The sequence below is a fragment of the Leptodactylus fuscus genome, chromosome 4 (genome assembly GCF_031893055.1).
Source record: "Leptodactylus fuscus isolate aLepFus1 chromosome 4, aLepFus1.hap2, whole genome shotgun sequence".
Classification (NCBI taxonomy): Eukaryota; Metazoa; Chordata; class Amphibia; order Anura; family Leptodactylidae; genus Leptodactylus; species Leptodactylus fuscus.
This window is the reverse complement of record NC_134268.1, coordinates 225,009,957-225,082,045: the sequence shown is the minus strand read 5'-3', so window position 1 is coordinate 225,082,045 and position 72,089 is coordinate 225,009,957. Positions and strand designations below refer to the sequence as shown.

Here is a 72,089-nt window from a genome sequence, read left to right as displayed (position 1 = left end):
GTGTAGACGCACGTATCTAATCCTACAGCATGTGGTACTGTGTGCAGACGCGTGTATCTAATCCTATGGCGTGTACAACTGTGTGAAGACACGTGTATCTAATCCTCCCCTGTGTGGTATTGTGTGAAGAGGCGCGTATCTAATCCTACGGCATGTGGAACTGTGTGTAGAGGCGTGTATCCAATTACCCGGCATGTGGTACTGTGTGCGCATATCTAATCCTATGGCATGTGAACTGTGTGTAGACGCGCGTATCTAATCCTCCCCCGTGTGGTACTGTGTGTAAACACGCGTATCTAATCCTCTCCTGTGTGATACTGTGTGCTGAGACGCGTATCTAATTCTCTGGCTTGTGGTACTGTGTGCAGAGACACGTATCTAATCCTCCAAAGTGTGGTATTGTGTGAAGAGGCGCGTATCTAATCCTCTGGCGTGTGGAACTATGATTAGACGCGCGTATCTAATCCTACTGCATATGGTACTGTCTGCAGACGCGTGTATCTAATCCTATGGCGTGTACAACTGTGTGCAGACGCGCGTATCTAATCCTCTGGAATGTGGAGCTGTGTGTAGACGCGTGTATCTAATCCTATGGCATGTGGTACTCTGTGCAGACGCGTGTATCTAATCCTATGGCGTGTACAAATGTGTGCAGACGCACGTATCTAATGCTCTGGAGTGTGGAACTGTGTGTAGACGCCTGTATCTAATCCTTCGGCATGTGGAACCGTGTGCAGACGCGTGTATCAAATCCTTCAGTGTGTGGAACTGTGTGCAGAAATGAGTATTTAATCCTCTGGTGTGTGGGACTGTGTGGAGACCCGTGTATCTAATCCTCTGGCGTGTGATACTGTGTGCTGATCTGTGTATCTAATACTCTGGAGTGTGGAACTGTGTGTAGACGCCTGTATCTAATGCTTCGGCATGTGGAACCGTGTGCAGGCGCACGTATCTAATCCTATGGCATGTGGTACTGTGTGCAGAAGTGCGTATTTAATCCTCTGGTGTGTGGGACTGTGTGCAGACCCGTGTATCTAATCCTATGGCGTGTACAACTATGTGAAGACACGTGTATCTAATCCTCCCCTGTATGGTATTGTGTGAAGAGGCGCGTATCTAATCCTACGGCGTGTGGAACTGTGTGTAGACGCGCGTATCCAATCCCCCGGCATGTGGTACTGTGTGCAGATGCGCGTATCTAATCCTGTGGCATGTGGTACTGTGTGTAGACGCACGTATCTAAACCTCCCCCGTGTGGTACTGTGTGCAGACGTGCATATCTAATCCTTTGGCGTGTGGAGCTATGTGTAGACGCGCGTATCTAATCCTACTGCATGTGGTACTGTGTGCAGACGTGTGTATCTAATCCTATGGCATGTACAACTATGTGCAGATGCGTGTATCTAATCCTCTGGAATGTGGAACTGTGTGCAGACGCGCATATCTAATCCTCTGGAATGTGGAACTGTGTGCAGACGCGTGTATCTAATCCTATGGCGTGTACAAATGTGTGCAGACGCACGTATCTAATCCTCTGGAGTGTGGAACTGTGTGTAGACGCCTGTATCTAATCCTTTGGCATGTGAAACCGTGTGCAAATGCACATATCAAATCCTTCAGTGTGTGGAACTGTGTGCTGATCTGTGTATCTAATCCTCTGATGCGTGTATCTCAGTTTGGATATCAGTGTTGTATTGTGCATGTGGAGTGACCGTGTGTATTGCAGTTGGAATATGAGTGAAAGACTTGCAGGTTTGTATTGGCTAAGGGGGGGGGCACTGTATTTGGAATGCTGTATCTCAGCAACGGTACGTCCGGGCGAGTTGGAGTCTTGTCTTAAACCTTCCCGGATACCTGAAGTATCTCTGTACCAAATTTGGTGAAGATCGGTCCAGTCGTTTGGTTCGCATTAGAGTACAGACAGACGGACGGACGGACGGACGGACGGACGGACAGACAGACAAGAATTCATTTTTATAAGATAGGGAGATACACGGTGTATAGTATTATTTATATAGAGAACACAGTGTATAGAATTATTTATATAGAATACACAGTGTATAGTATTATTTATATAGAGAAAACAGTGTATAGTATTATTTATATAGAGAACACAGTGTATAGTATTATTTAAATAGAGAACACAGTGTATAGTATTATTTATATTGAATACACAGTGTATAGTATTATTTATATAGAGAACACAGTGTATAGTATTATTTATATTGAATACACAGTGTATAGAATTATTTATTTAGAATACACAGTGTATAGTATTATTTATATAGAATACACAGTGTATAGTATTATTTATATAGAGAACACAGTGCATAGAATTATTTATATAGAATACACAGTTTATAGTATTATTTATATAGAGAACACAGTGTATAGTATTATTTACATTGAATACACAGTGTATAGTATTATTTATATAGATTACACAGTGTATAGTATTATTTATATTGAATACACAGTGTATAGTATTATTTATATAGAGAACACAGTACATAGAATTATTTATATAGAATACACAGTGTATAGTATTATTTATATAGAGAACACAGTGCATAGAATTATTTATATAGAATACACAGTGTATAGTATTATTTATATAGAGAACACAGTGTATAGAATTATTTATATAGAATACACAGTGTATAGAATTATTTATTTAGAATACACAGTGTATAGTATTATTTATATAGAATACACAGTGTATAGTATTATTTATATAGAATACACAGTGTATAGTATTATTTATATAGAGAACACAGTGCATAGAATTATTTATATAGAATACACAGTGTATAGTATTATTTATATAGAGAACACAGTGTATAGTATTATTTATATTGAATACACAGTGTATAGTATTATTTATATAGATTACACAGTGTATAGTATTATTTATATTGAATACACAGTGTATAGTATTATTTATATAGAGAACACAGTGCATAGAATTATTTATATAGAATACACAGTGTATAGTATTATTTATATAGAGAACACAGTGCATAGAATTATTTATATAGAATACACAGTGTATAGTATTATTTATATAGAGAACACAGTGTATAGTATTATTTATATTGAATACACAGTGTATAATATTATTTATATAGATTACACAGTGTATAGTATTATTTATACAGAATACACAGTGTATAGTATTATTTATATAGAGAACACAGTGTATAGTATTACTTATATGGAATACACAGTGTATAGTACTATTTATATAGAGAACACAGTGCATAGAATTATTTATATAGAATACACAGTGTATAGTATTATTTATATAGAGAACACAGTGTAAAGTATTATTTATATTGAATACACAGTGTATAGTATTATTTATACAGAATACACAGTGTATAGTATTAATTATATAGAATTCACATTGTATAGTATTATTTATATAGAATACACAGTGTATAGTATTATTTATATAGATTACACAGTGTATAGTATTATTTATACAGAATACACAGTGTATAGTATTAATTATATAGAATTCACATTGTATAGTATTATTTATATAGAATACACAGTGTATAGTATTATTTATATAGATTACAGTGTATAGTATTATTTATACAGAATACACAGTGTATAGTATTAATTATATAGAATTCACATTGTATAGTATTATTTATATAGAATACACAGTGTATAGTATTATTTATATAGAGAACACAGTGTATAGAATTATTTATATAGAATACAGTGTATAGCATTATTTATATAGAGAACACAGTGTATAGTATTATATAGAATACACAGTGTATAGAATTATTTAAATAGAGAACACAGTGTATAGTATTATTTATATTGAATACACAGTGTATAGTATTATTTATATAGATTACACAGTGTATAGTATTATTTATACAGAATACACAGTGTATAGTATTATTTATATAGAATACACAGTGTATAGTATTACTTATATAGAGAACACAGTGCATAGAATTATTTATATAGAATACACAGTGTATAGTATTATTTATACAGAATACAGTGTATAGTATTATTTATATAGAATACACAGTGTATAGTATTATTTATACAGAATACACAGTGTATAGTATTATTTATATAGAATACACAGTGTATAGTATTATTTATATAGAATACACAGTGTATAGTATTATTTATATAGAGAACACAGTGCATAGAATTATTTATATAGAATACACAGTGTATAGTATTATTTAAATAGAGAACCCAGTGTATAGTATTATTTATATTGAATACACAGTGTATAGTATTATTTATTTAGGGAACACAGTGTATAGTATTATTTATATTGAATACACAGTGTATAGTATTATTTATATAGAATTCACAGTGTATAGTATTATTTATATAGAGAACACAGTGTATAGAATTATTTATATAGAATACACAGTGTATAGTATTATTTATATTGAATACACAGTGTAAAGTATTATTTATATAGAATTCACAGTGTATAGTATTATTTATATAGAGAACACAGTGTATAGAATTATTTATATAGAATACACAGTGTATAGTATTATTTATATAGATTACACAGTGTATAGTATTATTTATATAGAATACACAGTGTATAGTATTATTTATATAGAATACACAGTGCATAGTATTATTTTTATATCATACACAGTGTATAGTATAAATTATATAGAGAACACAGTGTATAATATTATTTATATAGAAAACAGTGTATAGTATTATTTATATTGAATACACAATGTATAGTATTATTTATATAGAATACACAGTGTATACTATTATTTATATAGAATACACAGTGTATAGTATTATTTATATAGAGGACACATTGTATAGTAATATTTATATAGAATACACAGTGTATAGTATTATTTATATAGAATACACAGTGTATAGTATTATTTATATAGAGGACACATTGTATAGTAATATTTATATGGAATACACAGTGTATAGTATTATTTATATAGAATACACAGTGTATAGTATTATTTATATAGAATTCACAGTGTATAGTATTATTTATATGGAATACACAGTGTATACTATTATTTAAATAGAGAACACAGTGCATAGAATTATTTTTATTGAATACACAGTGTATAGTATTATTTATATTGAATACACAGTGTATAGTATTATTTATATTGAATACACAGTGTATAGTATTATTTATATTGAAAATACAGTGTAAAGTATTATTTATATATATAACACAGTGTATAGTATTATTTATATAGAATACACAGTGTATAGTATTATTTATATAGAATACACAGTGTATAGTATTATTTATATAGAATGCACAGTGTATAGTATTATTTATATAGAATACACAGTGTATAGTATTTAAATAGAGAACACAGTGCATAGTATTATTTTTATTGAATACACAGTGTATAGTATTATTTATATAGAATACACAGTGTATAGTATTATTTATATAGAATACACAGTGTAGTGTATTATTTATGAAGAATACACAGTGTATAGTATTATTTATATAGAGAACACAGTGCATAGTATTATTTATATAGAATACACAGTGTATAGTATTATTTATATAGAGAACACAGTGTATAGTATTATTTATACAGAATACACAGTGTATAGTATTATTTATATAGAATACACGGTGTATAGTATTATTTATATAGAATACACAGTGTATAGTATTATTTATATAGAGAACACAGTGTATAGAATTATTTATATAGAATACACAGTGTATAGTATTATTTATATAGAGAACACAGTGTATAGTATTATTTATATAGAATACACAGTGTACAGTATTATTTATATAGAATACACAGTGTATAGTATTATTTATATAGAATACACAGTGCATAATATTATTGATATAGAATACACAGTGTATAGTATTATTTATATAGAGAACACAGTGTATAGAATTATTTATATAGAATACACAGTGTATAGTAATATTTATATAGAATACACAGTGTATAGTATTATTTATATAGAGAACACAGTGTATAGAATTATTTATATAGAATACACAGTGTATAGTAATATTTATATAGAATACACAGTGTATAGTATTATTTATATAGAGAACACAGTGTATAGTATTATTTATATAGAGAACACAGTGTATAGAATTATTTATATAGAATACACAGTGTATAGTATTATTTATATAGCGAACACACTGTATAGAATTATTTATATAGAATACACAGTGTATAGTATTATTTATATAGAGAACACAGTGTATAGTATTTTTTATCTAGAATATACAGTGTATAGTATTATTTATATAGAATACACAGTGTATAGTATTTTTTATCTAGAATACACAGTGAATAGTATTATTTATATAGAAGTCACAGTGTATAGTATTATTTTTATAGAATACACAGTGTATATACTATTATTTATATAGAATACGCAATGTATATACTATTATTTATATAGAATACGCAATGTATATACTATTACTTATATAGAATACACAGTGTATAGAATTATTTATATAGCAGTCACAGTGTACAGTATTATTTATATTGAACACACAGTGTATAGTATTATTTATATAGAATACACAGTGTATAGTACTATTTATATAGTATACAGTGTATAGTATTATTTATATAGAGAACACAGTGTATAGTATTATTTATATTGAATACACAGAGTATAGTATTATTTATATAGAATACACAGTGTATATACTATCATTTATATAGAATACACAGTGTATAGTATTATTTATATATATTACACAGTGTATAGTAATATTTATATAGAATACACAGTGTATAGTATTTTTTATATAGATAACACAGTGTATAGTATTATTTATATTGAATACACAGTGTATAGTATTATTTATATTAAATACACAGTGTATAGTATTATTTATATAGAGAACACAGTGTATAGTATTATTTATATAGAGAACACAGTGTATAGCATTATTTATATAGAATACACAGTGTATAGTATTATTTATATAGAATACACAGTGTATAGTATTATTTATATTGAATACACAGTGTATAGTATTATTTATATTAAATACACAGTGTATAGTATTATTTATATAGAGAACACAGTGTATAGTATTATTTATATAGAGAACACAGTGTATAGCATTATTTATATAGAATACACAGTGTATAGTATTATTTATATAGAATACACAGTGTATAGTATTATTTATATAGAATACACAGTGTATAGTATTTATATAGAATACACAGTGTATAGTATTTATATAGAATACACAGTGTATAGTATTATTTATATAGAATACACAGTGTATAGTATTTATATAGAATACACAGTGTATAGTATTTATATAGAATACACAGTGTATAGTATTTATATAGAATACACAGTGTATAGTATTTATATAGAATACACAGTGTATAGTATTATTTATATAGAATACACAGTGTATAGTATTATTTATACAGAATTTACAGTGTATAGTATTATTTATATAGAATATACAGTGAATGTACTATTATTTATATAGAATACACAGTGTATAGTATTTTTATAGAATACACAGTGTAAATACTATTATTAATATAGAATACACAGTGTATATACTATTATTAATATAGAATACACAGTGTATTGTATTACTTATATAGAATACACAGTGTATAGTATTATTTATATAGAAGACACAGTGTATATACTATTATTTATATAGAATACACAGTGTATAGTATTATTTATAAAGAGAACACAGTGTCTAGTATTATTTATATAGAGAACACAGTGTATAGTATTATTTATATAGAGAACACAGTGTATAGTATTATTTATATAGAGAACACAGTGTCTAGTATTATTCATATAGAATACAGTGTGTAGTATTATTTATATAGAGATCACAGTGTATAGTATTATTTATATAGAATACAAAGTGTATAGTATTATTTATATAGAGAACACAGTGTATAGTATTATTTATATAGAATACACAGTGTATAGTATTATTTATATAGAGAACACAGTGTATAGTATTATTTATATAGAATACACAGTGTATAGTATTATTTATATAGAATACACAGTGTATAGTATTATTTATATAAAATTTACAGTGTATAGTATTATTTATATAGAGAACACAGTGTATAGTATTATTTATATAGAGAACACAGTGTATAGTATTATTTATATAGAATACACAGTGTATAGTATTATTTATATAGAATACACAGTGTATAGTATTATTTATATAGAATACAAAGTGTATAGTATTATTTATATAGAGAACACAGTGCTTAGTATAATTTATATACAATACACAGTGTATAGTATTATCTATATAGAGAACACAGTGTATACTATTATTTATATAGAATACACATTTTATAGTATTATTTATATAGAGAGCACAGTGTATAGTATTATTTATATAGAATACACAGTGTATAGTATAATTTATATAGAGAAAACATCGTATAGTATTATTTATATAGAGAACACAGTGTATAGTATTATTTATAAAGAGAACACAGTGTCTAGTATTATTTATATAGAGAACACAGTGTATAGTATTATTTATATAGAGAACACAGTGTATAGTATTATTTATATAGAGAACACAGTGTCTAGTATTATTCATATACACTCACCGGCCACTTTATTAGGTACACTATGTTAGTAACGGGTTGGACCCCCTTTTGCCTTCAGAACTGCCTCAATTCTTCGTGGCATAGATTCAACAAGGTGCTGGAAGCATTCCTCAGAGATTTTGGTCCATATTGACATGATGGCATCACACAGTTGCCGCAGATTTGTCGGCTGCACATCCATGATGCGAATCTCCCGTTCCACCACATCCCAAAGATGCTCCTCTATTGGATTGAGATCTGATGACTGTGGAGGCCATTGGAGTACAGTGAACTCATTGTCATGTTCAAGAAACCAGTCTGAGATGATTCCAGCTTTATGACATGGCGCATTATCCTGCTGAAAGTAGCCATCAGATGTTGGGTACATTGTGGTCATAAAGGGATGGACATGGTCAGCAACAATACTCAGGTAGGCTTTGGTGTTGCAATGATGCTCAATTGGTACCAAGGGGCCCAAAGAGTGCCAAGAAAATATTCCCCACACCATGACACCACCACCACCAGCCTGAACCGTTGATACAAGGCAGGATGGATCCATGCTTTCATGTTGTTGACGCCAAATTCTGACCCTACCATCCGAATGTCGCAGCAGAAATCGAGACTCATCAGACCAGGCAACGTTTTTCCAATCTTCAATTGTCCAATTTCGATGAGCTTGTGCAAATTGTAGCCTCAGTTTCCTGTTCTTAGCTGAAAGGAGTGGCACCCGGTGTGGTCTTCTGCTGCTGTAGCCCATCTGCCTCAAAGTTCGGCGTACTGTGCGTTCAGAGATGCTCTTCTGGCTACCTTGGTTGTAACGGGTGGCTATTTGAGTCACTGTTGCCTTTCTATCAGCTGGAACCAGTCTGGCCATTCTCCTCTGACCTCTGGCATCAACAACGCATTTCCGCCCCCCACAGAACTGCCGCTCGCTGGATGTTTTTTCTTTTTCGGACCATTCTCTGTAAACCCTAGATATGGTTGTGCGTGAAAATCCCAGTAGATCAGCAGTTTCTGAAATACTCAGACCAGCCCTTCTGGCACCAACAACCATGCCACGTTCAAAGGCACTCAAATCACCTTTCTTCCCCATACTGATGCTCGGTTTGAACTGCAGGAGATTGTCTTGACCATGTCTACATGCCTAAATGCACTGAGTTGCCGCCATGTGATTGGCTGATTAGAAATTAAGTGTTAACGAGCAGTTGGACAGGTGTACCTAATAATGTGGCCGGTGAGTGTAGAATACACAGTGTGTAGTATTATTTATATAGAGATCACAGTGTATAGTATTATTTATATAGAATACAAAGTGTATAGTATTATTTATATAGAGAACACAGTGTATAGTATTATTTATATAGAATACACAGTGTATAGTATTATTTATATAGAGAACACAGTGTATAGTATTATTTATATAGAATACACAGTGTATAGTATTATTTATATAGAATACACAGTGTATAGTATTATTTATATAAAATACACAGTGTATAGTATTATTTATATAGAGAACACAGTGTATAGTATTATTTATATAGAGAACACAGTGTATAGTATTATTTATATAGAATACACAGTGTATAGTATTATTTATATAGAATACACAGTGTATAGTATTATTTATATAGAATACAAAGTGTATAGTATTATTTATATAGAGAACACAGTGCTTAGTATAATTTATATACAATACACAGTGTATAGTATTATCTATATAGAGAACACAGTGTATACTATTATTTATATAGAATACACATTTTATAGTATTATTTATATAGAGAGCACAGTGTATAGTATTATTTATATAGAATACACAGTGTATAGTATAATTTATATAGAGAAAACATCGTATAGTATTATTTATATAGAGAACACAGTGTATAGTATTATTTATAGTATTATTTACATAGAGAGCACAGTGTATAGTATTATTTATATAGAACACACAGTGTATAGTATTATTTATATAGAGAAAACAGTGTATAGTAGTATTTATAGAGAGAACACAGTGTATAGTATTATTTATATAGAATACACAGTGTATTGTATTATTTATATAGAGAACACAGTGTATAGTATTATTTATATAGAATACACAGTGTATAGTATTATTTATATAGAATACACAGTGTATAGTATTATTTATATAGAATACACAGTGCATAGTATTATTTATATAGAATAGACAGTGTATAGTATTATTTATATAGAATACACAGTGTATAGTATTATTCATATAGAGATCACAGTGTATAGTATTATTTATATAGAGATCACAGTGTATAGTATTATTTATATAGAATGCACAGTGTATAGTATTATTTATATAGAATACACAGTGTATAGTATTTATATAGAATACACAGTGAATAGTATTTAAATAGAATACACAGTGCATAGTACTATTTATATAGAGAACACAGTGTATAGTATTAATATTGAATACACAGTGTATAGCATTATTTATATTAAATACACAGTGTATAGCATTTATATAGAATACACAGTGTATATACTATTATTCATATAGAATACACAGTGTGTAGTATTATTTATATAGAGATCACAGTGTATAGTATTATTTATATAGAGATCACAGTGTATAGTATTATTTATATAGAATACACAGTGTATAGTATTATTTATATAGAATACACAGTGTATAGTATTACCGTATTTTTCGTACCATAAGACGCACTAAGGTTTTAGAGGAGGAAGATAGGGGAAAAAAAATTTAAGCAAAAAAAATTGGTAAAATATTTAATAATCTAATAATATAATATTTTACCAATGTAAATAGAATCGGGGGTTGTCGGACACAGGGATACCAAATGTCTATGTGTTTTGTTTTATATGTATTCTAGGGATATGGGGGTGATTTGAACATATATATATATATATATATATATATATATATATATATATGTTGTTTTAATTAAAATTGTTTCATGCACTTTGTGCACAGGTTTGGCATCCATGGATGGAAAGAGACACCCTGCAATGAAGCTATGCAAGAAGAGAAAAAGGGGCGGGCCAGATGGGTGAAGGAGGTGTGGTTTTCTAAGCAAACTTGAAACCACGCCTCCTTCACCCATCTGGTCCGCCCCTACTTCCCTGCCAGTGTGGCTTCATTGCAGGAGCAAGATCTGAGAGGCAGGGAAGTAGGGGCGGACCACACGGGTGAAGGATGCGTGGTTTCAAGTTTGCTTAGAAAACCACACCTCCTTCACCCATCTGGCCCGCCCCTTTTTCTCTTTTTGCATAGCTTCACTGCAGGGTGTCTCTTTCCATCCATGGATGCCAAACCTGTTTGGTTTGGTATGCTAGTAACGGGTTGGACCCCCTTTTGCCTTCAGAACTGCCTCAATTCTTCGTGGCATAGATACAACAAGGTGCTGGAAGCATTCCTCAGAGATTTTGCTCCATATTGACATGATGGCATCACACAGTTGCAGTCGCAGATTTGTCGGCTGCACATCCATGATGCGAATCTCCCGTTCCACCACATCCCAAAGATGCTCCTCTATTGGATTGAGATCTGGTGACTGTGGAGGCCATTGGAGTACAGTGAACTCATTGTCATGTTCAAGAAACCAGTCTGAGATGATTCCAGCTTTATGACATGGCATTGCATTATCCTGCTGAAAGTAGCCATCAGATGTTGGGTACATTGTGGTCATAAAGGGATGGACATGGTCAGCAACAATACTCAGGTAGGCTTTGGCGTTGCAACGATGCTCAATTGGTACCAAGGGGCCCAAAGAGTGCCAAGAAAATATTCCCCACACCATGACACCACCACCACCAGCCTGAACCGTTACCGATACAAGGCAGGATGGATCCATGCTTTCATGTTGTTGACGCCAAATTCTGACCCTACCATCCGAATGTCGCAGCAGAAATCGAGACTCATCAGACCAGGCAACGTTTTTCCAATCTTCAATTGTCCAATTTCGATGAGCTTGTGCAAATTGTAGCCTCAGTTTCCTGTTCTTAGCTGAAAGGAGTGGCACCCGGTGTGGTCTTCTGCTGCTGTAGCCCATCTGTAGCCTCAAAGTTGGACGTACTGTGCGGCGTTCAGAGATGCTCTTCTGGCTACCTTGGTTGTAACGGGTGGCTATTTGAGTCACTGTTGCCTTTCTATCAGCTGGAACCAGTCTGGCCATTCTCCTCTGACCTCTGGCATCAACAACGCATTTCCGCCCCCCACAGAACTGCCGCTCACTGGATGTTTTTTCTTTTTCGGACCATTCTCTGTAAACCCTAGAGATGGTTGTGCGTGAAAATCCCAGTAGATCAGCAGTTTCTGAAATACTCAGAGCAGCCCTTCTGGCACCAACAACCATGCCACGTTCAAAGGCACTCAAATCACCTTTCTTCCCCCCATACTGATGCTCGGTTTGAACTGCAGGAGATTGTCTTGACCATGTCTACATGCCGAAATGCACTGAGTTGCCGCCATGTGATTGGCTGATTAGAAATTAAGTGTTAACGAGCAGTTGGACAGGTGTACCTAATAAAGTGGCCGGTGAGTGTATATATAGTATATTGAGCGGGAGCTGGGCAGTATACATATATATATAGTATAGTGAGCGGGGGCTGGGCAGTATACATATATATAGTATAGTGAGCGGGAGCTGGGCAGTATACATATATATAGTATAGTGAGCGGGAGCTGGGCAGTATACATATATATAGTATAGTGAGCGGGGGCTGGGCAGTATACATATATATAGTATAGTGAGCGGGGGCTGGGCAGTATACATATATATAGTATAGTGAGCGGGAGCTGGGCAGTATACATATATATAGTATAGTGTGCGGGGGCTGGGCAGTATACATATACAGTATATAGTATAGTGAGCAGGAGCTGGGTAGTATACATATATATAGTATAGTGAGCGGGGGCTGGGCAGTATACATATATATAGTATAGTGTTAGGATCACATCTTCCATCTTGTATTCTGTCAGCCATTTTGTAAGCTTTTTCTTATATGAGCTTCATAAGGATGTCTGTTTAGAGTTTAAGAGACCCCTTTAGGGGATAAGGTGTGTGGAATGTTGATGGTTGGGTTGTAACTCCTTATCTGTTTGTGGTGAGAATCTCATAACAGGTTCTATAACCAGTTGACCCTTAGCCACAGACCGGACTGGACAGATAGCATGTGATCATTATCTCTCGTGCTGTGATATATACATCTAGAATTAGTGTAAGATGTTGGTTTACACATAAATATTGTAAATTCTTCTGTATGTCATGAGAAAGGTCATCCCAGGTTGGAGTATAATAATGAGATGCAGAACTTATCCAATAGTCATGTGCCACAGCTTATGTATAACCAATCGGGTCAAAGTCCAACCTGCTTATGTTTGTATAAATGCTAACTTTCTGTAACAATAAATCAGAATCCATTTTGATACACGACCACCATGTGTCTTGTGGTTCTCCAGGCTAAGATGGCGGAGGCCGATCTTGGCCTGTTAATTAATTTTTCCTTTACAGACAGCATATCTCTGGGGTATTATGATTTGACCTCAACAGAAATTGGCGCCCAAATGTGCGGCTTGAGAGATGAGGAGACGGTTTGCTGATCCCCCGGACGACCAGATTACAGGAGTGCTTGGAAATACAGATCCAACAAAGTCAGCGCTGCAAGGTAAGAACTTTAATCTTACCAGTTTGATCTGTGTTTCTAAGAACTTTTGTATTCCTGTCCGAGTGTGAGGTAAACACATATGTTCCTTATATAGATAGCTCAAGCTTTTTGCAAAGAACCTAAAAGAATATATTGTCTGTAAAGGGGGATGGGAAATCTCATTCTTTGTATACTGTCCATGCTGTGATTTGATTGATACATCTGTTATAAAGTGTATAAGGCGGTACAGGCAGTCTCCATCCTTAGTTAAAAGACAGAGATTAGTTCAGTGAAAATGGGGAGTAATCTGTGTGATCCCCCAAATAAATCTGTGTGGTTCCGGGGAGTAATCTGTGTGATCCCCCAAATAAATCTGTGTGGTTCCGGGGAGTAATCTGTGTGATCCCCCAAATAAATCTGTGTGGTTCTGGGGAGTAATCTGTGTGATCCCCCAAATAAATCTGTGTGGTTCCGGGGAGTAATCTGTGTGATCCCCCAAAGAAATCTGTGTGGTTCTAGGGAGTAATCTTTGTGATCCCCCAAATAAATATACCCCATATGAACTAATAGAAAGAGAGAGAGAGAGAAGTTGCCGCCCAAGTAAAAGAAAAATAAATAAAAAATAAATAAATAAAAATCCTTAAGAGAGCAGGGGTTCCTAAGATAGGATTGTTTGATAGTAAATGTTGGGAACCAATGGAGATTAGATCATGCAGGACAGATACAGGAGCATCAGTTACAAAGAGGAATAAGCTCTGATTGAAGAAACAGAATGGGGGGAGTGCAGAGTCAGCCGGTATGGAAATCAGCCCAAGAGATAGTTTAAGGAAAGAGCAGTTAGAAAAGGAGGTGAGAAACTGCTGATAAGATGTTGGATAGTTGGATAAACATTAAGTAAGGAATGGTTACAGAAATAAGGTATTAAGTGTTTGTATATCTTCCTTAGTGTAAGGGAATGTATAGTGAGCCCTCACTCACAGTCCAGCTAAAGGGTTAAATGTGGTCTGCATTGTGATGTTAGCATTATATATGAGTGGTAACTAGATAAAGATATAGGGAGAGTCCGCTGAAGTATATTGTGGCAGACCACTCACCAAGGTAGTAGATTCTGGGTGAAATCAGGTCTATAATGCTTTGAAAAACACCATGATTGTTGAAGCATTTATGCAAGGAAAAATGGCAGAAAAAGATCAGAAGCTCCTGTGTGTCTCTAATGGAGGTCAGGATAATTCACAATGAATGTCAGCCACCCCCCACACCCCCCCCCCACCTCCTATTGTCCTCTGTATATCCACAGCAGAGGTATACAGGATACAGGTTTTGCTAGGATTCAACAGAAGGGGGGAGGGGAGACACGGCAGGTAGCTAAGATTTCAGCTATGAGTGATACAATGTAACATCATTGGTATAATGTATGGAGAATTAGGAATATATGGTTTAATAATAAGTGAACTGTATAGTGTAAGCTGTTTCTAACCAGTATTTGACTTTGTGTAAGATTATTGTGATGTGTTACAGTGGTAAAAACTTTGATTGGAATCTTGTAAAGTAAAGTGTCAAAAAGTCTTGCAGTCAGCCCTCAAGGCAAATCTCAGATATAGTGTAAGAGTTTCTGAGCATCTGTAGCAACTAGATGAGTGGGGTCTGCCATGGAAATATTCGAAGACTGCACAGAAATATTAATATGTAATGTTGGTATCAGTATTGGCTGTTTAAATCATATTTAATGTCTTTAGAATTGGATTAATGTCATAAATTTTAGATAATCATCATTATGTTTATTTTCCAGTGATATACACATTGAGGAGAAGACGAAGGCATCTAAATCACATGTTTTGTTTATTTTTCTTCAATATTGAGCTGTGCAGGAATTATAACTAACCCTGTGATTACTTGTAGGAAAAGAAGAATAAGATGATATCACTGTACAAAATATATGAAAACTTGACAAGTTCTTTATGATTCAATGGATGTGTGTGTGTCTGGAGCTCCAGTGTGAAGGTTGCATGTATGTATGAAGTGAATGGGCCCATATGTGTTACAGGTACATGCTCTGTTTGCCTATGTCTGTATTGTTACATTTTTAGTCTCCACAGGGAGCCGATGAAGAAATTGAATGCTGATAGTCCCACAGAGGGTGGTGACAAGTAGATATGAGTTCCTTTCCATCATTGAAAATATATATATATGTACAGTATATATGTCTTCTGGTGAATATGAGATGTACTTGATATACCATGTACATGTACTAGGTACTCAGTGTTTATTGGTTATGAGTTTATACTATAAACCCATGAATGTTAACAATCGGGAATTATTTTGTGAAAAAGTTTTATCTAATACTTGTAAAATGTTATTGGTCATTTCTATTCAGATTGATCCTTCTGATATGGGATTAGGCATCATAAGGGGTAGGCAATGCATGTGAGCTATCTTAATATGTACACGCAGGTAAAGATAAATCGTAGTTTTGCAAAACAAAAGTGGTATTTCTGCGGCATTGTTTGCTACAAGGTGATAGACATCTGACTAAGTAGATCAGAAGGCACTCGGATATCTGCTCTGTAATGTGTTTTTGTGTATAAATTCTTGTTATGACAGGGGAGGGGGGGAGATAGATTGATCCCTTAAAGTTTTTGCCTTCTCTGCTGATATATTTTGAGCATTTAATGAATTAGTTGTAATTCTGGAATAATTAGAAGTTTTAGAGAACTGAATTTACTTGGGATTGTCTAAACAAGCTGCTGGGATATGTAGTACTACAGGTATAACAAGTTTGGGAAAAGCCAGCTCAGCTGCTTCCATGATAAGACACAAGGGTTGCTTGCAGTGGAAACAAAGATAACAATCTCAGACTGCAGTGTCTTATTTATGTCTTCTAATGTAAGCTTTGCATTCTGTACTACAAGTCCCATCTAAACCTGTTAACAATAGTTTCAGGGGAGGAAAAAGTCAGATAACTTAAAATTAATTTTATTTTTGCTAATTTGGTTATGTAAATGATGAATCTATTGTTAACTCTGATAAGAGTTCTTTCATTTTAGATGATTCTCGATTTGGGAATGATGGTGGATTCTGCACCAGATATGTCATGGTCACTGAATATGAGGTAAACCAAGGGTAAAACCAAGCACAAGTAGAACCATTATAGACCTGTATGGGTCTCAGCTCATGAAGCTGAACTAGAAGCCATCACTGAGACAGGGTACAAGGCCTGAGGGTAGGTGTTTGATATAGTGGGACTATGGTCCAATCTGGAGAGCGAGAGCTTTCTGTAGGGTTAATGTTAAGCCTAAAAGGATTTCCAGGCTGTTCAGATAGTGATGGACCCTGCTGCTGCCCCCACACAGGTGGGTATAGTCAGAAGTCAGGACACACACCAAGGCTGATATGAAAGAAAGTAGAGGTAACATGTGGGAAGACACTGCCACTAACCCAGCTGCAGAGGCCTAGGGGATATGCTTTACTGATAATTGGTCACTATATTAGGCTCAAAAAAAAAAAACCCTTTTAGCTCTCTTTTCAGGTTTTACAACACTGAAGCACCAAAAACGGTCCAGGACTGAAAGAGGATGTACAAGTCCTGATCTCCGGTGGTAAGAGAGTATTTTTACTGATAGCATTTGTCCCCACTGATGGCATAAGCAGCTCATTTCTAAGTGCACTGTTTAGTAGTAGCCATGTGTGACCTGGTGAGCGGAGGATGGGCGGCTGCAGGATTTAGTATCACTACTGACAGATATATATGTGAGCCTGCATGGCATGTCGTAAATGAAAAGTGTCTTTGAGCCATGCCCAGAGCCCTTGTACCTGCTCCAGAGATTGCAGGATAACTATATGCTATAACTATAACTTTAGTAACTACTAAAGGTGAGACGGTATAAGTACGTGCTTGTGTGTATAGTGATTTCTCTTCAGGATGGCCTGGGGCATATCTGGTGAAGAAAGCCATCACAAACGGGCTGCAGATACTGAAGATGTAGTGTGTCACTTGTATTTGTATCTTCTGTAAGGTACCCTCCTGACAGAAGAATTGGTTTTAGCCCATAGCAAACTTTCTTTGGGTCAGCCCCTAGGTTACAGTTGTATTATGGTGTACGGACTGACTATGTGATGTCTTGGCAAAAACATCTGACTAATGTATAGTTTTGAGTTTTCTCCTCACTCTCAGATTTTAAGTTAAGTGGACGGGACCTATTCATTTAAGCCAAGAGATTGATGACACGTGAGAAATCCTCTTGAACCAAGATTTGATGATTCGCCCCAAGTGCTGCTAACTACTAATACTTCTATGAAACTTGACGGAAAGCCTAATTGTGTCCATGCTTCACATTGCAAAGAAGTCTCCACACACAGCGATGAAGATTCTCCTGATGTTACTGTTATAGATTATTCTGGCGATAAGCCTGCATAGAACATTTGACAATGAGTGGGACAATAAGTTTTTTTTCTTTAAACATCATATGATCTTGAATGAAGATTTGAATGTGTCAGACTGTAGGATATGTACTCATAGCCCCATATTAGCCTCAGTCATGTTATATATAGCTGTTTTCATAACACAACAGGAAGTAATGATACATAGTGTTTGAAAAATACAAAGCAGACTGAAAATAACAGGCCAGAACTATGATTGAGATTAATTTGGAATACAGGAACATATGAGGGGAATCTGGAAAGGTCCAGCAGTAGACGTTAAGTCACTGAAGTACCTAAATATGAATTCCTGTATCCAATTATCTCAAAATGGGGGAATTGTTAGGATCACATCTTCCATCTTGTATTCTGTCAGCCATTTTGTAAGCTTTTTCTTATATGAGCTTCATAAGGATGTCTGTTTAGAGTTTAAGAGACCCCTTTAGGGGATAAGGTGTGTGGAATGTTGATGGTTGGGTTGTAACTCCTTATCTGTTTGTGGTGAGAATCTCATAACAGGTTCTATAACCAGTTGACCCTTAGCCACAAACCGGACTGGACAGATAGCATGTGATCATTATCTCTCGTGCTGTGATATATACATCTAGAATTAGTGTAAGATGTTGGTTTACACATAAATATTGTAAATTCTTCTGTATGTCATGAGAAAGGTCATCCCAGGTTGGAGTATAATAATGAGATGCAGAACTTATCCAATAGTCATGTGCCACAGCTTATGTATAACCAATCGGGTCAAAGTCCAACCTGCTTATGTTTGTATAAATGCTAACTTTCTGTAACAATAAATCAGAATCCATTTTGATACACGACCACCATGTGTCTTGTGGTTCTCCAGGCTAAGATGGCGGAGGCCGATCTTGGCCTGTTAATTAATTTTTCCTTTACAGACAGCATATCTCTGGGGTATTATGATTTGACCTCAACAATAGTGAGCGGGGGCTGGGCAGTATACATATATATAGTATAGTGAGCGGGGGCTGGGCAGTATACATATATATAGTATAGTGAGCGGGGGCTGGGCAGTATACATATATATAGTATAGTGAGCGGGGCTGGGCAGTATACATATACAGTATATAGTATAGTGAGCAGGAGCTGGGTAGTATACATATATATAGTATAGTGCTCAGCCAATCAGGAAGCTTCAAAGCAGCAATAGAAACCCTGAGAGCAAAAGCCTGCAGAACCTTCTACGCCATCAGAAGACAACTGTACCACCTCAAACCACCGGTGAGGGTCTGGATGAAGATATTTGACGCTGTCATCTCCCCAATCCTTCTCTATGGCAGTGAGGTTTGGGGCCCAGCCACCTACCCAGACCAGTCAAAGTGGGATTCCAGCCCAACAGAGAACTTCCACCTGGAGTTCTGCAAATACCTGCTACATGTCCATCGCAACACCACCAACATGGCCTGCAGGGCAGAGCTAGGCAGACTCCCCCTATGGCTCACCATACAGAAGAGGGCGCTAGCTTTCCAGGCACACATCCAGGGGAGCGACTCCTACCACCACCAAGCCTGGCTAAGCCACCTGAGCAAACCAGACACTCACCAACCAAACAGCAGCCAACCACCAAACCAAAAACTCCAACAGATGATAACCAAGGCCGAAATAAAGGCGACCACAGAGGCAAACAGAGAGCGGTACATTGAAGAATGGAGAAACGAAATAAATAACTCCAAGAAACTCACCAATGTGTACCAATCCCTACAAAGGGACTACACCATGGCCACCTACCTGGAGAGAATACGCCACCCCAAGCACAGACAGACCCTGAGCCGGTACAGACTGAGCGCCCACAACCTAGAGATAGAGACGGGGCGATACAGACAGACGTACAAGCCACGGGAGAAGAGACTGTGCCAGCACTGTGACCAGGGGGCCCTAGAAGACCAGACCCACTTCCTGCTACACTGCACCAAATACTCAGCTATGAGGGCCGTCTACTACCAAAGACTCTCTGCCCACATCCCAGACTTCATATCTGCAGACGAGAAGAGGAAACTCTACATCCTACTGGGAGAAGAAGAGGCCACTGTGGAGATCGCTGCCCAATACGTGTCCAGCTGTCACCAAACCAGAGGAAGATGAGACTCCATGGACTGTTATATTTATCCCAATACACCCGCCCCACCTCCCCATATAGCAGTCACCAACGAAGAGGAAGATGAGACTCCACGGACTGTTATACCCCAAACCACCCCCCATACCCACCGCCCACTTTACTAGCTTTGGCAATACCAAATATCTATTCGGACGTGCCAATAAAGCTTTTTTGATTTGATTTGTATAGTGAGTGGGGGCTGGGCAGTATATATATATATATATATATATATATATATATATATATAGTATAGAGAGTGGCGGCTGGGCAGTGTATATCTATATAGTATAGTGAGTGGGGGCTGGGCAGTGTATATATAGTATAGGGGGAGAGGCAGTATACACATATATATATATATATATATATATATATAGTATAGGGGAGGGGCAGTATACATATATATATATATATAGTATAGTGAGCGGGGGCTGGGCAGTGTATATATAGTATAGGGGGAGAGGCAGTATACATATATATATATATATATATATATATATAGTAAAGGGGAGGGGCAGTATACATATATATATAGTATAGTGAGCGGGGGCTGGGCAGTGTATATATAGTATAGGGGGAGAGGCAGTATACATATATCTATATAGTATAGTGAGTGGGGGCTGGGCAGTGTATATATAGTATAGGGGGAGAGGCAGTATACGTATATATATATATATATATATATATATATATATATATAGTATAGGGGAGGGGCAGTATACATATATCTATATAGTATAGTGAGTGGGGGCTGGGCAGTGTATATATAGTATAGGGGGAGAGGCAGTATACATATATCTATATAGTATAGTGAGTGGGGGCTGGGCAGTGTATATATAGTATAGGGGGAGAGGCAGTATACGTATATATATATATATATATATATATATATATATATAGTATAGGGGAGGGGCAGTATACATATATCTATATAGTATAGTGAGTGGGGGCTGGGCAGTGTATATATAGTATACGGGAGAGGCAGTATACATATATCTATATAGTATAGTGAGTGGGGGCTGGGCAGTGTATATATAGTATAGGGGGAGAGGCAGTATACGTATATATATATATATATATATATATATATATATATAGTATAGGGGAGGGGCAGTATACATATATCTATATAGTATAGTGAGTGGGGGCTGGGCAGTGTATATATAGTATAGGGGGAGAGGCAGTATACATATATCTATATAGTATAGTGAGTGGGGGCTGGGCAGTGTATATATAGTATAGGGGGAGAGGCAGTATACGTATATATATATATATATATATATATATATATATATATATATATATAGTATAGGGGAGGGGCAGTATACATATATCTATATAGTATAGTGAGTGGGGGCTGGGCAGTGTATATATAGTATAGGGGGAGAGGCAGTATACATATATCTATATATATATATATATATATATGTATATATATATATGTATATATATATATATATATATATATATATTCATATATATATATATATATATCTATCACTTATATACCGTCTGACCTCTCTACAGCTTATCTCACATCTCTGGATTTAAATGAGCAGTGAAAAGGTTAAAGTTTATATTCAGCAGGAAGTGACGCTCCCATCATGTCCTGACATCCGGTGACTACTTACTGATGCTCGGCCCCGCCTACGCGAACTTTTTTTTATTCCGGACGCCATCTTTGTACAGGAGACAAATCAGGAGACTAACCTGCCCACATTGCCCACAACCAACATGGCGCCCGCCAACCTCCTGATTAGGACTCGCCCTTTCCTGTTCGATCACGTGATTGTGACGTCACGCCGCCGCTGGATCGTTCCTCCGCAGCATCTCCCGTGTTATTATGGGAGAGAATCCGGGAAACCGGAGAGAAAGACATGGTGAGCGGGGGAGGGGCGAGGGGACCGGGAGCAACGGGGGGAGGGGGCGGGGGGTGTATGTACTATTGGGGACACACACACACACACACACACACACAATGCAGTACACCAGGGTCCACACACACAATGCAATACACCAGGGGCCACACACACACACACAGTGCAGTACACCAGGGGCCACACACACAATGCAATACACCAGGGGCCACACACACACACACACACAATGCAGTACACCAGGGGCCACACACACACACAGTGCAGTACACCAGGGGCCACACACACACACACACAGTGCAGTACACCAGGGGCCACACACACACAATGCAGTACACCAGGGGCCACACACACACACACAATGCAGTACACCAGGGGCCACACACACACACACACAATGCAGTACACCAGGGGCCACACACACACACAGTGCAGTACACCAGGGGCCACACACACACACACACACACAATGCAGTACACCAGGGGCCACACACACACACACAGTGCAGTACACCAGGGGCCACACACACAATGCAGTACACCAGGGGCCACACACACACACAGTGCAGTACACCAGGGGCCACACACACACACAGTGCAGTACACCAGGGGCCACACACACACACAGTGCAGTACACCAGGGGCCACACACACACACAATGCAGTACACCAGGGGCCACACACACACACAATGCAGTACACCAGGGGCCACACACACACACACAGTGCAGTACACCAGGGGCCACACACACACACACACTGCAGTACACCAGGGGCCACACACACACACTGCAGTACACCAGGGGCCACACACACAATGCAGTACACCAGGGGCCACACACACAATGCAGTACACCAGGGGCCACACACACACACAATGCAGCACACCAGGGGCCACACACACACTGCAGTACACCAGGGGCCACACACACACACTGCAGTACACCAGGGGCCACACACACACACTGCAATACACCAGGGGCCACACACACACACTGCAGTACACCAGGGGCCACACACACAATGCAGTACAGCAGGGGCCACACACACACACAATGCAGTACACCAGGGGCCACACACACACAATGCAGCACACCAGGGGCCACACACACACTGCAGTACACCAGGGGCCACACACACACACTGCAGTACACCAGGGGCCACACACACACACTGCAATACACCAGGGGCCACACACACACACTGCAGTACACCAGGGGCCACACACACACACACAATGCAGTACACCAGGGGCCACACACACACACACAATGCAGTACACCAGGGGCCACACACACACACAATGCAGTACACCAGGGGCCACACACACACACAGTGCAGTACACCAGGGGCCGCACACACACACACTGCAGTACACCAGGGGCCACACACACACACACACTGCAGTACACCAGGGGCCACACACACAATGCAGTACACCAGGGGCCACACACACACAATGCAGCACACCAGGGGCCACACACACACACTGCAGTACACCAGGGTCCACACACACAATGCAGTACAGCAGGGGCCACACACACAATGCAGTACAGCAGGGGCCACACACACACACAATGCAGTACACCAGGGGCCACACACACAATGCAGTACACCAGGGGCCACACACACACAATGCAGCACACCAGGGGCCACACACACACACTGCAGTACACCAGGGGCCACACACACACACTGCAGTACAGCAGGGGCCACACACACACACAATGCAGTACACCAGGGGCCACACACACAATGCAGTACACCAGGGGCCACACACACACAATGCAGCACACCAGGGGCCACACACACACACTGCAGTACACCAGGGGCCACACACACACACTGCAGTACACCAGGGGCCACACACACACACTGCAGTACACCAGGGGCCACACACACAATGCAGTACAGCAGGGGCCACACACACACACAATGCAGTACACCAGGGGCCACACACACAATGCAGTACACCAGGGGCCACACACACAATGCAGTACAGCAGGGGCCACACACACACACACAATGCAGTACACCAGGGGCCACACACACACAGTGCAGTACACCAGGGGCCACACACACACTGCAGTACACCAGGGGCCACACACACAATGCAGTACACCAGGGGCCACACACACACACTGCAGTACACCAGGGGCCACACACACAATGCAGTACAGCAGGGGCCACACACACACACAATGCAGTACACCAGGGGCCACACACACACAATGCAGCACACCAGGGGCCACACACACACACTGCAGTACACCAGGGGCCACACACACACACACTGCAGTACACCAGGGGCCACACACACACTGCAGTACACCAGGGGCCACACACACACACTGCAGTACACCAGGGGCCACACACACAATGCAGTACAGCAGGGGCCACACACACACACAATGCAGTACACCAGGGGCCACACACACAATGCAGCACACCAGGGGCCACACACACACACTGCAGTACACCAGGGGCCACACACACAATGCAGTACACCAGGGGCCACACACACACAATGCAGCACACCAGGGGCCACACACACACACTGCAGTACACCAGGGGCCACACACACACACTGCAATACACCAGGGGCCACACACACACACTGCAATACACCAGGGGCCACACACACACACTGCAGTACACCAGGGGCCACACACACACTGCAGTACAACAGGGGCCACACACACACACAATGCAGTACACCAGGGGCCACACACACAATGCAGTACACCAGGGGCCACACACACACAATGCAGCACACCAGGGGCCACACACACACACACAGTGCAGTACACCAGGGGCCACACACACACTGCAGTACACCAGGGGCCACACACACACACTGCAGTACACCAGGGGCCACACACACACACTGCAGTACACCAGGGGCCACACACACACACTGCAGTACACCAGGGGCCACACACATACACTGCAGTACACCAGGGGCCACACACACACACACTGCAGTACACCAGGGGCCACACACACACACTGCAGTACACCAGGGGCCACACACACACACTGCAGTACACCAGGGGCCACACACACAATGCAATACACCAGGGGCCACACACACACACAATGCAGTACACCAGGGGCCACACACACAATGCAGTACACCAGGGGCCACACACAATGCAGTACACCAGGGGCCACACACAATGCAGTACACCAGGGGACACACACACAATGCAATACACCAGGGGCCACACACACAATGCAATACACCAGGGGCCACACACACACAATGCAGTACACCAGGGGCCACACACACACACACATAGTGCAGTACACCAGGGGCCGCACACACAATGCAGTACAGCAGGGGCCACACACACACACACAATGCAGTACACCAGGGGCCACACACACAATGCAGTACACCAGGGGCCACACACACACAATGCAGCACACCAGGGGCCACACACACACACTGCAGCACACCAGGGGCCACACACACACACTGCAGCACACCAGGGGCCACACACACACACTGCAGTACACCAGGGGCCACACACACAATGCAGTACAGCAGGGGCCACACACACACACAATGCAGTACACCAGGGGCCACACACACAATGCAGTACACCAGGGGCCACACACACACAATGCAGCACACCAGGGGCCACACACTGCAGTACACCAGGGGCCACACACACACACTGCAGTACACCAGGGGCCACACACACACACACTGCAGTACACCAGGGGCCACACACACACACTGCAGTACACCAGGGGCCACACACACAATGCAGTACAGCAGGGGCCACACACACACACACAATGCAGTACACCAGGGGCCACACACACACACACTGCAGTACACCAGGGGCCACACACACAATGCAGTACACCAGGGGCCACACACACACACTGCAGTACACCAGGGGCCACACACACAATGCAGTACAGCAGGGGCCACACACACACACAATGCAGTACACCAGGGGCCACACACACACAATGCAGCACACCAGGGGCCACACACACACACTGCAGTACACCAGGGGCCACACACACACACTGCAGTACACCAGGGGCCACACACACACACTGCAGTACACCAGGGGCCACACACACAATGCAGTACAGCAGGGGCCACACACACAATGCAGTACAGCAGGGGCCACACACACACACAATGCAGTACACCAGGGGCCACACACACACAATGCAGCACACCAGGGGCCACACACACACAATGCAGCACACCAGGGGCCACACACACACACTGCAGTACACCAGGGGCCACACACACAATGCAGTACACCAGGGGCCACACACACACAATGCAGCACACCAGGGGCCACACACACACACTGCAGTACACCAGGGGCCACACACACACACTGCAGTACACCAGGGGCCACACACACACAATGCAGCACACCAGGGGCCACACACACACACTGCAGTACACCAGGGGCCACACACACACACTGCAGTACACCAGGGGCCACACACACACACTGCAATACACCAGGGGCCACACACACACACTGCAGTACACCAGGGGCCACACACACACTGCAGTACAGCAGGGGCCACACACACACACAATGCAGTACACCAGGGGCCACACACACAATGCAGCACACCAGGGGCCACACACACACAATACAGCACACCAGGGGCCACACACACACACAGTGCAGTACACCAGGGGCCACACACATACACTGCAGTACACCAGGGGCCACACACACACACTGCAGTACACCTTGGGCCACACACACACACTGCAGTACACCAGGGGCCACACACACACACTGCAGTACACCAGGGGCCACACACACAATGCAGTACAGCAGGGGCCACACACACACACACAATGCAGTACACCAGGGGCCACACACACACACAGTGCAGTACACCAGGGGCCACACACACACACACACACAATGCAGTACACCAGGGGCCACACACACACACACAGTGCAGTACACCAGGGTCCACACACACACACAGTGCAGTACACCAGGGGCCACACACACACACAGTGCAGTACACCAGGGGCCACACACACACACAATGCAGTACACCAGGGGCCACACACACACACACAGTGCAGTACACCAGGGGCCACACACACACACACTGCAGTACACCAGGGGCCTCACACACAATGCAGTACACCAGGGGCCACACACACACACTGCAGTACACCAGGGGCCACACACACAATGCAGTACAGCAGGGGCCACACACACACACAATGCAGTACACCAGGGGCCACACACACACAATGCAGCACACCAGGGGCCACACACACACACTGCAGTACACCAGGGGCAACACACACACACACACACACTGCAGTACACCAGGGGCCACACACACACACTGCAGTACAGCAGGGGCCACACACACAATGCAGTACAGCAGGGGCCACACACACAATGCAGTACAGCAGGGGCCACACACACACACAATGCAGTACACCAGGGGCCACACACACACAATGCAGCACACCAGGGGCCACACACACACAATGCAGCACACCAGGGGCCACACACACACACTGCAGTACACCAGGGGCCACACACACAATGCAGTACACCAGGGGCCACACACACACAATGCAGCACACCAGGGGCCACACACACACACTGCAGTACACCAGGGGCCACACACACACACTGCAGTACACCAGGGGCCACACACACACAATGCAGCACACCAGGGGCCACACACACACACTGCAGTACACCAGGGGCCACACACACACACTGCAGTACACCAGGGGCCACACACACACTGCAGTACAGCAGGGGCCACACACACACACAATGCAGTACACCAGGGGCCACACACACAATGCAGCACACCAGGGGCCACACACACACAATACAGCACACCAGGGGCCACACACACACACAGTGCAGTACACCAGGGGCCACACACATACACTGCAGTACACCAGGGGCCACACACACACACTGCAGTACACCTTGGGCCACACACACACACTGCAGTACACCAGGGGCCACACACACACACACTGCAGTACACCAGGGGCCACACACACAATGCAGTACAGCAGGGGCCACACACACACACACAATGCAGTACACCAGGGGCCACACACACACACAGTGCAGTACACCAGGGGCCACACACACACACACACAATGCAGTACACCAGGGGCCACACACACACACACAGTGCAGTACACCAGGGTCCACACACACACACAGTGCAGTACACCAGGGGCCACACACACACAGTGCAGTACACCAGGGTCCACACACACACACAGTGCAGTACACCAGGGGCCACACACACACAATGCAGTACACCAGGGGCCACACACACACACAATGCAGTACACCAGGGGCCACACACACACAGTGCAGTACACCAGGGGCCACACACACACACACTGCAGTACACCAGGGGCCACACACACAATGCAGTACACCAGGGGCCACACACACACACTGCAGTACACCAGGGGCCACACACACAATGCAGTACAGCAGGGGCCACACACACACACAATGCAGTACACCAGGGGCCACACACACACAATGCAGCACACCAGGGGCCACACACACACACTGCAGTACACCAGGGGCCACACACACACACTGCAGTACACCAGGGGCCACACACACACACTGCAGTACACCAGGGGCCACACACACAATGCAGTACAGCAGGGGCCACACACACACACACAATGCAGTACACCAGGGGCCACACACACACACACAGTGCAGTACACCAGGGGCCACACACACACACACTGCAGTACACCAGGGGCCACACACACAATGCAGTACACCAGGGGCCACACACACACACACTGCAGTACACCAGGGGCCACACACACAATGCAGTACAGCAGGGGCCACACACACACACAATGCAGTACACCAGGGGCCACACACACACAATGCAGCACACCAGGGGCCACACACACACACTGCAGTACACCAGGGGCCACACACACACACTGCAGTACACCAGGGGCCACACACACACACTGCAGTACACCAGGGGCCACACACACAATGCAGTACAGCAGGGGCCACACACACAATGCAGTACAGCAGGGGCCACACACACACACAATGCAGTACACCAGGGGCCACACACACACAATGCAGCACACCAGGGGCCACACACACACAATGCAGCACACCAGGGGCCACACACACACACTGCAGTACACCAGGGGCCACACACACAATGCAGTACACCAGGGGCCACACACACACAATGCAGCACACCAGGGGCCACACACACACACTGCAGTACACCAGGGGCCACACACACACACTGCAGTACACCAGGGGCCACACACACACAATGCAGCACACCAGGGGCCACACACACACACTGCAGTACACCAGGGGCCACACACACACACTGCAGTACACCAGGGGCCACACACACACACTGCAGTACACCAGGGGCCACACACACACTGCAGTACACCAGGGGCCACACACACACACTGCAGTACACCAGGGGCCACACACACAATGCAGTACAGCAGGGGCCACACACACACACAATGCAGTACACCAGGGGCCACACACACAATGCAGCACACCAGGGGCCACACACACACACTGCAGTACACCAGGGGCCACACACACAATGCAGTACACCAGGGGCCACACACACACAATGCAGCACACCAGGGGCCACACACACACACTGCAGTACACCAGGGGCCACACACACACACTGCAATACACCAGGGGCCACACACACACACTGCAATACACCAGGGGCCACACACACACACTGCAGTACACCAGGGGCCACACACACACTGCAGTACAGCAGGGGCCACACACACACACACAATGCAGTACACCAGGGGCCACACACACAATGCAGTACACCAGGGGCCACACACACACAATGCAGCACACCAGGGGCCACACACACACACACAGTGCAGTACACCAGGGGCCACACACACACTGCAGTACACCAGGGGCCACACACACACACTGCAGTACACCAGGGGCCACACACACACACTGCAGTACACCAGGGGCCACACACACACACTGCAGTACACCAGGGGCCACACACATACACTGCAGTACACCAGGGGCCACACACACACACACTGCAGTACACCAGGGGCCACACACACACACTGCAGTACACCAGGGGCCACACACACACACTGCAGTACACCAGGGGCCACACACACAATGCAATACACCAGGGGCCACACACACACACAATGCAGTACACCAGGGGCCACACACACAATGCAGTACACCAGGGGCCACACACAATGCAGTACACCAGGGGCCACACACAATGCAGTACACCAGGGGACACACACACAATGCAATACACCAGGGGCCACACACACAATGCAATACACCAGGGGCCACACACACACAATGCAGTACACCAGGGGCCACACACACACACACATAGTGCAGTACACCAGGGGCCGCACACACAATGCAGTACAGCAGGGGCCACACACACACACACAATGCAGTACACCAGGGGCCACACACACAATGCAGTACACCAGGGGCCACACACACACAATGCAGCACACCAGGGGCCACACACACACACTGCAGCACACCAGGGGCCACACACACACACTGCAGCACACCAGGGGCCACACACACACACTGCAGTACACCAGGGGCCACACACACAATGCAGTACAGCAGGGGCCACACACACACACAATGCAGTACACCAGGGGCCACACACACAATGCAGTACACCAGGGGCCACACACACACAATGCAGCACACCAGGGGCCACACACTGCAGTACACCAGGGGCCACACACACACACTGCAGTACACCAGGGGCCACACACACACACACTGCAGTACACCAGGGGCCACACACACACACTGCAGTACACCAGGGGCCACACACACAATGCAGTACAGCAGGGGCCACACACACACACACAATGCAGTACACCAGGGGCCACACACACACACACTGCAGTACACCAGGGGCCACACACACAATGCAGTACACCAGGGGCCACACACACACACTGCAGTACACCAGGGGCCACACACACAATGCAGTACAGCAGGGGCCACACACACACACAATGCAGTACACCAGGGGCCACACACACACAATGCAGCACACCAGGGGCCACACACACACACTGCAGTACACCAGGGGCCACACACACACACTGCAGTACACCAGGGGCCACACACACACACTGCAGTACACCAGGGGCCACACACACAATGCAGTACAGCAGGGGCCACACACACAATGCAGTACAGCAGGGGCCACACACACACACAATGCAGTACACCAGGGGCCACACACACACAATGCAGCACACCAGGGGCCACACACACACAATGCAGCACACCAGGGGCCACACACACACACTGCAGTACACCAGGGGCCACACACACAATGCAGTACACCAGGGGCCACACACACACAATGCAGCACACCAGGGGCCACACACACACACTGCAGTACACCAGGGGCCACACACACACACTGCAGTACACCAGGGGCCACACACACACAATGCAGCACACCAGGGGCCACACACACACACTGCAGTACACCAGGGGCCACACACACACACTGCAGTACACCAGGGGCCACACACACACACTGCAATACACCAGGGGCCACACACACACACTGCAGTACACCAGGGGCCACACACACACTGCAGTACAGCAGGGGCCACACACACACACAATGCAGTACACCAGGGGCCACACACACAATGCAGCACACCAGGGGCCACACACACACAATACAGCACACCAGGGGCCACACACACACACAGTGCAGTACACCAGGGGCCACACACATACACTGCAGTACACCAGGGGCCACACACACACACTGCAGTACACCTTGGGCCACACACACACACTGCAGTACACCAGGGGCCACACACACACACTGCAGTACACCAGGGGCCACACACACAATGCAGTACAGCAGGGGCCACACACACACACACAATGCAGTACACCAGGGGCCACACACACACACAGTGCAGTACACCAGGGGCCACACACACACACACACACAATGCAGTACACCAGGGGCCACACACACACACACAGTGCAGTACACCAGGGTCCACACACACACACAGTGCAGTACACCAGGGGCCACACACACACACAGTGCAGTACACCAGGGGCCACACACACACACAATGCAGTACACCAGGGGCCACACACACACACACAGTGCAGTACACCAGGGGCCACACACACACACACTGCAGTACACCAGGGGCCTCACACACAATGCAGTACACCAGGGGCCACACACACACACTGCAGTACACCAGGGGCCACACACACAATGCAGTACAGCAGGGGCCACACACACACACAATGCAGTACACCAGGGGCCACACACACACAATGCAGCACACCAGGGGCCACACACACACACTGCAGTACACCAGGGGCAACACACACACACACACACACTGCAGTACACCAGGGGCCACACACACACACTGCAGTACAGCAGGGGCCACACACACAATGCAGTACAGCAGGGGCCACACACACAATGCAGTACAGCAGGGGCCACACACACACACAATGCAGTACACCAGGGGCCACACACACACAATGCAGCACACCAGGGGCCACACACACACAATGCAGCACACCAGGGGCCACACACACACACTGCAGTACACCAGGGGCCACACACACAATGCAGTACACCAGGGGCCACACACACACAATGCAGCACACCAGGGGCCACACACACACACTGCAGTACACCAGGGGCCACACACACACACTGCAGTACACCAGGGGCCACACACACACAATGCAGCACACCAGGGGCCACACACACACACTGCAGTACACCAGGGGCCACACACACACACTGCAGTACACCAGGGGCCACACACACACTGCAGTACAGCAGGGGCCACACACACACACAATGCAGTACACCAGGGGCCACACACACAATGCAGCACACCAGGGGCCACACACACACAATACAGCACACCAGGGGCCACACACACACACAGTGCAGTACACCAGGGGCCACACACATACACTGCAGTACACCAGGGGCCACACACACACACTGCAGTACACCTTGGGCCACACACACACACTGCAGTACACCAGGGGCCACACACACACACACTGCAGTACACCAGGGGCCACACACACAATGCAGTACAGCAGGGGCCACACACACACACACAATGCAGTACACCAGGGGCCACACACACACACAGTGCAGTACACCAGGGGCCACACACACACACACACAATGCAGTACACCAGGGGCCACACACACACACACAGTGCAGTACACCAGGGGCCACACACACACACACAATGCAGTACACCAGGGTCCACACACACACACAGTGCAGTACACCAGGGGCCACACACACACAGTGCAGTACACCAGGGTCCACACACACACACAGTGCAGTACACCAGGGGCCACACACACACAATGCAGTACACCAGGGGCCACACACACACACAATGCAGTACACCAGGGGCCACACACACACAGTGCAGTACACCAGGGGCCACACACACACACACTGCAGTACACCAGGGGCCACACACACAATGCAGTACACCAGGGGCCACACACACACACTGCAGTACACCAGGGGCCACACACACAATGCAGTACAGCAGGGGCCACACACACACACAATGCAGTACACCAGGGGCCACACACACACAATGCAGCACACCAGGGGCCACACACACACACTGCAGTACACCAGGGGCCACACACACACACTGCAGTACACCAGGGGCCACACACACACACTGCAGTACACCAGGGGCCACACACACAATGCAGTACAGCAGGGGCCACACACACACACACAATGCAGTACACCAGGGGCCACACACACACACACAGTGCAGTACACCAGGGGCCACACACACACACACTGCAGTACACCAGGGGCCACACACACAATGCAGTACACCAGGGGCCACACACACACACACTGCAGTACACCAGGGGCCACACACACAATGCAGTACAGCAGGGGCCACACACACACACAATGCAGTACACCAGGGGCCACACACACACAATGCAGCACACCAGGGGCCACACACACACACTGCAGTACACCAGGGGCCACACACACACACTGCAGTACACCAGGGGCCACACACACACACTGCAGTACACCAGGGGCCACACACACAATGCAGTACAGCAGGGGCCACACACACAATGCAGTACAGCAGGGGCCACACACACACACAATGCAGTACACCAGGGGCCACACACACACAATGCAGCACACCAGGGGCCACACACACACAATGCAGCACACCAGGGGCCACACACACACACTGCAGTACACCAGGGGCCACACACACAATGCAGTACACCAGGGGCCACACACACACAATGCAGCACACCAGGGGCCACACACACACACTGCAGTACACCAGGGGCCACACACACACACTGCAGTACACCAGGGGCCACACACACACAATGCAGCACACCAGGGGCCACACACACACACTGCAGTACACCAGGGGCCACACACACACACTGCAGTACACCAGGGGCCACACACACACACTGCAGTACACCAGGGGCCACACACACACACTGCAATACACCAGGGGCCACACACACACACTGCAGTACACCAGGGGCCACACACACACTGCAGTACAGCAGGGGCCACACACACACACAATGCAGTACACCAGGGGCCACACACACAATGCAGCACACCAGGGGCCACACACACACAATACAGCACACCAGGGGCCACACACACACACAGTGCAGTACACCAGGGGCCACACACACACACTGCAGTACACCAGGGGCCACACACACACACTGCAGTACACCTTGGGCCACACACACACACTGCAGTACACCAGGGGCCACACACACACACTGCAGTACACCAGGGGCCACACACACAATGCAGTACACCAGGGGCCACACACACACACAGTGCAGTACACCAGGGGCCACACACACACACACACAATGCAGTACACCAGGGGCCACACACACACACACAGTGCAGTACACCAGGGTCCACACACACACACAGTGCAGTACACCAGGGGCCACACACACACACAGTGCAGTACACCAGGGGCCACACACACACACAATGCAGTACACCAGGGGCCACACACACACACACAGTGCAGTACACCAGGGGCCACACACACACACACTGCAGTACACCAGGGGCCACACACACAATGCAGTACACCAGGGGCCACACACACACACTGCAGTACACCAGGGGCCACACACACAATGCAGTACAGCAGGGGCCACACACACACACAATGCAGTACACCAGGGGCCACACACACACAATGCAGCACACCAGGGGCCACACACACACACTGCAGTACACCAGGGGCCACACACACACACACACACTGCAGTACACCAGGGGCCACACACACACACTGCAGTACAGCAGGGGCCACACACACAATGCAGTACAGCAGGGGCCACACACACAATGCAGTACAGCAGGGGCCACACACACACACAATGCAGTACACCAGGGGCCACACACACACAATGCAGCACACCAGGGGCCACACACACACAATGCAGCACACCAGGGGCCACACACACACACTGCAGTACACCAGGGGCCACACACACAATGCAGTACACCAGGGGCCACACACACACAATGCAGCACACCAGGGGCCACACACACACACTGCAGTACACCAGGGGCCACACACACACACTGCAGTACACCAGGGGCCACACACACACAATGCAGCACACCAGGGGCCACACACACACAATGCAGCACACCAGGGGCCACACACACACACTGCAGTACACCAGGGGCCACACACACACACTGCAGTACACCAGGGGCCACACACACACACTGCAATACACCAGGGGCCACACACACACACTGCAGTACACCAGGGGCCACACACACACTGCAGTACAGCAGGGGCCACACACACACACAATGCAGTACACCAGGGGCCACACACACAATGCAGCACACCAGGGGCCACACACACACAATACAGCACACCAGGGGCCACACACACACACAGTGCAGTACACCAGGGGCCACACACATACACTGCAGTACACCAGGGGCCACACACACACACTGCAGTACACCTTGGGCCACACACACACACTGCAGTACACCAGGGGCCACACACACACACTGCAGTACACCAGGGGCCACACACACAATGCAGTACAGCAGGGGCCACACACACACACACAATGCAGTACACCAGGGGCCACACACACACACAGTGCAGTACACCAGGGGCCACACACACACACACACAATGCAGTACACCAGGGGCCACACACACACACACAGTGCAGTACACCAGGGTCCACACACACACACAGTGCAGTACACCAGGGGCCACACACACACACAGTGCAGTACACCAGGGGCCACACACACACACAATGCAGTACACCAGGGGCCACACACACACACACAGTGCAGTACACCAGGGGCCACACACACACACACTGCAGTACACCAGGGGCCACACACACAATGCAGTACACCAGGGGCCACACACACACACTGCAGTACACCAGGGGCCACACACACAATGCAGTACAGCAGGGGCCACACACACACACAATGCAGCACACCAGGGGCCACACACACACAATGCAGCACACCAGGGGCCACACACACACACTGCAGTACACCAGGGGCCACACACACACACACACACACTGCAGTACACCAGGGGCCACACACACACACTGCAGTACACCAGGGGCCACACACACAATGCAGTACAGCAGGGGCCACACACACAATGCAGTACAGCAGGGGCCACACACACACACAATGCAGTACACCAGGGGCCACACACACACAATGCAGCACACCAGGGGCCACACACACACAATGCAGCACACCAGGGGCCACACACACACACTGCAGTACACCAGGGGCCACACACACAATGCAGTACACCAGGGGCCACACACACACAATGCAGCACACCAGGGGCCACACACACACACTGCAGTACACCAGGGGCCACACACACACACTGCAGTACACCAGGGGCCACACACACACAATGCAGCACACCAGGGGCCACACACACACACTGCAGTACACCAGGGGCCACACACACACACTGCAGTACACCAGGGGCCACACACACACACTGCAATACACCAGGGGCCACACACACACACTGCAGTACACCAGGGGCCACACACACACTGCAGTACAGCAGGGGCCACACACACACACAATGCAGTACACCAGGGGCCACACACACAATGCAGCACACCAGGGGCCACACACACACAATACAGCACACCAGGGGCCACACACACACACAGTGCAGTACACCAGGGGCCACACACATACACTGCAGTACACCAGGGGCCACACACACACACTGCAGTACACCTTGGGCCACACACACACACTGCAGTACACCAGGGGCCACACACACACACTGCAGTACACCAGGGGCCACACACACAATGCAGTACAGCAGGGGCCACACACACACACAATGCAGTACACCAGGGGCCACACACACAATGCAGTACACCAGGGGCCACACACACACACACAGTGCAGTACACCAGGGGCCACACACACACACACACACACTGCAGTACACCAGGGGCCACACACACAATGCAGTACACCAGGGGCCACACACACACACTGCAGTACACCAGGGGCCACACACACAATGCAGTACAGCAGGGGCCACACACACACACAATGCAGTACACCAGGGGCCACACACACACAATGCAGCACACCAGGGGCCACACACACACACTGCAGTACACCAGGGGCCACACACACACACACACACTGCAGTACACCAGGGGCCACACACACACACTGCAGTACACCAGGGGCCACACACACAATGCAGTACAGCAGGGGCCACACACACAATGCAGTACAGCAGGGGCCACACACACACACAATGCAGTACACCAGGGGCCACACACACACAATGCAGCACACCAGGGGCCACACACACACAATGCAGCACACCAGGGGCCACACACACACACTGCAGTACACCAGGGGCCACACACACAATGCAGTACACCAGGGGCCACACACACACAATGCAGCACACCAGGGGCCACACACACACACTGCAGTACACCAGGGGCCACACACACACACACTGCAGTACACCAGGGGCCACACACACACAATGCAGCACACCAGGGGCCACACACACACAATGCAGCACACCAGGGGCCACACACACACACTGCAGTACACCAGGGGCCACACACACACACTGCAGTACACCAGGGGCCACACACACACACTGCAATACACCAGGGGCCACACACACACACTGCAGTACACCAGGGGCCACACACATACTGCAGTACAGCAGGGGCCACACACACACACAATGCAGCACACCAGGGGCCACACACACAATGCAGCACACCAGGGGCCACACACACACAATACAGCACACCAGGGGCCACACACACACACAGTGCAGTACACCAGGGGCCACACACATACACTGCAGTACACCAGGGGCCACACACACACACTGCAGTACACCAGGGGCCACACACACACACTGCAGTACACCAGGGGCCACACACACAATGCAGTACAGCAGGGGCCACACACACAATGCAGTACAGCAGGGGCCACACACACACACAATGCAGCACACCAGGGGCCACACACACACAATGCAGCACACCAGGGGCCACACACACACAATGCAGCACACCAGGGGCCACACACACACACTGCAGTACACCAGGGGCCACACACACAATGCAGTACACCAGGGGCCACACACACACAATGCAGCACACCAGGGGCCACACACACACACTGCAGTACACCAGGGGCCACACACACACACTGCAGTACACCAGGGGCCACACACACACAATGCAGCACACCAGGGGCCACACACACACAATGCAGCACACCAGGGGCCACACACACACACTGCAGTACACCAGGGGCCACACACACACACTGCAGTACACCAGGGGCCACACACACACACTGCAATACACCAGGGGCCACACACACACACTGCAGTACACCAGGGGCCACACACACACACTGCAGTACACCAGGGGCCACACACACACACAATGCAGTACACCAGGGGCCACACACACAATGCAGTACACCAGGGGCCACACACAATGCAGTACACCAGGGGCCACACACAATGCAGTACACCAGGGGCCACACACACAATGCAATACACCAGGGGCCACACACACAATGCAATACACCAGGGGCCACACACACACAATGCAGTACACCAGGGGCCACACACACACACACATAGTGCAGTACACCAGGGGCCACACACACACACACAGTGCAGTACACCAGGGGCCACACACACACACATAGTGCAGTACACCAGGGGCCACACACACATAGTGCAGTACACCAGGGGCCACACACACACACACACATAGTGCAGTACACCAGGGGCCACACACACACACACATAGTGCAGTACACCAGGGGCCACACACACACACACACATAGTGCAGTACACCAGGGGCCACACACACACACACACATAGTGCAGTACACCAGGGGCCACACACACACACACATAGTGCAGTACACCAGGGGCCACACACACACACATAGTGCAGTACACCAGGGGCCACACACACACACACATAGTGCAGTACACCAAGGGCTACACACACAATGCAGTACACCAGGGGCCACACACACACACACACATAGTGCAGTACACCAGGGGCCACACACACACATAGTGTAGTACACCAGGGGCCACACATAGTGCAGTACACCAGGGGCCACACACACACATAGTGTAGTACACCAAGGGCTACATTACGCGCTCGCCTGCACTGACATCCTGTCTTGTTTGTGTCCTGCAGATCTCCTTCCGGTTTGATGACGTGGCGGTGTTTTTTACGGAGGACGAATGGCGCAGCCTGGAGGAATGGCAGAAGGAGCTGTACAAGGACGTAATGAAGGAGAATTACCAGACCCTGGTGTTTGTAGGTGAGTGGCGCCCCCTGTGGCTCCTGCAATGTTCACTGCGCTGCCCCCCAGGGGTCACCATAACACCTGTAATCCCTCCCCCCTAAGCCCCGCCCATTTCTGACCTTCTCTGTACTATTATGGCAGACGTTGGCTCCTGCTGTCTCTGATCCCAGCCTTGGCCCCTCCCCTTAGCCCTTGCCCCTCCCCTTACATTTACATATGGAGACTCTCGGACCTGTCACTGCCAGTGCAGTAACCCCGAGGCCGGCCCCGATGGACATCCAGGGATCCTGCCATAGACTGCAGTCCAGATGTGTGCTGACTAGGGTTGGGCCGATCTTGAGATTTCCAATCATTTTCCATCTGATCCCAATCCTGCAAGTCAATGGGATTTCTTTAATGATCGAAGATTGGATTTTAAAAACGATCTTCTCACTACACAGCATGGAGTCTAGAAATTGAACGCTTTAGACTCCACGCTGTGTAGTGATTAAAAATCCCTCGGCTACTTCGTCCCCCCTGGTGTCCACTTACCTGCACAGATCCGCTGCTGCTCCCTGTTGTTCTCGGTCCGCTCCTCTCTCATTTACAGGCCTTCAGAGCGCCGTGCGGCTTAGGAGAGTGTGGTTGGGTACAGGGTGGGGAGACGTCAGTGCATCACTCACATCCCTCCTCCCAGTACCCGCCCGCACTCTCCTAAGCCACAACAAGCCCCGCCTTATTCCAAGGTCTGTAACACTATCCTGGGAGGCGGGGGTGCACAGCGCTCTGCAGGCCTGTAAATGAGAGAGGACTGGACCAAGAAGAACAGGGAGCGGCAGCGGATCTGTGCAGGAAAGTAGAGCGATCAGGAGCGGAATTCTGTTACCGATCTATTGTAGGCGGGATCAGAACAAGATCGTGAAATTTACTCGATCGGCATCCGATCTTTTCTGATCCCGATCGCTGAACCCCAGTGCTGGGCTACGGGACAAGCCATTTGATGACACAGTGGGGTCAAAACTGAACCCCTACAAAGTCCCCCCGCCCCTCCCCCGACTCCTCTAGGTCACAAGTGAAAATAAACCTCCTGATCCATCTCAAGTCCAAATAGTGAAGGCAACGCGAAATAAAAGAAACGCCGCCAAATACCGAAACCTCAGGAAATGGCGGCCGTACTATGGGTATAGGGATAAACCTGAGGAATGTAAGGAGAGCGCCATTACCTCACAGGTCCGCTACGTAACATGGAAGAGGGATCTAGTCATGGCTTAACCCCTTCCTGACGTCTGCCATATGGTGGGTCTTTAACCGTTTCCGTCACGTGCCATCCTCCGTGGGGGGGGACGTATCTAAGACCTCCTTACTAGTAACGGCAGATTCTCAGGGTCCGGCAGGGCTATGAAGAGGAGCTTGGATTCATTTTAAAGAAGAGAATGTCCCCTTCATCTACCAGATCACTGTGATCGCCCGCACAGATCCTCAGAGATTCACTGCGATACCAGTTTCAATACTGAGATCCCGAGATCGTTGTCACCAGTGAATCTCTCGGGATCTGTGCGGGCGATCACAGTGATCTGGTAGATGAAGGTGACTCTCTCTTCTTTAAAGGGATTCTACCATTAACATCAATCATTTGTTGTCATTGACACGTAGGAATATCCTTAAGAAAGCCTCCTCGTCTCCTATCTGTAGAGGTCTTCTCCGTGCCGGTATGCAAATGAGTTCTCTCACAGCACTGGGGGCGGGCCCAATACTGCGAGAGAACTCTCCAGCGCCGCCTCCATCTTCTCCAGGAACGGCCTCTTCACGCATCTTCTTCCAGCGGTGGCCTCGGGCAGAGCCGACTGCGCATGCTGGTGGCCACAAGAAAATGGCCGCTTACTTACTGTGCCAGTGCTGCCCCCCGCTATACGCTGCAGGTGACGCCGCCATGTTTCTCTTCTTCCTCCAGATCAGCCGGAGATCCTGTCCAGGATTGAGAGGGGAGAAGACCCCTGTATCAGGGCCCAGGAGCCGTGCACAGAAAACCCCGCCCACACAGGTGATGGGAGGAGCCAAGCACTTCCCCCGCTCATCTCTTCTCTATCAATGAGTCGCTAGCAGGAGGAGGTTTTTATTGGATGAGTTTGTGGGTGTGGCCTATGAATAGTGGGCGGAGTCTCCCAAGGCTGTGAATTCCTCTTATCTTTATTCATTTATATTTATGATCTACAGACAGAAGTGACCGAGCGTTGGTGGAAGAGGAGCTGGACATGGAGCTGCAGATACACTGCCCAGGTACCTGCCCCCGAGCCATGTGTGCCCCTGGGGAGTGGGGCCTGGCCCCTGTATCATGTACAGTCCTGGGGAGTGGGGCCTGGCCCCCATATCATGTAGACCCCCGGGGAGTGGAGGCCCGGCCCCCCGTATCATGTAGACCCCCGGGGAGTGGAGGCCCGGCCCCCCGTATCATGTAGACCCCCGGGGAGTGGAGGCCCGGCCCCCCATATCATGTAGACCCCCGGGGAGTGGAGGCCCGGCCCCCCATATCATGTAGACCCCCGGGGAGTGGAGGCCCGGCCCCCCATATCATGTAGATCCCCGGGGAGTGAAGGCCTGGCCCCCCGTATCATGTACAGCCCCTGGGGAGTGGGGCCTGGCCCCTGTATCATGTACAGTCCTGGGGAGTGGGGCCTGGCCCCCCCCGTATCATGTAGGCCCCCGGGAAGTGGGGCCTGGCCCCCCGTATCATGTACAGCCCCTGGGGAGTGGGGCCTGGCTCCCTGTATCATGTAGACCCCCGGGAAGTGGAGGCCTGGCCCCCCATATCATGTAGACCCCCAATGTGTGGTGGCCTGGCTCCCTGTATCATGTAGACCCCCAATGTGTGGTGGCCTGGCCCCCTGTATCATGTAGACCCCCAGGGAGTGGAGGCCTGGCCCCCTGTATCATGTAGACCCCCAATATGTGGGGCCCGGCCCCCATGTAACACAGACCCCACTCCCCCCGCTGCTCTGGTGTGATCACTGTCTTTGTCTTGCAGAGGAGCTGCTGGAGGACACGGAGAACCAGCCGCAGTGGGACATGCTGGACATTCTGATATTTCTGGACGAGCTCTTTGACCTGTAGATGGCGCTCTCTGCCTGTGTGTTCTGTTTTTGCTTTTATTAAAGGAATTATTTTGTAGCCGTGTGGGGTCTCTGACTGCGCTGTGGTCGGGGTCCTGGTCCCCTGGTGGGGGGTGGTCTGTCCTGTGCTTCTCACTTGTATGGATGGTGATTGGATCTGTGCCCCGCTGTGCCCATGACCTGAACGGCCGCAGTGCGCATTGACGGCTCATTCTACCAGCATTGCCTTTATCTGTGGACTTCTCCTTTAAGGACCACCGCCTGTCATCTCCTCTCTACGAGCTGCCCTCCTCAGAGGGTGTCCATGGAGTCTCATCTTCCGCTTCGTTGGTGACCGCTATATGGGGGGGTGGGGTTGAAGGTGGGGTGGGGCGGGTTTATTGGGATAAATATAACAGTCCGTGGAGTCTCTCATCTTCCTCTTCGTTGGTGACTGCTATATGGGGAGGTGGGGGTGGGTGGGGCGGGTGTATTGGGATAAATATAACAGTCCGTGGAGTCTCATCTTCCTCTGGTTTGGTGACAGCTGGACACGTATTGGGCAGCGATCTCCACAGTGGCCTCTTCTTCTCCCAGTAGGATGTAGAGTTTCCTCTTCTCCCAGTCTGGGATGTGGGCAGAGAGTCTTTGGTAGTAGACGGCCCTCACAGCTGAGTATTTGGTGCAGTGTAGCAGGAAGTGGGTCTGGTCTTCTTGGGCCCCCTGGTCACAGTGCTGGCACAGTCTCTTCTCCCGTGGCTTGTACGTCTGTCTGTATCGCCCCGTCTCTATCTCTAGGTTGTGGGCGCTCAGTCTGTATCGGCTCAGGGTCTGTCTGTGCTTGGGGTGGCGTATTCTCTCCAGGTAGGTGGCCATGGTGTAGTCCCTTTGTAGGGATTGGTACACATTGGTGAGTTTCTTGGAGTTATTTATTTCGTTTCTCCATTCTTCAATGTACCGCTCTCTGTTTGCCTCTGTGGTCGCCTTTATTTCGGCCTTGGTTATCATCTGTTGGAGTTTTTGGTTTGGTGGTTGGCTGCTGTTTGGTTGGTGAGTGTCTGGTTTGCTCCGGTGGCTTAGCCATGCTTGGTGGTGGTAGGAGTCGCTCCCCTGGATGTGTGCCTGGAAAGCTAGCGCCCTCTTCTGTATGGTGAGCCATAGGGGGAGTCTGCCTAGCTCTGCCCTGCAGGCCATGTTGGTGGTGTTGCGATGGACATGGAGCAGGTATTTGCAGAACTCCAGGTGGAAGTTCTCTGTTGGGCTGGAATTCCACCTTGACTGGTCTGGGTAGGTGGCTGGGCCCCAAACCTCACTGCCATAGAGAAGGATCGGGGAGATGACAGCGTCAAATATCTTCATCCAGACCCTCACCGGTGGTTTGAGGTGGTACAGTTGTCTTCTGATGGCGTAGAAGGTTCTGCAGGCTTTTGCTTTCAGGGTTTCTATTGCTGCTTTGAAGCTTCTGTGAGGACATAGAAGTCCCCGATACCTCTGGTCCGCACCTGGCCGCTCCTTACTACATCAGCAGCAAAGCTGGAGTTTGCCGTTCTGGAACATTCAGGTGACATCAGCAATGGTCTTAGAGTTTATTTAGCTTAAAATATCACCATCATGTTCCGCAGCGCTGTACTAACCACTGAGCCACCAACAGCACTAACCACTGAGCCACCAACAGCACTAACCACTGAGCCACCAACAGCACTAACCACTGAGCCACCAACAGCACTAACTAGAGATGAGCGAGCAGTAAAATATTTGATGTTGGTTATTCGTTCTGAATATCATCTGAATATTGGACTATTGGAAGGAATATGGAACCCCATTATAGTCTATGGGAGAAAATGCTTCACTACAGGGGATCCCACCATTCACCTCAGGAGAGTCACCAAGTCCACTATGACACCCCAGGGAATGATGCAACACCTCTGCAATGTAACTGGGCCAGCAGGGGGCGCATGTCTGGGGGCATCTAACACCCCAAAGCCCCTCTATTACCCCCCTATCACAGCCTAACAACTACACACTATACACACTCACTACAACCTCTATCACAGTGGGGGGGAAATACCTGGAAACCTTCTTTACTCCCCAAATGGAGGGACACAAACCCCAATGTAAGCTCCACAAACATTACCGAGCCCCCCTTTATATCACATTACCCATGACAAGCACAGATGGAATAGACAATGGGAAATCCTTCAGTCCCCCCCTGACCTGTCATTGTGGATGTGTGTGATGTGTATATATGTATGTATATATGTGTGTGATGTGTATATATGTATGTATATATGTGTGTGATGTGTATATATGTGTGTGATGTGTATATATGTATGTATATATGTGTGTGATGTGTATATATGTATGTATATATGTGTGTGATGTGTATATATGTATGTATATATGTGTGTGATGTGTATATATGTGTGTGATGTGTATATATATGTGTATATATGTGTGTGATGTGTATATATGTATGTATATATGTGTGTGATGTGTATATATGTGTGTATATATGTGTGTGATGTGTATATATGTATGTATATATGTGTGTGATGTGTATATATGTGTGTGATGTGTATATATGTATGTATATATGTGTGTGATGTGTATATATGTATGTATATATGTGTGTGATGTGTATATATGTATGTATATATGTGTGTGATGTGTATATATGTGTGTGATGTGTATATATGTGTGTATATATGTGTGTGATGTGTATATATGTGTGTATATATGTGTGTGATGTGTATATATGTGTGTATATATGTGTGTGATGTGGGGAGACCTTCCAAAATTCACTTTTCTGGCCCTTCACATGAGCCAGTACAAATGAAGTTCCCGGCCCTTAAGCTCCAGCAGAGATTGGGGCCCTTCAGGAGACTTCAGCCTCTACCTGCAGAGTGTTAGGCCCGGTCACTTAGTTCAGCCTCTACCTGCAGAGATTTGTTGTCCCTTGGGGTGAGCGGAGCCTTTACAAAGCAGAGATTTATTTTTTGGCCTTTGGGGGGAGCCCTAAAAAATTAGATTTCAACCTCTTGGGGGGTGTAAATGAAAAATTAATTGTATAAAAAAAATAATGTACGTTTTTTTTATGATTACATACTGGAGAAGGGGCTGGGGTTGTAGGAGGAGGGGGAACAGTGAATTGGGTGCTGGCAGCCCCTCTCCAGTACCTGGACTGTGGGGTGGATATACAGCTGGGTATCTAGTCCGTGTCCTCGCCCCCGTCCCTTGCTGCTACATGATGTATTAAGCTCTGGGCTGTTATTTCCGGCCTAACCAAAGCTATGACGCCCTGTATCGCCCTGAGACCGCGCTCTCCCTATCACTCCAACACTGAAATGACACGAATAGGGCAGCCACTGTTCTTATGAATGGGAGGTCACATGTTTTCGGCAGCCAATGGGTTTTTACAATTATTTTTCACTGCCTCCGTTGTCGTAGTTCCTGTCCCACCTCCCCTGCACAGTTATTGGTGCAAAAACCGCGCCAGGGAAGGTGGGAGGGGATACGAATTTTTACTGCGTTTGCGGCCTTGTATTCAATTGGAATCGAATACCTCAAACGCCATGATATTCGATCGAACGGTGTTCGCTCATCTCTAGTACTAACCACTGACTTGCCAACAATACTAACCACTGAGCCATCAACAGTACTAACCACTGAGCCAGCAGCAATACTAACCACTGACCTGCCAACAATACTAACCACTGAGCCATCAACAGTACTAACCTCTGAGCCACCAACAGTACTAACCACTGACCTGCCAACAATACTAACCACTGAGCCACCAACAGTACTAACCACTGAGCCACCAATAATACTAACCACTGAGCCAGCAACAATACCACTGAGCCACCAACTATACTAACCACTGAGCCACCAACAATACTAACCACTGAGCCACCAACAATACTAATCACTGACCTGCCAACAATACTAACCACTGAGCCACCAACAGTACTAACCACTGACCTGCCAACAATACTAACCACTGAGCCACCAACAATACTAACCACTGACCTGCCAACAATACTAACAACTGAGCCACCAACAGTACTAACCACTGAGCCGCCAGCAATACTAATCACTGACCTGCCAACAATACTAACCACTGAGCCACCAACAATACTAACCACTGAGCTGCCAACAATACTAACTACTGAGCCACCAACAGTACTAACCACTGACTTGCCAACAATACTAATAACTGAGCCACCAACAGTACTAACCACTGAGCCACTAAAAATACTAACCACTGAGCCACCAACAGTGCTAACCACTGACCCATCAACAATTCTAACCACTGAGCCACTAACTGTACTAACCACTGACGTGCCAACAATACTAACCACTGACTCATCAACAATACTAACCACTGAGCCACCAACAGTACTAACCACTGACTTGCCAACAATACTAACCACTGAGCCACCAACAGTACTAACCACTGAGCCACTAAAAATACTAACCACTGACCCACCAACAGTGCTAACCACTGACCCATCAACAATACTAACCACTGAGCCTCCAACAATAGTAACCACTGAGCCACCAACCGTACTAACAACTGACCTGCCAACAATACTAACCACTGACCCATCAACAATTCTAACCACTGAGCCACCAATACTAACCACTGAGCCACCAACAGTACTAACCACTGACTTGCCAACAATACTAACCACTGAGCCACCAACAGTACTAACCACTGACCTGCCAACAATACTAACCACTGACCCACCAACAATACTAACCACTGAGCCACTAAAAATACTAACCACTGAGCCACCAACATTACTAACCACTGGGCCACCAACAGTGTACTAACCACTGAGCCACCAACAGTACTAACCACTGAGCCATCAACTACTAACCACTGACTTGCCAACAATACTAACCACTGAGCCACCAACAGTGCTAACCACTGACCCATCAACAATACTAACCACTGAGCCACCAACAATACTAACCACTGAGCCACCAACCGTACTAACCACTGACCTGCCAACAATACTAACCACTGACCCATCAACAATTCTAACCACTGAGCCACCAATACTAACCACTGAACCACCAACAGTACTAACCACTGACTTGCCAACAATACTAACCACTGAGCCACCAACAGTACTAACCACTGACTTGCCAACAATACTAACCACTGAGCCACCAACAGTACTAACCACTGAGCCACCAACAGTACTAACCACTGACCTGCCAACAATACTAACCACTGAGCCACCAACAGTACTAACCACTGGGCCACCAACAGTACTAACCACTGAGCCACCAACAGTACTAACCACTGAGCCATCAACAGTACTAACCACCGACCTGCCAACAATACTAACCACCGACCTGCCAACAATACTAACCACTGAGCCGCCAACAATACTAACCACTGAGCCACCAACTGTACTAACCACTGACTTGCCAACAATACTAACCACTGAGCCACCAACAGTACTAACCACTGACCTGCCAACAATACTAACCACTGACTCATCAACAATACTAACCACTGAGCCACCAACAATACTAACCACTGAGCCACCAACAGTACTAACCACTGACTTGACAACAATACTAACCACTGAGCCACCAACAGTACTAACCACTGACCTGCCAACAATACTAACCACTAAGCCACTAACAATACGAACCACTGAGACACTAAAAATACTAACCACTGAGCCACCAACAGTATTAACCACTGAGCCACAAACAATACGAACCACTGAGCCACCAAAAGTACTACCCACTGAGCCACTAAAAATACTAACCACTGAACCACCAACAGTACTAACCACTGAGCCACCAACAGTCATTGTGCTGCCCAAAGCAATTATTGCCATCCATCAATCAGGAAAGGATAATGAAGCCGTGTCCACACAATGTGACGTCCGTCATTGTACAGTGAGGGGGAGGAGCGTGGAGTGTAAGTGACCTGAGATTACACCGATAACGATTTGATATTGCTTTCTATGCCTCACTAGATTTGCAGAACAAAAACCCATTTGGGACATAAATCTTCTTTGTGGATCTTCTCAGACATGTGACAGGCTTATTTTTTGCGGGACGACCTGCGCTTTTTATTGGGGATGTTTTGGGGTACACGGGAGTATTGAATCACTTTTCAGAGCATTAATGTAAGGCGAGAAGGTGAAAGCTATTTCCCCACTTGTTTTTAGATTTTCTACGTGTCCCGCTAGGAGACCACTGGTCAGTACTACGCAGCACAGTATGGAGTACAGTCTATAGGGGATGTCCGCCTATACAGATGCATCTCAGCAGGATCCACCAAGTATGGGGGGCCCCCACCCAGGAAATAGATAACGGCATAACATGGCAGAACCCTGTAAATATGTGACCATGGCACCCAAGGGGTTAAAACCCCGAATGGAGCTGAGTACCGATGGGGCTTACAGCGAGCACCCTCTCCCGTTGCCGGAGGCCAGTGACGTACTATTACATCCCCAGGACATAATGATACGTTGCCACGGTCTCGTCTGTCCATTAGTCTTGTGTAAATATTCGGTCATAGTGTCCGGCCCCACAACTGGTGAGACCCAAACCCATCAGCACAAGCCCCTCATGCCGAGTGTCCGGGGGCGGATTTGGGCTTGTTCTGCAGCCACTAGACCCGGACACCTTGTAGTCACTGAGTGGACCATGAAGTCCTCTGTATACTATTGTAGGGTCAGGTGTGAGGTCATCTATACAACAGATACAGCTGGGCCCAAACTGGCTCATGTGACAGGACAAAGACCTCGAGCACAGAAGAAAATCTACAACACAATGGCCGCGAAAGAGAAGAATGGCATTGTTGTAATGGCCCAGTCACAGCTCTTATGGCTTACTCAAGACTTTAACATATGACCTGGTGGAATCCAATATGAAACCTTCTCAGGAGCAGATGCTTAAAACCCAAGAATTCACACATGGTGGACGCTGGTTTACCCAAGACTGTACAACAAACCTGTAAAGTCTAGAGATTGTATGGCAGGCCAGGAGAGCGAAGACACACTCAAGGTTCCAACTCCCAAGGTTGTCTTCACACTCTTGGCCTGACACATAATCTCTAGAGTACTCACACTCCAAGCATTCTCCACTCAGCCTCGGGAGTTGGAAGTGTAAGGTCTGGAGTGTGAGTGGAGTCTATAGATTGTGTCAGGTCTGGGGTGTGTGGAGTCTATAGATTGTGTCAGGTCTGGGGTGTGTGTGGAGTCTATAGATTGTGTCAGGTCTGGGGTGTCTGTGGAGTCTATAGATTGTGTCAGGTCTGGGGTGTGTGTGGAGTCTATAGATTGTGTCAGGTCTGGGGTGTGTGGAGTCTATAGATTGTGTCAGGTCTGGGGTGTGTGTGGAGTCTATAGATTGTGTCAGGTCTGGGGTGTGTGGAGTCTATAGATTATGCATATGTTATAACTATGGGAAGAATATGCAAATCTGCCTTCCATGATGTAATTAGGAAGTCAGTTGCTGCCTCAGTGTTGCAAACCAATAGAGGGCGCTCACTGGAATGTGCAAGCCTGTCTTCCCTGATGTAGTTAGGAAGACAGGATTTCAGTGAACCATCCAGTAAAGGCTGGGTTGCAACACTGAGGCAGCAACTGACTTCCTAATTACATCATGGAAGGCAGATTTGCATATTCTTCCCATAGTTCCTTGCAAAGTGGACTGCTAAAGGCTTAACAAGTCTCCACACACCTATATGGTGGTCTCTCCCCAAGGAGTGACAATATTCCCCGAACCCTGTCTAAGCCTCTCACCTCTACCAGGTTATAGTCCTCTCTACATCGGGCTGACAAGATGCAAGTACATCGAAACAGCCGAAATCTATCTATTTTACTCCTGAACCCTAATTTATGATAAGGATACAAAAGAAGAATATTCAACCTTCTCTACATGTCATCCAAAAGAATTTTTTTTTCCTCAACCCATCAAGATTAGAGATGAGCGAACAGTGTTCTATTGAACTCATGTTCGATCGGATATTAGGCTGTTCGGCATGTTCGAATCGAATCGAACACCGCGTGGTAAAGTGCGCCATTACTCGATTCCCCTCCCACCTTCCCTGGCGCCTTTTTTGCTCCAATAACAGCGCAGGGTAGGTGGGACAGGAACTACGACACCGGTGACGTTGAGAAAAGTAGGCAAAACCCATTGGCTGCCGAAAACATGTGACCTCTAATTTAAAAGAACAGCGACGCCCAGGTTCGCGTCATTCTGAGCTTGCAATTCACCGGGGACGGAGGTTTCCGTCCAGCTAGCTAGGGCTTAGATTCTGGGTAGGCAGGGACAGGCTAGGATAGGAAGGAGAAGACAACCAACAGCTCTTATAAGAGCTAAATTCCAGGGAGAAGCTTGTCAGTGTAACGTGGCACTGACGGGCTCAATCGCCGCAACCCAGCTTTCCGCGGATCCTGAATGGAATACACTGACAGTGTATTCCCATATACCCTATATATACACCCCCGATACCCGTTCCAACAGTGTGCCCCCCCACCTTCATCCCAGAAATACCCTGCAAGTCCCCTAGCAATAGAATTGGGGCTATATACACCCACTATTTTTGCTACTGGTATATAGTGCCATTGTCTTACTGGGAATTCAAAGAATATATTGGGGTTACAAATACCCTCATTTCTTGCTACTGCCATATAGTGCCAGTTTCTGACTGGTAATTCAAAGAATATATTGGGGTTACGTGCACCCACAATTTTTGCTACTGGTATATAGTGCCAATTTCTAACTGGGAATTCAAAATGCGCAAGGCTCCCGGAAAGGGACGTGGACGAGGCCGTGGGCGAGGTCGGGGGAAGCAGTGAAGCCACAGGGCGTCCCGTGCCTACTCCTGTGGGGCAGCAAGCATTGCGCCACTCCACAGTGCCAGGGTTGCTTGCCACATTAACTAAACTGCAGGGTACAAACCTTAGTAGGCCCGAGAACCAGGAACAGGTCTTGCAATGGCTGTCAGAGAACGCTTACAGCACATTGTCCAGCAGCCAGTCAGACTCTGCCTCCTCTCCTCCTATTACCCAACAGTCTTGTCTTCCTTCCTCCCAAAATTCCGAAGCTTCACAGAACAATAACCCCAACTGTCCCTGCTCCCCAGAGCTGTTCTCCGCTCCTGTCCCTCAACCTGCCTCTCCACGTCACGATTCCACGAACCTAACAGAGGAGCATCTGTGTCCAGATGCTCAAACACTAGAGTCTCCTCCATCTCCGTTCGATTTGGTGGTGGATGACCAGCAACCCACCCTCATCGACGATGATGTGACGCAGTTGCCGTCAGGGCATCCAGTTGACCGGCGCATTGTGCGGGAGGAGGAGATGAGACAGGAGTTGGAAGAGGAAGTGGTGGATGATAAGGACACTGACCCGACCTGGACAGGGGGGATGTCAAGCGGGGAAAGTAGTGTGGATGTTGAGGCAAGTGCAGCACCAAAAAGGGTAGCTAGAGGCAGAGGTCAGCAGCTTAGGCGAAGCCAGGCCACACCCGGAATCTCCCAAGATGTTCCAGTTCGTACCCAGCCCCGAAAAACTCCCACCTCGAGGGCACGTTTCTCGAAGGTGTGGAGTTTTTTCAAGGAATGCGCCGAGGACAGATATAGTGTTGTCTGCACAATTTGCCTCTCGAAATTGATTAGGGGCTCTGAGAAGAGCAACCTGTCCACCACTTCAATGCACCGTCATTTGGAATCCAAGCACTGGAATCAGTGGCAGGCAGCAACAGCAGGACAAAGGCCGCCTGCCGTTCACGCCACTGCCACTGCCACTGCCTCTGCCTCTGCCACTGCCACTGCTGACTGTGCTGGCGATGCACTCCAGAGGACGAGCCAGGACACCACTTCATCTGCCTCCGCCACTTTGTTGACTTCTACCTCATCCTCCCCTGGTCCTGTCTTATCTCCTTCTCCTGCACCATCAAAGGCACCATCAGGCGCTTCTTTACAACAACCCACCATCTCTCAGACATTGGAGCGGCGGCAGAAATACACTGCTAACCACCCACACGCGCAAGCCTTGAACGCCAACATCGCTAAACTGCTGGCCCAGGAGATGTTGGCGTTCCGGCTTGTTGAAACTCCCGCCTTCCTGGACCTGATGGCAACTGCGGAACCTCGCTATGCCGTCCCTAGCCGTCACTACTTCTCCCGGTGTGCCGTCCCCGCCTTGCACCAGCACGTGTCACTCAACATCAGGCGGGCCCTTAGTTCCGCGCTTTGCACAAAGGTCCACTTGACCACCGACGCGTGGACAAGTGCATGCGGACAGGGACGCTACATTTCACTGACGGCACACTGGGTGAATGTAGTTGAGGCTGGGACTGCTTCCCAAACTGGCCCGGTGTACCTCGTCTCCCCGCCTAACATTCCTGGCAGGGACACGAGAATAACACCCCCCTCCTCCTCCTCCTCTACCGCCTCCTCCTCCGCCACCGCCTCCTCCTCCGCCACCGCCTCCTCCTCCGCTGTTAGATTGACCCCAGCTACGAGTTGGAAACGTTGCAGCACTGGCGTTGGTAGACGTCAGCAGGCTGTGCTGAAGCTGATCAGCTTGGGGGACAGACAGCACACTGCCTCCGAGGTGAGGGATGCCCTCCTCGATGAGACGGCAATATGGTTTGAGCCGCTGCACCTGGGCCCAGGCATGGTCGTTTGTGATAACGGCCGGAACCTGGTAGCAGCTCTGGAGCTTGCCGGACTCCAACATGTTCCATGCCTGGCCCACGTCTTCAACCTAGTGGTGCAACGTTTCCTAAAGAGCTACCCCAATGTTCCAGAGCTACTGGTGAAAGTGCGTCGCATGTGCGCCCACTTTCGCAAGTCGACAGTAGCCGCTGCTAGCTTAAAATCTCTCCAGCAACGCCTGCATGTGCCACAACACCGGCTTTTGTGCGACGTCCCCACACGCTGGAACTCAACGTTTCAGATGTTGAATAGAGTGGTTGAGCAGCAGAGACCTTTGATGGAATACCAGCTACAAAACCCTAGGGTGCCACAAAGTCAGCTGCCTCAGTTTCACATCCATGAGTGGCCATGGATGAGAGACCTTTGTGACATCCTACGGGTGTTTGAGGAGTCCACAAGGAGGGTGAGCTCTGAGGATGCGATGGTGAGCCTTACAATCCCGCTCTTGTGTGTTCTGAGAGAATCCCTGATTGACATCAGGGATAACTCAGATCACACAGAGGAGTTAGGGATAGCATCCGATCCGTCACAGCTGGAGAGTAGGTCCACACATCTGTCCGCTTCACTGCGTTTAATGGAGGAGGAGGAGGAGGAGGAGGAGGAGGAAGAAGAGTTGTCCGATGATGTGATGGTGATACAGGAGGCTTCCGGGCAACTTCGAATCGTCCCATTGTTGCAGCGCGGATGGGTAGACATGGAGGATGAGGAGGAAATGGAGATTGAACTTTCCGGTGGGGCCAGAGGAGTCATGCCAACTAACACTGTGGCAGACATGGCTGAGTTCATGTTGGGGTGCTTTACAACCGACAAGCGTATTGTCAAAATCATGGAGGACAACCAGTACTGGATCTTTGCTATCCTTGACCCCCGGTATAAAAACAACATCTCGTCTTTTATTCCGGTAGAGGGGAGGGCCAATCGCATCAATGCTTGCCACAGGCAATTGGTGCAGAATATGATGGAGATGTTTCCAGCATGTGACGTTGGCGGCAGGGAGGGCAGTTCCTCCAGTAGGCAACCAAGTTCTCACCGGTCCACACAAACGAGGGGCACACTGTCTAAGGTCTGGGACACCTTGATGGCACCCCCTCGCCAAAGTGCCGCCACGGAGGGTCCTAGTGTCACCAGGCGTGAGAAGTATAGGCGCATGTTGCGGGAATACCTTTCCGACCACAGCCCTGTCCTCTCCGACCCCTCTGCGCCCTACACGTATTGGGTGTCGAAGTTGGACCTGTGGCTTGAACTTGCCCTATATGCCTTGGAGGTGCTGTCCTGTCCTGCCGCCAGCGTCCTATCTGAGAGGGTGTTCAGTGCAGCCGGTGGCATCATCACTGACAAGCGCACCCGTCTGTCAGCTGAGAGTGCCGACCGGCTCACTTTGATAAAAATGAACCACCACTGGATAGAGCCTTCATTTTTGGGCCCACCTGTGTAAAGCACCCCAACATGAAACTCCATGTCTGTACTCAACCTCTCCAATTCCTCCGCATCCTCATACTCATCCACCATAAGCGTTGCACAATTCTGCTAATACTAGGCTCCCTCCACCATGATTTCCCCCAACTCTGCTGGTTAGAGGCTCCCTCCACCCTGATTTCCCCCAACTCTGCTGGTTAGAGGCTCCCTCCACCCTGCTTTCCCACAACTCTGCTGGTTAGAGGCTCCCTCCACCCTGCTTTCCCACAACTCTGCTGGTTAGAGGCTCCCTCCACCCTGATTTTCACCAATTCTGCTGGTTAGAGGCTCCCTCCACCATGAATTGATCCAAACTGGGCTGTTTAGAGGCTCCCTCCACCATGAATTGGTCCAAACTGGGCTGTTTAGAGGCTCCCTCCACCATGAATTTGCCCAAACTGGGGTTTTTAGAGGCTCCCTCCACCATGAATTGGTCCAAACTGGGGTTTTTAGAGGCTCCCTCCACCATGAATTTGCCCAAACTGGGCTGTTTAGAGGCTCCCTCCATCATGAATTGGTCCAAACTGGGCTGGTTAGAGGCTCCCTCCACCATGAATTTGCCCAAACTGGGCTGGTTAGAGGCTCCCTCCACCATGAATTGGTCCAAACTGGGGTTTTTAGAGGCTCCCTCCACCATGAATTGGTCCAAACTGGGGGTTTTTAGAGGCTCCCTCCACCATGAATTTGCCCAAACTGGGCTGGTTAGAGGCTCCCTCCACCATGAATTTGCCCAAACTGGGCTGTTTAGAGGCTCCCTCCACCATGAATTGGTCCAAACTGGGGTTTTAGAGGCTCCCTCCACCATGAATTGGTCCAAAATGGGTTTTTTAGAGACTCCCTCCACCATTAATTGGTCCAAACTGGGCTGGTTAGAGGCTCCCTCCACCATGAATTTGCCCAAACTGGGCTGTTTAGAGGCTCCCTCCATCATGAATTGGTCCAAACTGGGCTGGTTAGAGGCTCCCTCCACCATGAATTGGTCCAAACTGGGTTTTTTAGAGGCTCCCTCCACCATGAATTGGTCCAAACTGGGCTGGTTAGAGGCTCCCTCCACCATGAATTGGTCCAAACTGGGTTTTTTAGAGGCTCCCTCCACCATGAATTGGTCCAAACTGGGCTGGTTAGAGGCTCCCTCCACCATGAATTGGTCCAAACTGGGCTAGTTAGAGGCTCCCTCCACCATGAATTGGTCCAAACTGGGCTGTTTAGAGGCTCCCTCCACCATGAATTGGTCCAAACTGGGGTTTTTAGAGGCTCCCTCCATCATGAATTGGTCCAAACTGGGCTGGTTAGAGGCTCCCTCCACCATGAATTGGTCCAAACTGGGCTGGTTAGAGGCTCCCTCCACCATGAATTGGTCCAAACTGGGCTAGTTAGAGGCTCCCTCCATCATGAATTGGTCCAAACTGGGCTGGTTAGAGGCTCCCTCCACCATGAATTGGTTCAAACTGGGTTTTTTAGAGGCTCCCTCCACCATGAATTGGTCCAAACTGGGCTAGTTAGAGGCTCCCTCCACCATGAATTGGTCCAAACTGGGCTGGTTAGAGGCTCCCTCCACCATGAATTGGTCCAAACTGGGCTGGTTAGAGGCTCCCTCCACCATGAATTTGCCCAAACTGGGCTGGTTAGAGGCTCCCTCCACCATGAATTTGCCCAAACTGGGCTGTTTAGAGGCTCCCTCCACCATGAATTTGCCCAAACTGGGATGTTTAGAGGCTCCCGCCACCATGAATTGGTCCAAACTGGGGTTTTTAGAGGCTCCCTCCACCATGAATTGGTCCAAACTGGGGTTTTTAGAGGCTCCCTCCACCATGAATTTGCCCAAACTGGGCTGTTTAGAGGCTCCCTCCATCATGAATTGGTCCAAACTCTGCTGGTTAGAGGCTCCCTCCACCATGAATTGGTCCAAACTGGGTTTTCTAGAGGCTCCCTCCACCATGAATTGGTCCAAACTGGGCTGGTTAGAGGCTCCCTCCACCATGAATTGGTTCAAACTGGGTTTTTTAGAGGCTCCCTCCACCATGAATTGGTCCAAACTGGGCTAGTTAGAGGCTCCCTCCACCATGAATTGGTCCAAACTGGGCTGGTTAGAGGCTCCCTCCACCATGAATTTGCCCAAACTGGGCTGGTTAGAGGCTCCCTCCACCATGAATTTGCCCAAACTGGGCTGTTTAGAGGCTCCCTCCACCATGAATTGGTCCAAACTGGGCTGTTTAGAGGCTCCCTCCACCATGAATTGGTCCAAACTGGGGTTTTTAGAGGCTCCCTCCACCATGAATTGGTCCAAACTGGGCTGGTTAGAGGCTCCCTCCACCATGAATTTGCCCAAACTGGGCTGGTTAGAGGCTCCCTCCACCATGAATTTGCCCAAACTGGGCTGTTTAGAGGCTCCCTCCATCATGAATTGGTCCAAACTGGGGTTTTAGAGGCTCCCTCCACCATGAATTGGTCTAAACTGGGTTTTCTAGAGGCTCCCTCCACCATGAATTTGTCCAAACTGGGCTGGTTAGAGGCTCCCTCCACCATGAATTGGTCCAAACTGGGCTGGTTAGAGGCTCCCTCCACCATGAATTTGCCCAAACTGGGCTGGTTAGAGGCTCCCTCCACCATGAATTGGTCCAAACTGGGTTTTTTAGAGGCTCCCTCCACCATGAATTTGCCCAAACTGGGCTGGTTAGAGGCTCCCTCCACCATGAATTGGTCCAAACTGGGTTTTTTAGAGGCTCCCTCCACCATGAATTGGTCCAAACTGGGCTAGTTAGAGGCTCCCTCCACCATGAATTGGTCCAAACTGGGGTTTTTAGAGGCTCCCTCCACCATGAATTGGTCCAAACTGGGCTGGTTAGAGGCTCCCTCCACCATGAATTGGTCCAAACTGGGGTTTTTAGAGGCTCCCTCCACCATGAATTTGCCCAAACTGGGGTGTTTAGAGGCTCCCTCCACCATGAATTTGCCCAAACTCTGCTGGTTAGAGGCTCCCTCCATCATGAATTGGTCCAAACTGGGCTGGTTAGAGGCTCCCTCCACCATGAATTTGCCCAAACTGGGCTGGTTAGAGGCTCCCTCCACCATGAATTTGCCCAAACTGGGCTGTTTAGAGGCTCCCTCCACCATGAATTGGTCCAAACTGGGGTTTTTAGAGGCTCCCTCCACCATGAATTGGTCCAAACTGGGGTTTTTAGAGGCTCCCTCCACCATGAATTGGTCCAAACTGGGCTGGTTAGAGGCTCCCTCCACCATGAATTTGCCCAAACTGGGCTGGTTAGAGGCTCCCTCCACCATGAATTTGCCCAAACTGGGCTGTTTAGAGGCTCCCTCCATCATGAATTGGTCCAAACTGGGGTTTTAGAGGCTCCCTCCACCATGAATTGGTCTAAACTGGGTTTTCTAGAGGCTCCCTCCACCATGAATTTGTCCAAACTGGGCTGGTTAGAGGCTCCCTCCACCATGAATTGGTCCAAACTGGGCTGGTTAGAGGCTCCCTCCACCATGAATTTGCCCAAACTGGGCTGGTTAGAGGCTCCCTCCACCATGAATTGGTCCAAACTGGGTTTTTTAGAGGCTCCCTCCACCATGAATTTGCCCAAACTGGGCTGGTTAGAGGCTCCCTCCACCATGAATTGGTCCAAACTGGGTTTTTTAGAGGCTCCCTCCACCATGAATTGGTCCAAACTGGGCTAGTTAGAGGCTCCCTCCACCATGAATTGGTCCAAACTGGGGTTTTTAGAGGCTCCCTCCACCATGAATTGGTCCAAACTGGGCTGGTTAGAGGCTCCCTCCACCATGAATTGGTCCAAACTGGGGTTTTTAGAGGCTCCCTCCACCATGAATTTGCCCAAACTGGGGTGTTTAGAGGCTCCCTCCACCATGAATTTGCCCAAACTCTGCTGGTTAGAGGCTCCCTCCATCATGAATTGGTCCAAACTGGGCTGGTTAGAGGCTCCCTCCACCATGAATTTGCCCAAACTGGGCTGGTTAGAGGCTCCCTCCACCATGAATTTGCCCAAACTGGGCTGTTTAGAGACTCCCTCCACCATGAATTGGTCCAAACTGGGGTTTTTAGAGGCTCCCTCCACCATGAATTGGTCCAAACTGGGCTGGTTAGAGGCTCCCTCCACCATGAATTTGCCCAAACTGGGCTGTTTAGAGGCTCCCTCCATCATGAATTGGTCCAAACTCTGCTGGTTAGAGGCTCCCTCCACCATGAATTTGCCCAAACTGGGCTGTTTAGAGACTCCCTCCACCATGAATTGGTCCAAACTGGGGTTTTTAGAGGCTCCCTCCACCATGAATTGGTCCAAACTGGGCTGGTTAGAGGCTCCCTCCACCATGAATTTGCCCAAACTGGGCTGTTTAGAGGCTCCCTCCATCATGAATTGGTCCAAACTCTGCTGGTTAGAGGCTCCCTCCACCATGAATTGGTCCAAACTGGGCTGGTTAGAGGCTCCCTCCACCATGAATTGGTCCAAACTGGCCTGTTTAGAGGCTCCCTCCACCATGAATTGGTCCAAACTGGGCTGGTTAGAGGCTCCCTCCACCATGAATTTGCCCAAACTGGGCTGTTTAAAGGCTCCCTCCATCATGAATTGGTCCAAACTGGGGTTTTAGAGGCTCCCTCCACCATGAATTGGTCCAAAATGGGTTTTTTAGAGACTCCCTCCACCATGAATTTGCCCAAACTGGGCTGGTTAGAGGCTCCCTCCACCATTAATTGGTCCAAACTGGGCTGGTTAGAGGCTCCCTCCACCATGAATTTGCCCAAACTGGGCTGTTTAGAGGCTCCCTCCATCATGAATTGGTCCAAACTGGGCTGGTTAGAGGCTCCCTCCACCATGAATTGGTCCAAACTGGGGTTTTTAGAGGCTCCCTCCACCATGAATTGGTCCAAACTGGGCTGTTTAGAGGCTCCCTCCACCATGAATTGGTCCAAACTGGGCTGGTTAGAGGCTCCCTCCACCATGAATTTGCCCAAACTGGGCTGTTTAGAGGCTCCCTCCATCATGAATTTGCCCAAACTGGGCTGGTTAGAGGCTCCCTCCACCATGAATTTGCCCAAACTGGGCTGGTTAGAGGCTCCCTCCACCATGAATTTGCCCAAACTGGGCTGGTTAGAGGCTCCCTCCACCATGAATTTGCCCAAACTGGGCTGGTTAGAGGCTCCCTCCACCATGAATTGGTCCAAACTGGGGTTTTTAGAGGCTCCCTCCACCATGAATTGGTCCAAACTGGGGTTTTTAGAGGCTCCCTCCACCATGAATTGGTCCAAACTGGGGTTTTTAGAGGCTCCCTCCACCATGAATTTGCCCAAACTGGGCTGTTTAGAGGCTCCCTCCATCATGAATTGGTCCAAACTGGGCTGGTTAGAGGCTCCCTCCACCATGAATTGGTCCAAACTGGGTTTTTTAGAGGCTCCCTCCACCATGAATTGGTCCAAACTGGGCTGTTTAGAGGCTCTCTCCATCATGAATTGGTCTAAACTGGGGTTTTTAGAGGCTCCCTCCACCATGAATTGGTCCAAACTGGGGTTTTTAGAGGCTCCCTCCACCATGAATTTGCCCAAACTGGGCTGTTTAGAGGCTCCCTCCATCATGAATTGGTCCAAACTGGGCTGGTTAGAGGCTCCCTCCACCATGAATTGGTCCAAACTGGGTTTTTTAGAGGCTCCCTCCACCATGAATTGGTCCAAACTGGGCTGTTTAGAGGCTCCCTCCACCATGAATTGGTCCAAACTGGGGTTTTTAGAGGCTCCCTCCACCATGAATTGGTCCAAACTGGGCTGTTTAGAGGCTCCCTCCACCATGAATTGGTCCAAACTGGGCTGTTTAGAGGCTCTCTCCATCATGAATTGGTCTAAACTGGGGTTTTTAGAGGCTCCCTCCACCATGAATTGGTCCAAACTGGGGTTTTTAGAGGCTCCCTCCACCATGAATTTGCCCAAACTGGGCTGTTTAGAGGCTCCCTCCATCATGAATTTGCCCAAACTGGGCTGTTTAGAGGCTCCCTCCATCATGAATTGGTCCAAACTGGGCTGGTTAGAGGCTCCCTCCACCATGAATTTGCCCAAACTGGGCTGGTTAGAGGCTCCCTCCACCATGAATTTGCCCAAACTGGGCTGGTTAGAGGCTCCCCCCACCATGAATTGGTCCAAACTGGGGTTTTTAGAGGCTCCCTCCACCATGAATTGGTCCAAACTGGGGGTTTTTAGAGGCTCCCTCCACCATGAATTTGCCCAAACTGGGCTGGTTAGAGGCTCCCTCCACCATGAATTTGCCCAAACTGGGCTGTTTAGAGGCTCCCTCCACCATGAATTGGTCCAAACTGGGGTTTTAGAGGCTCCCTCCACCATGAATTGGTCCAAAATGGGTTTTTTAGAGACTCCCTCCACCATGAATTGGCCCAAACTGGGCTGGTTAGAGGCTCCCTCCACCATTAATTGGTCCAAACTGGGCTGGTTAGAGGCTCCCTCCACCATGAATTTGCCCAAACTGGGCTGTTTAGAGGCTCTCTCCATCATGAATTGGTCTAAACTGGGGTTTTTAGAGGCTCCCTCCACCATGAATTGGTCCAAACTGGGGTTTTTAGAGGCTCCCTCCACCATGAATTTGCCCAAACTGGGCTGTTTAGAGGCTCCCTCCATCATGAATTTGCCCAAACTGGGCTGTTTAGAGGCTCCCTCCATCATGAATTGGTCCAAACTGGGCTGGTTAGAGGCTCCCTCCACCATGAATTTGCCCAAACTGGGCTGGTTAGAGGCTCCCTCCATCATGAATTTGCCCAAACTGGGCTGTTTAGAGGCTCCCTCCATCATGAATTGGTCCAAACTGGGCTGGTTAGAGGCTTCCTCCACCATGAATTTGCCCAAACTGGGCTGGTTAGAGGCTCCCTCCACCATGAATTGGTCCAAACTGGGTTTTTTAGAGGCTCCCTCCACCATGAATTTGCCCAAACTGGGCTGGTTAGAGGCTCCCTCCACCATGAATTGGTCCAAACTGGGTTTTTTAGAGGCTCCCTCCACCATGAATTGGTCCAAACTGGGCTAGTTAGAGGCTCCCTCCACCATGAATTGGTCCAAACTGGGGTTTTTAGAGGCTCCCTCCACCATGAATTTGCCCACACTGGGCTGGTTAGAGGCTCCCTCCACCATGAATTGGTCCAAACTGGGGTTTTTAGAGGCTCCCTCCACCATGAATTGGTCCAAACTGGGGTTTTTAGAGGCTCCCTCCACCATGAATTTGCCCAAACTGGGCTGTTTAGAGGCTCCCTCCATCATGAATTGGTCCAAACTGGGCTGGTTAGAGGCTCCCTCCACCATGAATTTGCCCAAACTGGGCTGGTTAGAGGCTCCCTCCACCATGAATTTGCCCAAACTGGGCTGTTTAGAGGCTCCCTCCACCATGAATTGGTCCAAACTGGGCTGTTTAGAGGCTCCCTCCACCATGAATTGGTCCAAACTGGGGTTTTTAGAGGCTCCCTCCACCATGAATTGGTCCAAACTGGGCTGGTTAGAGGCTCCCTCCACCATGAATTTGCCCAAACTGGGCTGGTTAGAGGCTCCCTCCACCATGAATTTGCCCAAACTGGGCTGTTTAGAGGCTCCCTCCACCATGAATTGGTCCAAACTGGGCTGTTTAGAGGCTCCCTCCACCATGAATTGGTCCAAACTGGGGTTTTTAGAGGCTCCCTCCACCATGAATTGGTCCAAACTGGGCTGGTTAGAGGCTCCCTCCACCATGAATTTGCCCAAACTGGGCTGTTTAGAGGCTCCCTCCATCATGAATTGGTCCAAACTGGGGTTTTAGAGGCTCCCTCCACCATGAATTGGTCTAAACTGGGTTTTCTAGAGGCTCCCTCCACCATGAATTTGTCCAAACTGGGCTGGTTAGAGGCTCCCTCCACCATGAATTGGTCCAAACTGGGCTGGTTAGAGGCTCCCTCCACCATGAATTTGCCCAAACTGGGCTGGTTAGAGGCTCCCTCCACCATGAATTGGTCCAAACTGGGTTTTTTAGAGGCTCCCTCCACCATGAATTGGTCCAAACTGGGCTAGTTAGAGGCTCCCTCCACCATGAATTGGTCCAAACTGGGGTTTTTAGAGGCTCCCTCCACCATGAATTGGTCCAAACTGGGCTGGTTAGAGGCTCCCTCCACCATGAATTGGTCCAAACTGGGGTTTTTAGAGGCTCCCTCCACCATGAATTTGCCCAAACTGGGGTGTTTAGAGGCTCCCTCCACCATGAATTTGCCCAAACTCTGCTGGTTAGAGGCTCCCTCCATCATGAATTGGTCCAAACTGGGCTGGTTAGAGGCTCCCTCCACCATGAATTTGCCCAAACTGGGCTGGTTAGAGGCTCCCTCCACCATGAATTTGCCCAAACTGGGCTGTTTAGAGGCTCCCTCCACCATGAATTGGTCCAAACTGGGGTTTTTAGAGGCTCCCTCCACCATGAATTGGTCCAAACTGGGCTGGTTAGAGGCTCCCTCCACCATGAATTTGCCCAAACTGGGCTGGTTAGAGGCTCCCTCCACCATGAATTTGCCCAAACTGGGCTGTTTAGAGGCTCCCTCCATCATGAATTGGTCCAAACTGGGGTTTTAGAGGCTCCCTCCACCATGAATTGGTCTAAACTGGGTTTTCTAGAGGCTCCCTCCACCATGAATTTGTCCAAACTGGGCTGGTTAGAGGCTCCCTCCACCATGAATTGGTCCAAACTGGGCTGGTTAGAGGCTCCCTCCACCATGAATTTGCCCAAACTGGGCTGGTTAGAGGCTCCCTCCACCATGAATTGGTCCAAACTGGGTTTTTTAGAGGCTCCCTCCACCATGAATTTGCCCAAACTGGGCTGGTTAGAGGCTCCCTCCACCATGAATTGGTCCAAACTGGGTTTTTTAGAGGCTCCCTCCACCATGAATTGGTCCAAACTGGGCTAGTTAGAGGCTCCCTCCACCATGAATTGGTCCAAACTGGGTTTTTTAGAGGCTCCCTCCACCATGAATTTGCCCAAACTGGGCTGTTTAGAGGCTCCCTCCACCATGAATTGGTCCAAACTGGGCTGGTTAGAGGCTCCCTCCACCATGAATTGGTCCAAACTGGGTTTTTTAGAGGCTCCCTCCACCATGAATTTGCCCAAACTGGGCTGGTTAGAGGCTCCCTCCACCATGAATTGGTCCAAACTGGGTTTTTTAGAGGCTCCCTCCACCATGAATTTGCCCAAACTCTGCTGGTTAGAGGCTCAATCCACCCTGATTTTCAAAACAAATGTTGGTGCCAACCTCAACTTACTACAAGGGCCAAATTCACTGCTGGTGACAAGCTCTCCTCACTGCAAGTGCCAAATACACATGTTTCAAGGTGTTTTCCTATTGTCAGAGAGGTGGTATTGAGTGTGTAAAGTGTGTAGTTGTTAGGCTGTGATGTTGGGGTAATAGAGGGTCTTTGGTGTGTTAGATGCCCCCAGACATGCTTCCCCTGCTGTCCCAGTGTCATTCCAGAGGTGTTGGCATCATTTCCTGGGGTGTCATAGTGGACTTGGTGACCCTCCAGACACGGATTTGGGTTTCCCCCTTAACGAGTATCTGTTCCCCATAGACTATAATGGGGTTCGAAACCCGTTCGAACCTCGAACATTTTAGTGTTCGCTCATCTCTAATCAAGATTATAAATGGGTAAATATGAGTGAATTCACACTGCCTGCATAAAAAAAAAAACCTGATTCTAATCCTAGAACATATTTAATCGTGTCTGCATATCATCCAAAAAAACACTTCAACCAGAAAAGACCATATGTGATATATGGTGGAAAGGTAGGTATGGAACAATTCACACTGCCTGCGTTTCTAAAGTGAAGGCCTGATATGCGTAACGATAGTAACCAACTGACCTAAAGGCTCCGGCAAGAGCATGAGATGTAGGGTGTATGTATCCCCTAATTATTTGGGGAATTAACACTCAGAACCTGGCACTATATGCCAATAGCAACAAATGAGGGTGGTAGGAAGGCCCCGATATCTTTAGGGAATTGATCATGACAACCTGGGTGAATATAGCAGGAGCCTGAGATTTATGGTGCATGTATCCCCAAATAATTTGGGATTTCACACTGACAACCCAGGTGAACATTCCAGTGTATACAAGTTAGGTGCAGGGGGCACACTGTCATACCCTATATACCCTTAATCCACATTCTATGGGCTCAGCATTTCAGTGTATACCAGTTAGCTCCGGGGGGGGGGGGGGGCACACTCTTAGGACTTGGATTGGGGGTATATGGGCTCAGCATTTCAGTGTATACCAGTTAGCTCCGGGGGGGGGGGGGGGGGGGGGCACACTCTTAGGACTTGGATTGGGGGTATATGGGCTCAGCATTTCAGTGTATACCAGTTAGCTCCGGGGGGGGGGGGGGGGCACACTCTTAGGACTTGGATTGGGGGTATATAGGGTATGTGGGAATAGACTTGCAGTGTATCTCACTTAGTATTCTCCCCACCGCGGAGAGTTGGGTAGCGCTGATGCAGCCTGTGACTCCCACGTTAGCGTTAGTGGGTAGACACTGTGACAATCTTTTTTGATTCTCCCTTCAATGTATCTCTTACAAGAGCTGTTGGTTGTCTTCTCCTTCCTATCCTATCCCTGCCTACCCAGAATCTAAGCCCTAACTCTACGGCCGCAGACCTCCATCTGTGACCAAGTGAAAGCTCAGAATGAGGCGAAGCTGGGCGGCGCTGTTCTTATCAATCAGGGGTCACGTTTTTCCTAATTTTTTTCAATGTCCCTGTTGTCGTAGTTCCTGTCCCACCTCCCCTGCACGATAGAACACTGTTCGCTCATCTCTAATCTTGCCGTTTTCTTCGGGTTGTTTCTCTGCTGGAACACTAAGTCCTCCTTATCATACTCATAGTCCTCGAGTGTACGAAGTAACTTGTCTTGTAAGATTCTCACATACACACCTGGACAAGATTGGTCCCCTTGTTTAATAAGAGAAAACCCCCCAATGGTCCCAGAAATATCCGGAATCTGACACAAGTAATAAATAATAATTCCCTGATAATGAAGAGCTGAAGGTCAGACTTTGCGTTTCGCTCCTGACACGGCCTGGACAGAGATGTCGGTTCCCGTAATATTTTGTTGCTCCTCCTTTTGGGGCAATCGCTGCGATCAGACAATTCCTGTAACTGTCAGTGACACTTCTGCCCCTCCCACCAGGGATTTTGGGCCGCTCCTCTGCTCCAGGTGTCTCGGGGGTGAAGGGGCCTTCTCCAGACGACATGTTTCAGCTCCTTCCATAGTATATAGGTACGGGCCCTTAGAAGCCCCTTCAGAATAGTCCAATGTTCTCCTCTCAGCCATTCTTGTGTGTTTTGGGTCATTCTCCTGTTACCAGACCCAGGACCTGCGGCTGAGGCCAAGCTTTCTGACACTGGGCAGCACATTTCTGGATAGTCTCGAGATTTCCTTGTACCCTGCACAGATACAAGACCCAGAACATAACAGAGCCCCCTCCATGTGTCACAGTAGGGACATAACAGAGCTCCTCCATGTGTCACAGTAGGGACATAACAGAGCCCCCTCCATGTGTCACAGTAGGGACATAACAGAGCTCCTCCATGTGTCTCAGTAGGGACATAAAAGAGCTCCTCCATGTGTCACAGTAGGGACATAACAGAGCCCCCTCCATGTGTCTCAGTAGGGACATAACAGAGCCCCCTCCATGTGTCACAGTAGGGACATAAAAGAGCTCCGCCATGTGTCACAGTAGGGACATAACAGAGCCCCCTCCATGTGTCTCAGTAGGGACATAACAGAGCCCCCTCCATGTGTCACAGTAGGGACATAACAGAGCCCCCTCCATGTGTCACAGTAGGGACATAAAAGAGCTCCTCCATGTGTCACAGTAGGGACATAACAGAGCTCCTCCATGTGTCACAGTAGGGACATAACAGAGTCTCCTCCATGTGTCACAGTAGGGACATAACAGAGTCTCCTCCATGTGTCTCAGTAGGGACAGTCTTCTTCTCAGGATAGGTTTCATGTTTCTGTCTGTGACCATAGGCCCCCATTCCAGACTTGTGTAATGTGCATTGCTTGGTGTTTGCCTGGACGTCTGTGATCTCACTATTATGAGTCGCCTCCACTGCCGTGTTTGCCTTGCAACGAGACAGCTTGTTGACTCTGATATTTTGCCTAGACGTCACCTCTTGGCTTCTGAATGGATGGACGGACTTCATCTCATAATCTTCCCACTGTCCTGGGGCTCACGTGATACAGTTTGGCGGTTTTCTGAAATTAGGTTTCACTTGGTTTTCTTGGAAGAGACTGCTTCTCTTTTCTTGGGAAATCTTCATGGCTGATCGATATGAGCCAATGACCTCTCACTAATAACACCCTGAGCTATCGGGGAATGTGAAGACAGGTTGTCATAGACAAGAAGAAGATTCTACCATCAGGAGCAAAACAGTAACAATGAGAAGAATCTGCAGAACTGATCATATTCTACATAGTTACAAGTCACATAATAATAATAATACATTTTATTTCTATAGCGCCAACATATTCGGCAGCGCTGTACAATTTGTAGGGTCAGATACAGACAGACAGATACATTACAGAGAGAATCATTTCACACACTGGGACTGAGGGCCCTGCTCACAAGAGCTTACAATCTATGAGGTAGAGGGGGTGACACAGGAGGTAGCAGAGGCGGCATTGCTTATACAGGGGTCAGACCCTTCTGTAATAGAGGTGACTGTCATTACACAGACATAAGACTTTATGAGCCGTCACCAGTCGTGTCCTGTAACATGTGGATGGAGCTCGGACCTATAAAGTTATCCTGAGATGACATCATATCATGTGGGGTAATGTGGGGGCGGGGACAGAGGAGGGGGAAGGGTTTACGTTAGACATAGTGATAGGCTTGTCTGATAAGATGCGTCTTTAGTTTGTGTTTGAAACTGTAGAAATTGGGAGTTCCTCTGATTGTCCGGGGTAGAGCATTCCAGAGAAGTGGTGCAGCTCGGGAGAAGTCTTGTATACGAGCGGGGGAGGTTCTGATAATAGAGGATGGAAGTGTTAGGTCATTGAGTGAGCGGAGAGCACGGGTTGGGCGGTAGACAGAGATGAGGGAGGAAATGTATGGAGGTGCGGCATTATGGAGAGCCTTGTGGGGGAGGGGGAGAACTTTATATTGTATTCTATAATGAATAGGCAGCCAATGTAGTGACCGGCACAGACCGGAGGCCTCGCTGTAGTGACCGGCACAGACCGGAGGCCTCGCTGTAGTGACCGGCACAGACCGGAGGCCTCGCTGTAGTGACCGGCACAGACCGGAGGCCTCGCTGTAGTGACCGGCACAGACCGGAGGCCTCGCTGTAGTGACCGGCACAGACCGGAGGCCTCGCCGTAGTGACCGGCACAGACCAGAGGCCTCACCGTAGTGACCTTCACAGACCGGAGGCCTCGCCGTAGTGACCTTCACAGACCGGAGGCCTCGCCGTAGTGACCGGCACAGACCAGAGGCCTCGCCGTAGTGACCAGCACAGACCAGAGGCCTCGCTGTAGTGACCGGCACAGACCGGAGGCATTGCCGTAGTGACTGGCACAGACCGGAGGCCTCGCCGTAGTGACCGGCACACACCAGAGGCCTCGCCGTATTGACCTTCACAGACCGGAGGCCTCGCTGTAGCGAGTGCCACAGACCAGAGGCCTCTCAGTAGTGACCGGCACAGACCGGAGGCCTCGCCGTAGTGACCGGCACAGACTGGAGGCCTCGCTGTAGTGACCGGCACAGACCGGAGGCATTGCCGTAGTGACTGGCACAGACCGGAGGCCTCGCCGTAGTGACCGGCACAGACCGGAGGCATTGCCATAGTGATCGACACAGACCGGAGGCCTCGCTGTAGTGTCTAAACCAGTGGTCCTCAAACTTTTTAAACAGTGGGCCAGAGGAAGAGCAGGTCGCACAGACATCAGGAGCGGTGCCCTCCAATAGGTAAAGTGAAGTGCGCTCCATGGCCTGGCCCGAGCTCCCCAGGAGCATCATTATAAATGCACGCCTGCTGGCATTGTCGGCGGGGCCAGACAGAAGTGCCTGGCGGGCCGCAGTTTGAGGACCCCTGGTCTAGCCTGATAGATGAGCCGCTGCATTCAGAATAGATTGTAGAGGGGAGAGTTTAGTGAGGGGAAGACGGATTAGTAAGGAGTTACAGTAGTCAAGGCGAGAATGAATCAGAGAGACAATAAGTGTCTTTAGTGTATCTCTGGTAAGGAAAGGGTGTATTCTGGAGATGTTTTTGAGGTGGAGGTGACATGAACGTGCGAGTGATTCAATATGAGGGGTGAAGGAAAGGTCTGTGTCACACATGACCCCGAGGCAGCGGGCCTACTGCCTAGGAGTTATAGTAAGGCCTGAGACTGCAATGGATATATCAGGGACAGATCTATTAGATGGTGGAAACAGCAGTAGTTCAGTCTTAGAGAGATTTAGTTTCAGATAGAGCGAGGACATGATATTAGAGACAGCAGAGAGACAGTCACTGGTGTTCTGTATGAGTGCAGGGGTGATGTCACAGGAAGATGTGTATAATTGGGTGTCATCAGCATAAAGATGGTACCTGAAGCCAAATCTGGCAATGGTTTGTCCAATGGGGGCTGTATAGAGAGAAAAGAGCAGGGGGCCTAGGACCGAGCCCTGAGGAACCCCAACAGCAAGGGAAAGAGGGGAGGAAACAGAGCCCGCAAATGATAGACTGAAAGTGCGGTCTGAGAGATAAGAGGAGAACCAGGAGAGCGCAGTGTCCATGAGGCCGACTGAGCGGAGCATAGTGAGGAGGAGATGATGGTCAACAGTGTCAAAAGCTGCAGAGAGGTCCAGAAGAATAAGAAGAGAGAAGTCACCATTGGATTTAGCCATCAGGAGATCATTGGAGACTTTTGTGAGAGCCGTTTCAGTAGAGTGCAGAGCGCGGAAGCCAGATTGTAAGGGGTCAAGCAGAGAGTTATCAGAGAGATAACGGATTAAACGAGAATAGACCAGGCGTTCCAAGAGTTTAGAGATGAAGGGGAGACGGGTCGGTAGTTAGCAGCACAGGACGGGTCCAGGGTGGGTTTTATCAATAGCGGAGTTATAACAGCATGAAGGATAGGAAGATTCCAGAAGAGAGAGGTTAAATATTATAGTAAGGTAAGTCGTGACAGCAGGGACAGAGATTGGAGAAGGTGCAAGGGGAAGGGGTCACTGCTGCAGGTTGTAGGGCGAGATGAAGAAAGTAGCTGGGAGACTTCCTCTTCTGTAACAGGTTCAAAAGATGAGAATGGACAGACTGAAGTGCGGCTGGTGAGGGGATCATTACCATGGTAGGTGAGGGGATCAGTACTATGGTAGGTGAGGGGATCAGTACTATGGTAGGTGAGGGGATCAGTACTATGGTAGGTGATGTGATCATTACTATGGTAGGTGAGGGGATCAGTACTATGGTAGGTGAGGGGATCAGTACTATGGTAGGTGAGGAGATCAGTACTATGGTAGGTGAGGGGGTCAATGCCACCTGGGGCTTGAGCAGTTATTTCCTGACGGATTTTATCAATTTTATCATGGAAATAAGTGGCCAGGTCATCAGCACTAAGGTCTGTGAATGGCATCTGCACCTTGGGTGTGAGTAAGGAGTGAAAAGTTTCAAAAAGCCTTTTAGGGTTGCTGAGAGAAGAGATGAGCATCTATGATGAGCATCACATCTATGTATGAGATAGCCGAGATGATTGTCTATAAGATGGGGAGATGATGGGAGTCTCACGTTCCAAGCTATAGTGGATGGGGAGATCTGAGCCTGAAAGTCAGAACATTGTTACCCTTTTGCAGTTCGGTGTATGATCTGGTTACTAGGGCATGATTTGTTCTAGAAGGTTCATGATTTGATATAAATAAGTACAAAAATATAGATTTCCTTAAAACGCGGTTAAGTGCAGAGGCGCCATAATGGAGATCAGTCCTGAGGCGCCCTATTATAATGCATGCAGTTAGGTTATTGGGCTGGGGTCAGTTCTTGGGCTCACAGAGCTTTCCTCGGTTATGGATGATCTCATGTTTTCTCAGTTTTGTGCGGTCAATAAACCTCTTTTCGCACATTGAGCACCCAAACGGCCTCTCCCCGGT

General features: G+C 47.8%; 2 protein-coding genes across 2 annotated transcripts in view; one reads left to right on the top strand and one right to left on the bottom strand.

The window, feature by feature from the left end:
• The first annotated feature begins 22,569 nt into the window (after positions 1-22,569).
• Positions 22,570-43,865, top strand: LOC142201068 (zinc finger protein 777-like). The gene is made up of 5 exons (XM_075271900.1): positions 22,570-22,670; positions 40,610-40,736; positions 42,652-42,741; positions 42,915-42,977; positions 43,723-43,865. Exons 1-5 carry the CDS (start codon positions 22,668-22,670, stop codon positions 43,806-43,808), a joined length of 369 nt encoding a protein of 122 aa, XP_075128001.1. The 5' UTR covers positions 22,570-22,667; the 3' UTR covers positions 43,809-43,865.
• Positions 43,866-69,244: 25,379 nt separating this feature from the next.
• LOC142201069 (uncharacterized) overlaps positions 69,245-72,089 on the bottom strand; it is a 14,426-nt gene continuing 11,581 nt past the window's right edge. The window contains 1 exon segment of the mRNA XM_075271901.1: positions 69,245-72,089. This exon segment is cut by the window's right edge and continues 1,107 nt beyond it. Coding sequence (XP_075128002.1) covers positions 71,973-72,089 — 117 coding nt within the window. The 3' untranslated portion in view covers positions 69,245-71,972.

Coding starts and splice junctions, on each gene's coding strand:
- LOC142201068 (XM_075271900.1), top strand. Junction 40,737..42,651: donor CCAGACCCTGGTGTTTGTAG/GTGAGTGGCGCC, acceptor TTCTTCCTCCAG/ATCAGCCGGAGATCCTGTCC. Junction 42,978..43,722: donor GCTGCAGATACACTGCCCAG/GTACCTGCCCCC, acceptor TTTGTCTTGCAG/AGGAGCTGCTGGAGGACACG.